This window comes from Hibiscus syriacus, unplaced genomic scaffold (assembly GCF_006381635.1).
Source record: "Hibiscus syriacus cultivar Baekdansim isolate YM2019G1 unplaced genomic scaffold, ASM638163v2 tig00112507_pilon, whole genome shotgun sequence".
Lineage (NCBI taxonomy): Eukaryota > Viridiplantae > Streptophyta > Magnoliopsida > Malvales > Malvaceae > Hibiscus > Hibiscus syriacus.
In genome coordinates, this window is record NW_024063351.1 from 1,951,471 (window position 1) to 2,023,559 (window position 72,089).

Sequence of the window (72,089 nt, forward strand, 5' to 3'; positions counted from 1 at the left end):
GGTAAAGGCATATATTGTAAAACACCATGAACATTCTCCCATGACCCTCCAAAACACAAATCTATCCAAACATGATCAACATTAGATGATTTCATGGTTGTAAATTAATTTACTAAACAAACGAGCTGCGAAACTAAGACCTGTTGCCGGATGGGGAAGGATGTAGGAACGGATATAGGAACGGATGTCGCCGGAGAGAGTGATAGATGGAGATGGAATGAGTTGCGATTTAGGGATTTAGGTTATGAGTTGTTCCTTCTGCGTAGATATATACACAAAAAAATTTGTGTTGTGAAACTAAAACCTATTGCGAACTTTGAAAATCGCATTGCGATTCTGTATTATCTCGTTGCGAAAGTAAGTATCGCGTTGCGATTTTCCTAATTCGCAATGCGAATAAGTAAATCGCAATGCGAATTTGGAAAATCGCAATGCCATACTGACTATCGCAACGAGATAATACAAAATCGCAACGAGATTCTGACTTTCGCAACGAGATTCTGAAAATCGCAATCATCTTCAAAATCCCAATCACAACCGGCTTCACCTTTTGGGACTGTTAACTTAGGTGATTTTTAAATGCAAACGTTGTATTATGTGTATTTTATGTGTGCACTTTTAACATTTTCAGTTAGGCATGTATTAGTAACTTGAGTTTGAACATTGCTATGATATGTTCAGTTATTATCACTTATTAGACATTCATTTGACTATCGCAACGCAAAAATGGCTATCGCAATGCGAAATGAAAATCGCATTGCGATTTTCTCGTTGCGATTTTCATTTCGCATTGCGATTTTCATTTCGCATTGCGATTTTCTCGTTGCGATAGTCAGTTTCGTGTTGCGATAGTCTGTTTTGCCTTCAACATAATGCAGATTGAAAATCAACAAATCAACTATTACATTTCAATCAATTAAACAAGCACAAATAAGAATTATGTACACACCAATTAAACAAATCAACATTTACAAATCATTTTTTACAAATCATTTTTTACAAATCAATTAAACAATCAAAAAAATAATAATAATTCTTATTTCCTTATCAATTATTGAATCAATGAATCAACTTTTGCACCCGTACATCCATTTCACGCAGCTCACTTAAGGATTAACCTACAAAAACCAAACATTTGCTCAAACAAGACTTCCTACACATCTAAAACCTATAAACAACAAATTATTGAATTATAGGTACTTAACCAAACATTTTCAAACGAAAAGGAGTATATATGTTAACAAAACTTGCATTTGACTTACAAATTAACAATGGATACTTTCATAACGCGGATGCAGGTAGGCAGCGTCTAGAATATATCGCTCTAGCCATATAATGCCGAAACCACAAGCCTACTGCAGCTCTATCTCTATCGGTGGGAGGTAGAAACTCTGTGCTTCCCGTCGTCAAACGCGCCAAGCACATGCATACGAGAGGACCACAATCCCATCTGCCTCCCGGCGATTGTTGTGGCACGGTCTCGTCTCTGACAATTGTGACATTAAACTTCTTTGGCTTCTTGTGTCCAGAATGAGTCCAATAATTAATCCCATCCAAGAATTTAGCCAAATGAGAGCTCCATCCCTTGATAATATCTCTCAAATCAGACAATGATATGTAATTTATCATGTTGTCATATACTATTATCTTTAGGGATGGGAGCTGAAGTTGGACGAGAAGCCAATGACGACGTTCCAAAACAGGGATAAACACCTGCAATCATAAGTAATAATTCATTTATTTACGCACTTATTTATGAACACCTTTAAAAAATTTAAAAAATAAACAATAACCTTATCGACCTCCCACCATGCAGGATAAAGTTTAGCTTGTCCGTTGCCCAACGAAAATGATTCATCTCGTTGATTCTTCAAGTGAACTGCGTGAAAAGCCGCCGACATTATTGTATATCGCGATTTTTTTTTATTTTTCCTAAGCTTCCTTATTATTAGAAGATGTGACACCCACACATCGATATGCTGTTTTACAAAAAAAAAAGACATATATTAGTGAATTACATTAATTTTTAAAAAAATTAATCAAAATCATATATAAGTCAAATATAAGACTTACCTCCCCATCGAAATAGCCACTGTCTTCAACCCCTAATAGCACACCCCACCAAGACCGATCAAGCAACAAAAACATTTCATCGTTGAGTTTGCTTATGTCAGTGTAACACCCTTGGCTCCGCTCATGTAGATAAAAATCAACTGCGGTCTTAGCCCAAAGGGTATTATCCACAATTGTTTCCGGTAGTTTTCTCCTCTCCACTTCAGATACCGGAATGGTACTAGCCGGTAACTCATACGAGAGCCAACTCTCATCCATCATGTCCGGAACCGGTGGGGGTTTCTCAATACTTCGATATATTACCCCATGTGAATCGGGCTCTGGAATGGTGGGAGGTACCTCTTCAACGATGACAGTGGCCTCTTGAACGGTGGGGGGGACTCTTAAGGGAGGATAGGGGCCTCTTGAACGATTGGAGGGGACTCTTGAGGGATGACAGGTGAGTCGGGCTTCTTCTTGCGGAGTCTTCGCACCATTGGGGTGAACGGAGACGTAATAGAACGTCCACGCCGTCTGATGCATGAACTCCGTCGTGCAAGGAAAACCCGACGTAAAGCATCCACCTTATCGGGCCGCTAAAAAAAATTAATACATAAATCAGTAAATAAACAGACATGATATTAAACAAAGACAAATATGTTTCAAACTAGCATTGTATTCACCCAAGTCATTATTCTATCATAGTTCACAAAATGCTCAGATAACATTCCAGAAGTAAGCACTTATATAAACATTTAAAAGGACAACATATATAAACATTCCAGAAGAAGAATAGTTTACTTTCGCAACACGAAACTTAAAATCGCAACGCGAAAATGACTATAGCAACGCGGAAATGGCTATCGCAATGCGAAATGCAAATCGCAACGACAAAATCGCAATACGAAATGAAAATCGCAACAACAAAATCGCAATGCGAAATAAAATCGCAACGACAAAATCGCAACGTGAAACACAAATCGCATTGCGACTTTCATTTCGCATTGCGATTTTGTCGTTGCAATTTTCATTTCGCATTGCAATTTTGTCGTTGGGATTTTCATTTCGCATTGCGATAGCCATTTCCGCGTTGCGATAGTCATTTTCATGTTGCGAAAGTAAACTATTCTTCTTCTGCAAATTGAAACTTGAATGGATTGCATTACTTCAACCAAAAGACAAAAACAAAACCAAAAACAAATACTAAAAAAAACTGTTTAGCAGTATTGGCAGCAACCGAATGAATTACGAGTATGAAAAATCTTAAACTTACCTCGTTGCGTAGAATATGAACCTCATTCTACAACGATGCTACCATCTCACGTAGAGCGGCTACCTCACCGCGTAATATAGACACCTCAACACGCCATGCACCATCGTCTTTGCGTAAAGTACCGACCTCCTCACGCAAGGCATTGACCTCATCACGTAACTCCCCTAACTCATCCCGTTGAGGTGGAGAACAGGGAGATAAACGTCGTGGCATCTTTTCCGGTCGCCTATCTTGCGGTGATGGTGGAGAAGAGGCTCGATGATGTGACAGAATAGGTGATGGTTGTCGTTGTGGAGGTGTATAGTCGGGTCGATCAGATGATGGCTCTAGGTGAGGTGATAGCTCTGGGCGAGGTGATGGCTCCCGAAGTGGAGGCTGCTCATCAAATGTTCCATCAAAAAAACGCTTACTAGCTTGCCACCAATTAGTGGCAAGCTCAGCTTCCGTGGGTGTCAGCCTCTGTAGAGGAGTGTTAGCCTCCTAACAATATAAAAGCTCAAACAAAGTTAAACGTGTACTAGTAATAACTTGTTTATAAACATATGGTAGTATTTATGTTAACTTACATTATTTATTGTCGTATACCGTAGTAAATCTTCCCATTGCAAGGTTCGTTTCCTCTTCCAGGAAATAGCCCTGGGAATATCATTTGAAGTTTTTATTGCATATGTCTTCATGGCGGGAAAGGCCTCAAATATCCAAATCTACAAACAATATAATAACAAACATTAGTAATTGTTAAATAATTACTTATAATTTTGGAAACATTATATAAAAATTCTTACCTTAAAAGGCCAAATAAAGTCTGTCAAAGTGTATTTGGAACCATCGCCATGCAAACTTTTTCGATCATCCAAGGCAGACGATAACTTATTCCATGTAGCTTTCCATAAATACGAGCCCCACGGAAACAAGTTCCACACATTTAGGTCTTCTACCAATTTGATTAGATCATTTGGAATAGGTTGTCTGGCCTCTCTGCCTAAAAAGCCGGCATGCAAAAGAATTAGAAGGCATACTCGGACAACGTCGACGTCATCCATCCGAGTAAAACCATCTTTCTTATTCAACAATCTTGTCAGGTCTTCTATGTGTAGATTCGGCCTCTCCAGCTCAAGAAAAACCCGGGATAGCCATGATGGGCGGGTAATGTGTCTAGTGTACCGAACTACATCATCGTGTCCGAAGCGTAGACCGGTGATTAAGCAAAACTCCTCCCGCCCAAAACACGTATACGCCGGTGGAAAATCAAACCATATCTCTTCATCACGACGTTGTATAGTCTCTGGTAGATCGCTAGCCATGGTTTGAAGAAACAGGTGTGTCAACATCGCATCTCCACCGGGATGTTGTACTTTCAGCCATGGCCCGAAGCATGTATCCTCAAACATTTTTCTTTGTGCAGGTGAAAGCTTCGACGCAATTGTTTTGGCCAGGCTGACTTTATTTCTTAAGGTCAATTGAGCCGAATAAAAGTTCTACAAAAACAATAAACATACTAAGTTAGATATTCCAAAAACTACACTGTGAATATATACCAAAAACAATAATAAACATAAAGAGTAGTAGTTTATTCTTCAAACTTAAATTTGCAACACTGTGAATTTCTTATTTGTCTTTGTTTTTTGGTTGAAGTAATGTAATTCATTCAAGTTTCAATTTGCAGAAGAAGAATAGTTTCTGAAAATGAAAATCGCAACACGAAAATGACAATCGCAACGCGAATTTTGACTATCGCAACGAGAGAATAAAATCGCGTTGCGATTTTGTCGTTGCGATTTTCATTTCGCGTTGCGATTCTCGGTTGATTTAATAAGCAATCTAAGTGAAATGGTTAATCTATTATTGAAATTACCAGTAAACTTATCATCAATTTCAATATGAAAAACCTAATAATAATGCAAAATTTTCAAAAAGAAAATAATTAAAAAAACTAACCCTCGTTGGTTGATTTGGTTGATTTTCCATTTCTGATTGTGAGGGTGGCTCTGAGAGATGGAGATAGACGGATTTCGCCGGAGATGGGGACGGATTTCGTCGGAGATGGGTGAGAGAGTGAGAGATGGAGATGGGACTGAGTTGTGATTTTAGGTTTTAGGTTATGAGTTGCGATTACAGGATATACTGTGGACGGTTCAGTGTTCCAATATATTAATATTCGTGTTTGGAATTTAAAAATAAAATACTTGGCCAGGATACTAATGGCGCTTTGAAAATCACATTGCGATTATGTATTATCGCGTTGCGAAAGTCAGTATCTCGTTGCGATTTTGTATTATCGCATTGCGATAGTAAGTATCTCATTGCGATAGTCAGTATCGCATTGCGATTTTTCCAATTTACGTTGCGATTTACTTATTCGTATTGCGAATTGGGAAAATCGCAACGACACTGTAGACCATCGCAACGCGATTTTCAACTATCGCAACGCGAAATGCAACGCGAATTTGCGATAATGGAGATCGCGTTGCGAATTAGCGATCGCATTGTAATTTTGTTGGTCATTTTGGCAAATCCGGAAAAAGTTGGTTAAAATCGTATATTATATGGGATTTTTGGTCACTGAGGTTATTTTCTCATAAAAAAAACCCTGCCTCTTTTAAGTAAATTGTCGCAACCGTGCCCCTTATTTTTCCTTTTCTTCTTTATTTCTTTTGCTTTTGTTCCTTCGTGCTCTGCTATATCTCTTTTCACATTGACCCATCACCGTTCGTCAAATCTAATCGATGGCGAACCCAAACAACGTACACCCACCATGAACCATCGATATCCTTTCTTCGTATTCGCTAATGTGGTCGGCCTGTCATCGTTTCAAGCTTCGGTAAAGAGAAATCGTAAGTTCCCATCGCCGTTCTCGGTTGTTTTTGGTTGTGGTTCGGTCAGTGGAAGCTGCTACCATCGTTTGGTAGCACTCTTTTTCGTGTGGACAGTCTCGAATGGTCGTAAAACGCCACTACCACTTCTCCCTCACTCCTGCCCTCATCAGGTAGTCATGTGGTAACCGTCGCTGGCCTTGGGGACTGCTATCGGTGTAGTTCCATCATTGGCAACCCCTATTTCAGTTACCGACAGTCTTTAGTTCCATGAGAACCTGCTGTCCGGCTCCCGTTTTGAATAAGATAATATTTATTTATTGTAGTTGTAACATCGTTTCATCGTAAATATTTACAAAATCGTTGGATGAGATTTTAATACGGTCATCGTAATTTTGCATGAGATATCGGAATCAGATTTACCACTTCCTTCGTCGTTACCCGTTAATTTGGAATCACTTATTTTACGTAATCGACCGTGAATTTAGTTATACTTTAGTTTTAGATTCAGATTTGCTGATAAATTAGATAGATAGTTACTATTATCATTATGTAGGAACTGATCCGATTAGACCCACTAATTGAGCCGATCGTGGGAGATGTTAATCGCCGTTAGAATATTTGTCGAGGTGTGTCTCTTTCCGGTGCTATATTTGTTCTGTGTTAAATGGTTTGATTGTTTGGAATTGATTGTAAGCTTGATTGTTATGTGTTATGTTGCTTTAAATGTAATTCAGTTAAGCATGTTATTTGGAAATTTGTTTTGAGCATGATTATTCTGTGATATTGTTGTATCAGTTGGAATTTAGAAAATTATGTTATGTGACATGTGATATTTATCGGATTCATATTATGCTTTGTGTTCGGACTCTGGAATCATGTAATTGTATACTCATTCAGATCATATTGGAATTCGAATATGTGGTATTCGAGTATGTGTTATTCGGATATGTATTATTCGGATAGGATCGGATATCAGATATGTGACATTTGTATGTCATATCGAGACGAATTTGATAGGGGAAGTTCAGTGCATTCACTCAACGGGGTGAATGTCACTTCATATTCGGTGGCCTACGCTTTGTAGCGGACCCCACTTCGGATGGTTTTAGTAGTAGAGTGGTTATGGGGAACCTACACTTCGGATGGTGTAAGGTGTTTGGGTGCACATTCATTGCATATTTAATTGGACTGTGAATATTTTGCTAAATCGGATTGTAGGATGTCTTGAGATGTATTCTTTGTGATTGATGATTGATTCGAAATATTATTATTACTTTTGTTTTAGGTTGTGTTGTGACCTATGTTTAATTGCACTTTAGAGACACGCTAAGCTTTATAGCTTACACCCCCTTATTTTCTCTATTTCAGGTTCTCGGGTTAAGATAACCGGTACTTGGAGTTCGATATTATTCAATTTTTCAGTATTTTCATAGTTTGTCATTTATTTGGTTTTCCGATATTACTTCAAATTATTTTTATGGATAAGGTTTAACATGTTAAATATTTTGGGACATTGGATTTAAACGTTGTTTGGACTTTGGGACTTAAAATTTGGACTTTATGAATGTTTGTTTTATGTTTTTAATTATTGTAAATTTATTTTGGTTATATTGAGTATTTGATTACAATAAATGTGAGGTAAAATTTCAATGTATTTAAAGTGATGTTTGGGATTCGATTTGGAAAGCAAGACGATGAGCCTCTAGGATCAACGTTTAGAAAACCGGACAGGACCGGCCGGTTCAACTGGGAACCGCTGCCAGGTTCGGTTCATTCTACCCAGGCTAAACCGCTACTAGTAAACCGTAAGGAACCGCTGAACCGACTGTGAACCGTTCGAAACCGGACCAGGAGTGAACCGCTAAGAACCGACCATCAATAAAAAATTAAAAAAAGTTAAAAAAACTGCTTTTGGGAACCGGTTGTAAGTTCCTTATTTCTAGGGTTTGGGCTGTTTGGCTATTTGGGAAGTGAACAAAGCAAGGAACGATTGAGAGTTGAGACCAAGAGATTAGAGAACGAGAGAAGTCAGGAAAAAAACCCTCAGCTGGTCGCGTTTGCCTCTGCTCCACGACGGCGGTCGGTCGGCCATTGATACTTTGGTGAACGATCAATCGCCTCTGCTCCTGTGCTCCAGTCCACGGCACGTAGATCGACCAATTTTGCTATTTGGAGTTTTAGACGTTTGATATTTGCATGGTTTTCAAAACGTTGAATATATGGCTATTAATTTCTTGAATGGTGTTATGATGTATAAGAGGATAATATTAAATATGTTCCGATGGTTCCACTTCCATGAGGATAATATTAAATATGTTCCAATGGTTCCACTTCCATCGATTGGAATAACAGTTAATGAACTTTGGAAAACATATTTAGTAAATATATTAAAGAACTATAAGTACATGATAAATTCCCTTTTCAAGTATATGATATGTTTGGATCGCTTTTGTAATCCATATGTTTGTAATCTATATGTTTGAAAATGAATTATGTATTTATGTGTGGTTAATTTGGTTGTGTAAAGTAATGAGTATGGAAGAAAACAACAATGCAAAACCATTAGGGGAACAAACAACTTTCGTTGCCCCATCATCAAATGTTCGACTGAAGACAGACATGGCTTGGAGATATGTTAATGAATTACAAGATGAACATGGAAGGAAATCATACTTTTGCACTTTTTGTCAAAAAACTTTTCATGGTGGAGGTATTAACAGAATGAAACAACACCTTGCGGGAGTAAAAGGTAATGTTTGTGCATGTCCGAAGGTACGGGGGGATGTCAAAGTTCTTATGCGAGGTAATTTGGAGGAAAATAATATAAAAGCAAAGGAGAAGCGTGGTTGTTCTTTGGGAATACATATTAATTTGGATGAAAATGAAGAAGTACAAACACAAACAACTAAAATGAACAAGAGGAAAGCTTCTTCAAACTTGCAATCATTCTTTAAACAAGGTATAAATGATCTCTCTCAACCTTTGATTAAATCTTCTATACAAAGTAAAGAGAGATCACATGATACGAATATGGCTCTTGCTTTGTGGTTTTACGATGTTTGTATTCCTATGAATGCCGTGAATTCTCCACTTTTTCCAATTGCTATGAGTAAGATAGCTAGCATGGGGCATGGGTACAATGGACCTTCTTATCATGATATATGTGTTAATTTGTTGAAAGATGCAAAACAATCGGTGCACCTTATTGTTGAGTCTTATCGAAAAAAAATTGGTCAGAAACGGGTTGCACAATTATGAGTGATGGGTAGAGGGATACTACACATAGGCCACTTATCAATTTTCTAGTTTATTGCTCAAAAGGAATATCTTTTATCAAATCTTTGGATGTATCTGATATTGAAAGTAATGTACTATGCAACTCGTTTTTTGAAATAGTTGGTCCTAAGAATGTTGTTCACATGGTTACTGATAATGTTGCTAACTACAAAGCTGCTGGAAAATTGTTATATGAGAAATATCCTTTTGTTTGTTGGTCTCTTTCTGCTGCTCATTGTATAAACTTGATTATGAATGATATAGGGGAGCTGTCACATGTTGATAGCTTAATTACTCTTGCTTCAAGGGTTACTATTTTTATTTATAACCACAAGTGGCCGTTGAATTGGTTGAGAAAAAGACCTGGGTGGACAGAAATCATTCGTCCTGGTGCCGCTCATTTTGGTACCACATTTATTGTATTAAAGAGCTTACATGACCATAAAAATGATTTACAAGCTATGGTCACCTCTAATGATTTTAAGAAAGTCATAAAATTGCCAAAAGCCATGGAAGTTAAGATTATAATTATAGATGAAACTTTTTGGAAGAATTGTTTGATCTTGGTGAATGTGATGGCTCCATTGTTGAGATTTCTGCTTGTTTGTGACTCAAATGAGAAACCTTCTTTGGGCTATGTGTATGAGGGAATGTATCAGGCGAAAAATGGCATCAAAAAACTAATTCGATTCAAAAAGGATTTATATAGGTCGTATACCAATATAATCAAGGCTCGATGGGATAGGATATTAAGAAAGAGTCTTCATGCTACAGCTTATTGATTAAATCCAATCTTTCAATATGATCAAGAAACCTTTTGCCAAAAAGCAGAGATTTTTTCAGAGGTCCTTGAGATGGTTGATAAAAAGGCCCGTGATGTTGGTTTGAAGGTCACGATGCAACTCAGTAACTATCGTGAGCAAACTAGAACATTTGGTCGACCACTTGCAATAGCTTCTCGAAATGTACTCATCCAGGTAAGTTTAAATAAATAATGTCTTTTATTATATTAATTATTTTACTATGCTAACTTTGTTACCATATTTTTAGATGAGTGGTAGAAACTTTCGGTGGAGATTGTCCAGAGTTGCAAAAGTTTGCAATTAGAATTCTAAGTCAAACATCATCTTCTTCAGGCTGTGAGCGGAATTGGAGTGTTTTTTTTAAAGAATCCATACCGAACAGAGAAATCGATTGGAGCATCAAAGGCTAAATGATCTTGTATATGTTCACTATAACTTAGGTCTATAAAATAGGTATGATAGAATGTTTTTTCTTGAAAGACGACAAGGTTTTTATTATTCTTTTTTTTATTCTAAATTACGTTTGCAAACATATTAACATTTAAATATTATAGGCTCAAGTATGATAAACGGTCTTACGATCTAGTTGATTATGAATGTATTGATCAAACTGAATTTTGGGTGGTTGAAGAAGAAAGTGAAGGAGAGATTGACTTGGACGAGTTGGATAACATGGTTGAGGAAGAACCATGAAATAAAGAGCCATCTACTTCTAAAATGCAAGGTTAGTATTTTCATAAACATAGTTATAATATTGATATTCTAGTATGTAGCATTTTTGTTACATCATATTTTGTTTATTTGGTATTCTAGGAAATGTAAACAATGATGATGATGATGACGACGACGACGACGACATTGCCATCCTTGAAGATCTTGATTTGTGTTCTTATCAAAATGCTTAAATGTTGTTGAAGTTTAACTTTATTTGGAAGGATATTGATATTTCGACTTTTATTTTTAAGGTTAATCAACTTTTGTTTTAGTTTTAATGTGTAATGTTTGGAGATTTTTATTTGAAGTAAATCAAGTAATGAATGATGGAATTTTGGTATTGTATTTAAGTATTATAGTTGTGGGGATGTTTTTAGTTTTTTATTAAATGTTTTTGGTATTTTTATTTAATTTTTTAAATACTTATGACGTCGTCCGGTTCTTCCGACCGGTCTGATCGGTTCGACCGGTTGAACCAGTGAACCGGTAGCACGGCCGGTTAACTGATCGGTACGGTTCTGTAAACCATGTCTAGAATCTAACCTTTTCCTTTTAGGTCAGGTAAAAGATGTTACATTTAGTTGTATCAGAGCCAGTTCAACCCTCAAACTGTGGAGCTCAACCATAAAATTTTTAACTAAAAATGATTTTTTTTGCATGAATACAAATATTTTCGGGTAAAAAGTAGGATATACGAAATAAATTGTTTTCCTTCTATTTTTTTTTTTACTTTTTAAGAGAATAAATATTTCATTTTGAAACTCAAAGTACCAACTTTGACTTTAGGGTATTTTTCCATTTATAGGTAGTTCATTATGTTACCCCGTTTGAATTCTCGATTAGCTATCGATCAAGGTTAAGATCAATTTAGACATAGATCAAAGGTATAAAACTGAATTGAGCTATTGTCATCGGGACTTAAACTATAAAATCTTATTAGATCTCGGGGGCAACCAAGACCACCTACTCAGACTATTGTCATCGGGACTTAAACTATAAAATCTTATTACATCTATTGATCCTAGTGTTAGTGCTGGGTGTTCGATTGATACTCGAATGGTACCACAATGTTTGTATCATCAGATCTGGGAGAGTGTTGGAGGAATACTTGAGCGTGTCCTTATTGTAGGTCTTCAGAGCATCGCTTCAAGTAGTGTCATCTTCAGTCTATTTGTTTTTATGGTCCTAGTCAGTCTCAGGCTTTAACTAGAGCACCGATCTGAGTTAGGGATCAGGCTAGATCGATAAATTTTGGTTCAGCTAGTAAAGGTAGACCAGTTCATAGTAGAGGTTCAGATAGATCCACAGTGAGACAACCTAAGTTGGTATATGTTATTCGAAGATGAGGATTAGCTGAGCTATATGAGCTATATGAAGTTGCAAAATTTCATTTTATTTATATTCTGATAAATTTCGAGGACGAAATTTCCTTAAGGAGTTGAGAATTGTAACACCTCAAATTTTCCCCAAATTAAAACTCCTAGAATTTGGGAATTTTCATTCGAACCCTAAATTAAACTTGGTTACCAGATTGCAAAAAAAAATGAAAAACTGATGGCCATTTTGTAAGAGAAGAAATTTTTAGTGGTTACTTTAGAAATCTTAAGAAATTCAATGACTTATGGTGTGATTTACCCAATTTTATTAGAAATACAAAATCCTTGCATTTTCAAGTAAACTGTCACAACGTGCCTTCCTATTTTTCTTTTCTTCTCTATTTCTTTTGCTTTTGTTCCTTCGTGCTCTGCTCTATCTCTTTTCACATTGAGCCACCACCGTTCGCCAAAGCTAATCGTTGGCGAACTCAAACAACGTACATCCATTCATGAACCACTGATCTCCTTTCTTCGCGTTCGCTAACGTGGTTGGCCTATCATTGTTTCAAGCTTCGGTAAAGGGAAATCGTGAGTTTCCATCGTCGTTCTTGGTTGTTTTTGGTTGTGGTTCGGTCGGTGGAAGCCGATGTAATCGTTTGGTAGCAATCATTTTCGTATGGACAGTCTCGAATGGTCATAGAACGCCATTTCCGCTTCTCCCTCGCTCCTGCCCTCTTCGGGTGGTCATGTGGTCACCGTCGCTGTCCTTGGGGATTGTTGTCGGTGTAGTTCTATAATTGGTAGCCCCTATTTTCGTTACCGACAGTCTTTAGTTGCATGACAACCTGCTGTCCTTCGTCGTTACCCGTTAATTTGGAATCACTTGTTTTACGAAAATTTAGTTACTATTATCATTATGTAGGAACTGATCCGATTAGACCCACTAATCGAGCCGATCGTGGGAGATGTTAATCGCCGTTAGAATATTTGTCGAGGTGTGTCAATTTCCAGTGCTATATTTGTTTTGTGTTAAATTGTTTGATTGTTTGGAATTGATTGTAAGCTTGACTGTTATGTGTTATGTTGCTTTAAATATAATTCAGTTAAGCATGTTATTTGGAAATTGGTTTTGAGCATGTTTATTCTATGATATTGTTATATCATTTGGAATTTAGAAAATTATTTTATGTGATATGTGATATTTATAGGATTTAGATTATGCTTTGTGTTCGGACTCTGGAATCATATAATTGCATTCTCATTTGGTTTTTCGATATTACTTCATATTATTTTATTTGAATAAGGTTTAATATGTTAAATATTTTGGGACATTGGATTTAAACGTTATTTGGACTTTGGGGCTTAAAATTTAGATTTTATAAATGTTCGTTTTATGTTTTTAATTTTTGTAAATTTATTGTTTATATTGAGTATTTGATTACAATAAACGCGAGGTAAAATTTCAATGCATTTAAAGTGATGTTTGGGATTTGATTTGGTAAAGCAAGACAATGATCCTCTCAGATATGACCTCTTCCCTTTAGGTCGATTAAAAGAGGTTACACTGTGTGATACTGGGATTCCTTCTCGATGGTCTACCTGATGCTATGTGATACTAGGTGATCATCCAACAGATTAGATGCGACTTTACTGATGTTATGTGATATTGATACTCTATTCTAGTAGGTTAGTATATAATGCTATGTGATACTATATATTACCATAGTAGAGTCAGTGGTGCATTTAGATAATGCACAATACAATCAGGTTTGCATTCATATAATTCACAGGAGTCTCAGTGTCGCATTTAGATAATGCGTCGCAGTTAAAGTTATTAGGGTTAGAGACCCTTCGAGGTGTACTCATGGTGAGACCCCTATTTTAGAGATAGAAAAACTAAGCCTTAATGAGGTAGCACTTGATCTAGATCATGCATGAACCTACTGCTTAGATCCACATCTTCAGTATGCTTGTGTTTATGAAATTCTTATGATGCTCTAGATTAACGATTATACTACTGGGCTTTGTAAGCTCAGCCTTTGGATGTTTTCCGTTGGCAGGTCTGTAGATTGGACAGTTCGAGGAACACCATCGTGACAGGACTTCTAGCATCCCCTTAAGAGTATTGTATTGTAGCTTTAGTGGACATGTGTATTCATAGGACTCTTATTATTGTATTCAAATTTATAAGAAAGAAATTATAATATTTTGATTTAAATCTTCTTTCACGAAGATTCGATTTTGTAAAATGTTATATATCATTTATTTATGTTTTATTTATGATATCATTTTGTGTGTTTTAAAGGAAAGTGAGCAGGTTTTGCAAATCAGGTGTTGCCTCGATAGCCTAATGTGGCACTTTATGCTCGATCGGGTTTAAGATATTACAAGCAAGTTTATATTTTTACCCTTATTGTTGCATGTGCTCCACTCAATTATGTATTGACATTTTATTTTAATAATTTAATACTAACATCCTTAAAAATAATTTATTTTAATTATTTAAAAACAAATAAAAATCATGATTTGCATAATAAATATTAATAGTAAGTTATATAAAATATATTTTTATTATAATTATATCTTTTCAATTTTACTTTTTAACAGCAATATAAAACAGTTAAATTTTAAACTGCACTTTCAAACAATACTTTTAAAAGTTTGCTCCTACATCACTTTTAGAAGTCAATTTTTAAAAGCGATGTCAAAATAGCACTAAAAACAAGTATATAAACCACCATGCAAAGCTGAAGAGAGAACTCTTTCTCTTGAACTCTCTTTGATTCATCTTATTCAGTTCATCTATTATTTTTTTGAAAGAAAAACAAGCCTTATTAAAAACTCCTACTAACACAAGGTTGGGGTCCTATAAGGGGAAAAGAGTACCCAAAATTCATTAATCAATTTGGTACAAATCATTGTTTACAACATTTACAATGAATTCAGGATACTCAGACTCGAACAAAAAAGAAATATTACAATTAAGGGATCGATTAGCTAATGTATGAGCAACCTTATTTGCTTCCCGACAAACATATGTTACTGAACAACTATTAAAACCATTACAATTATCTCATATAGGTTGTAAATGAACACCAATCCTAGAATCTACACCACTCACATTATTTTACAAATTGACTACCATGGTGGAATCCTTCTCAATAATGATGTCCCGCCACCCCTCAACCAAAGCCAAATTCACATTGCAGCAAGGATATGAAACTCAGCTAAACCTGGCTCATAAATACTACCAGACGTAGTGGCTAAGCCACCGAGAACGGAACCAGACGCATCACAAGCAATTCCTTCCATTATGTTGGGCACTGAGAAAATCAAAATGCGGGGCCTTTGCATTGGCTGCAATGACCCAAGCAGGCTGAAAACGTCCATTATGCACCAAGGAATTCCTTCCATTCCAAATGTTTCATAATAGAACTAGGAAGCCTGCAAAATCAATAACCATTATAATCTCATTTCCCACTCAACAATGATAATTTTGAGAGGTTGAATTAAGGAAAGACGAACCACCTAACCAAAATAGTGTAGACTAATACACACATCAACAACACAATGGAGTTAGAATATATTCTCGGGGTGTTGTCCTTCCGTTGTACGAGATTGTTATGGCATGTTCATTTTAGGCAAAAGGCGCAAGAAATTTCATATGCACAAAAAGTAGGAGCATGAATTTATTCAGTTCATGCTCTTCACTAGTGCAGAGAATAATAATAAAAGCTAACGAGTGTTGGCATAAGTTATTGGATTGGAATTCAGGAATTTGAGCTTGTAAGGTCAAGTTTGAATCGTACTACGTTATTATTAGTGGGTAATCTGTAAATTCTTATATAAATTCTAATTGAGTCTTAGGAATATCTTGAAAATGGACCGGGAGAGTCACCTTTAACCTAAACTTTTAATATTAAAAAAATAAATTAAAAGAATTAGTGAAAACAAATACAATTCTTTTAATTCACTTATGAAATAGCTAATAATTTTTGTATATGCTTATAAAATAACGGGAGCTTTTAGGGGAAAAAAAGGAGTGTGTAATACGTAATTCCATCACCTTTTAGGCTTTTTACATTAACAAAACTGTCATGTCAAAATTAGAGTAACTTTTCTTTAAAACAAAGGAAATTTCTTGTATGTTAACGCCTTTAAAAGTCTGGGCGGCAACTATTTAACAATTCCCTTTCTGTTTAAGAGGGTTTTGCTCCCTCTCCTGGATATTGCTTTCCTCCACATGGCCACGTAATGACCAAAAGATGCTTATTTGAAGCTTAAAAGCATAAAATGAGCGTCCCTTTTGAGTAGATAATGCCATATTTTACTTTTAAATATTTGCTTTTACGAGAGAGTGCTTTGCTTTGCTTTAAGCAAAAGAAGAAATGAAAATTATACAAGGAGCACCAATGCAATGTGTTCACTTGGGGAAAGAGCATAAAAGATAACCCTCTTAGCTTTCACTTTGAGCCCCATATCTCTTTTAGTATTCCAAACCATGAAATCCTTGGGTTTGCTTAAGCTTCTTTAAACAGAGTTTAACCGTTATAGCTGGGGTATAGCCTAAGGCAGGCATGGACCGAGGGGCGATCACAGCAGTCATCCCCAAAAAATTTGAACTGATTATATATTTTAGTTTTTGTTCATTTAAAATTTTATAAGTTTAGTCTTTAATATAAAATCACCTGTTTGTCTCTGACATAAGAATTGCATATATTCCCCTCACTTTCATTCAAACGCTTCTTTTCTAGCATTTCGGAATTGCTTTGGATTCAAATAATTTGGTGACCCCTTTGTATGTCTTTTAAGGCCAACAAAGATAGAGGAGAAGACTCTTTTTGACTGGAGGGGTGCTGTGAAAAAAATACTCGCTGCGGAAATAAACAGTTGAGAGTTTTGGATTATTTGTTCTCGTAAGGAACTCCTTGGGTCCTACTTCCCTATCAATTTGTCTACACCACCCGCATACAAATCATATGATTGTTTCATCACCCATGTAGGGCAGTATAATTCGTGTAACATAATGTTAACCATTTATTTACTAAATCTATTAACTTCAGTGGTGGTAAACTGAAGTATATTTTTCTAAAGATTCTAGTTCGAACAACTGCGTCTATAGGTAGTGACGGGTCTAAAAATATTTTTTAGGGTGGGCACATATATATTAACGATATAAAATTTTTGAACGAGGTAGGTACAACTAAAATTTTAGAGTGGACGTAATCTGTAAAATAGGTCATCATGGAAGAAAATTCAGATTTTAGGGTGAACACGATAAATTTTCAGGGTAGATACTATTACTAAAATAAATGATTAATAAAAAAAATCGAATTTTAAAATACCTGTAGGATATTTATACATACATTATAAATTGATTAAGAAAATTATTAAAGTACCTTATACACGTACCTTTTTGCTATGTAGAGACTGGAACTATTAACGGTAAGCATGGGTTTTGCATTAAAAAAGCAGTAGAAGTTGGAATGAGATGATTGAGGTATGAAAGGGAGATCTCTCGTTATTTGTGTAAGGAAAATATGCTTTGATTTTGGTTATATAGAATTCCAAGATGTGAATAGTGGTGCGGGTGTAGCTCTTTTATCTATGTAATGGCACGCTGTCACCGAGGAATATAAGAGCAGTAGTGAATTAAAATGGTTCAGAATAAGGCAGAAGCCATTTATATAATATTTTGCATGGTTCATATACTCATTCTTATATCCAATTCCATGCACAGTTTTTTTCTTCAGAGTTTATTTTGACAATTTTAATATGATGATGAGCAATATGCGCCACTGCTTTTCTTATGAACTTCATTTTTACGTCATGCATGCCAAAAAATAAATAAACCGAGTATAAATGTTTCCCATAAGAACATGCATTCTTTAAGGTTTTCTTATTTGGAGCATTTATATAACACCGCAATAGTCCATGTAATTGGTTATGGTAGAAAAAGAAAAGGAAAGCCATGCCCTACCTATGGGACTTGGGGACTCCCTTCTCATGTTTTTTTACTTGATGATTTGTTCCTTAATTTTTGAACTACAGAGGGCCCAAAAGCTCCACTAACTTTATGAAATAATGAAGAGAGAGGGGGAGAGGGTGGGACTTGGGGAAGTAGAATGTTTTATGCTTTGGGGGCTGTGTATTTCTTAATAATCCCAGTCCCAAACATATACATATACTATGCATTTGCATTTTAATTACATTTTAAGGGTGTTATATTTTTGGAGTAAAATGTTACACTTTTGAAATATTATTTCCTTTGATAATTATATTTTTTGATGAAATTATCCGATAAACTCCATAATTTGAAAAAAAAAATTAATCTACTATATTTGATGATTATGTTTATTTACTTTGTTAATTTACATCTAGATAATAATAATTCTAAGCCTGGCACCCATACACATAAAGGGTCGATATATAAACTTCTATTATAAACTGAGAGAAGGACCTCTCTTTCCTTCTACACTCTCGTGCTCTTGGATTGTTTATTTTCATCATTTCTAACTCACTAGTTGATAATCATAAATCTATTGATTGCGATTATTCGTCTAAACTAAAAAGATTGTTGACATAAATTACTTATTTTCATAACAAATTATATAAATCTTCGATCTTTTGGATTAATATAAATAGGATGATATCAAGCACTTATTTATATTGTTTTAAAAAATTTAAATCTATTTGCTAAGGAAAGCAAATTATGTAACTTTTTATCGTGAAAAAAGAGAAAAAAAAAAGGAGAGAGAGGATGAGAGTTCCCCATTCCTTTAGGCTCATCACAGATATACAGTTCCATTCTCTTTTGTGGTGCTCCTCGGTTTTGGCAAATTCAAATTCACTACAAAAGCTTCCTTTCTTCCTTCTCAGTCTCACTTTAGAGCCACCAATTTGCTTACCTAAAACACCAGATTTGCCCATGCTTAATTTGATATGCTTAATAATCTCATATTACAAGCCTCTTTCTTCCTTTTCGTTAAATATAGTACTGTCTACCTACGTTGTTATTGCTGACCCAACTTATCTGATTTTGTTTGTCTGCACTGTTGTTGATATTTTTAGGGTAAATATACCATAGTGTTAAGTTACTTAGCATGTATATATAAATATATAAGTTTTGCATAAAAGAGAGAGACCCACTTAGTATATATCTTATGAAAATTAAGATGGAAAAGAGAGAGAAAGAGAGAGCAAAGCTGAGCTGCCTTTGGTACTGTTGCATCCTTCCTGCTTGTCAGCGCATGCATTCCACTTTCCACTACAAAATCGACTTTGGACCCCAAAATTTAACCTCACCTACAAGAAAAGCATAGCCCACCTTCTCATATATTTCACTCTCTCTCCCCCATCACCACCAACAAATCTCTCAATCTACTATAAATTCTTAATACCAAATTCAATCTCAAGATTTCGATCCTCTTTTCCTCAAAGCTCCAACATCTCATGCAGCTTCTAGTTTGCAAGCTTTCCTTCATCTAATCCATTTTGTTTTTAAGGGTCCTTTAAGGTCGTACTTCGTAGAAAAATAGGTTTTGGGATAGACAAGATGAGAGCCGGGGGTTGCACGGTGAACCAAGCTCTAACGAATGAGGCTGCTAACGTCGTAAAGCAAGCTGTTACTCTTGCTAGACGGCGTGGCCATGCTCAAGTAACTCCTCTCCATGTGGCTAACACCATGCTTTCAGCTTCTACTGGTCTGCTCCGTACGGCTTGTATTCAGTCTCAATCCCACTCCCATCCCCTCCAGTGTCGAGCCTTAGAGCTTTGTTTCAACGTCGCTCTCAATCGCCTCCCGGCTTCGTCCTCGAGTCCGATGCTGGGAGCTCATCCCCAATACCCTTCCATCTCTAATGCCTTGGTTGCCGCCTTCAAGCGTGCTCAGGCTCACCAAAGGCGTGGATCCATTGAAAACCAGCAGCAGCCACTCTTAGCAGTTAAGATAGAGCTGGAGCAGCTCATATATCTATTCTAGACGATCCTAGCGTGAGTAGAGTCATGAGGGAAGCTGGTTTCTCTAGTACACATGTCAAAAGCAACGTCGAACAAGCCGTTTCCTTAGAAATCTGTTCTCAAAACTCTCCTTCAGTAAACAGTAAATCCAAGGAAAGTAGCAACACTAATATAGTCCCCTCTCAATCTCCTACTGCTTCTCAAGCCGTAAACAACAAAGCAGGGAAACCAATCTGGTCAGATCCGATAATCAGGGACGAAGATGTCGTGTTTGTGATGGAAAATTTGATGAACGATAAGAGAAGAAGCTTTGTGGTCATAGGGGAGTGTGTTTCTACCATAGAAGGTGTTGTTAGAGCTGTGATTGACAAAGCTGATAAAGGAGACTTTCCAAAGTCTTTGAGAGATGCTATGTTTTTAAACCTTTCTTTCTCATCTTTTGGGCATCTGAATAGAGTTGAGGTTGAACAAAAGCTTGAAGAGTTAAAAAGAAATATTAGGAATTGTTTAGACTCAGGGATTGTTTTGAATCTGGGAGATCTCAGATGGGCTATCGAGTATAGGGCAAGTTCAAGTGAGCAAAGTAGGGGATATTACTGTCCAGTGGAACATATGATCTTGGGGCTTGGGAAACTGTTGGTATCTGATATTGGAGAGAGTGGAAGGTTTAAGCTCATGGGGTTTGCCACTTTTCAAACTTACATGAGATGCAAATCTGGCCATCCATCACTGGAAACTGTCTGGGGTTTGCATCCTCTAACGATTCCTGCAAACAGCTTACGCTTCAGTCTCATCACTCACGGGTAAAAAAAAACTAATCTTTGCATGAAGGTTTTGAAATATGTACATACTAGTTGTTGTTTTAACCTCTTTTTTGTTTCTCTTCAGCGATGGGCAAAGTCGGGATGGTAATGGAGGGGATGAGAAGCACCAGCTGAGTTGCTGTGCTGATTGCTCCGCCCAGTTTGAAAATGAAGTTCGAAGCTTGCAAAGCACAACATGTAACAGTGAGTCCACTACCTCGAGTCTCCCTCCATGGTGTAAACCATACAAGGATGGTGTTGGTACCAATGATAAGGTTATAATCACATTCCCCAAATATCTTCAAACAAAATTATTGTGTCCGAACCATACACAAAGTTGAAAGCTAACTTTTTTCTTTTGTTTTCATTGTTCCTTTTCTCTACTAGGACTCTGCCCCGGTCATAGAACTTTGCAAAAAGTGGAATTCGTTTTGCAATTCGGTCCATAAATTACAGCCATTTTCACTATCAGAAAGAACCCACACAATCTCTTCTCTTTCATCTCCTCCTTCCTCTACTTCTTGCTTTTCGAATGACAAGCAAAACCCTCAACTTCAACATCAACACCATGATTGGCCTGTGGTTGAACCTAGACAGTCTTGGAGAGATCACACCGGTTCTTTGAGATTATATATCCCAGAACATAATTTTAAGGACCCTAAAGTACACTTATCTTCAAACCCTAATTCCACCCCTAACTCAGCTTCTTCCGGTGATTTAATGGAGACAGAATATGTTCACAAGTTCAAGGAGCTAAATGCTGAGAACTTGACCACACTTTGCACTGCATTGGAAAAGAAGGTGCCATGGCAGAAGGATATAGTTCCGGAGATAGTGAGCACAATCTTAAAATGCAGGTCAGGGATGATACGAAGAAAAGGGAAGTTGAGGGATGGTGAGCCTAAAGAAGAAACCTGGTTGTTTTTCCAAGGTGCTGACCTTCAAGCTAAAGAGAAGATAGCGAAAGAGTTGGCTAGGCTTGTTTTCGGATCACAAAACAGCTTCGTTTCCATTGAATTAAGCAGTTTCTCGTCTACAAGAGCCGACTCGACGGATGATAGTCGAAGCAAGAGATCAAGAGACGAACAAAGTTGCAGTTACACCGACAGATTTTCAGAAGCAGTTTCGAGTAACCCGCATCGAGTGTTCTTCATTGAAGATATTGAGCAATCGGATTACAGCTCTCAAATGGGGTTCAAAAGAGCTATCGAGAGAGGAAGAATAAGCAAAGCAAATGGAGAAGATGCTATCCTTAGCGATGCTATCATCGTTTTGAGCTGCGAAAGCTTTAGCTCAAGATCAAGAGCTTGCTCTCCTCCTGGAAAGATAAAATTGGATGGTTTTTCCGAGGAAGAAAAAGTTTCTGCATCGGACGAGACAACTGGTCCCTGCGTGTCATTGGATTTGAATATGTCAATTGACGACGATAGTCTCGAAGAACAATCGATCCATGATATTGCGCTTCTTGAATCTGTTGACAGGAGGATCGTTTTCAAAATCCAAGAATTGTAGAGGATCAAAAAGGCCATAAACCCTTCACGTGTTTAACTTCATTTCGTTTTTCTTTTCTTCTTTCGTTCTAATTGCGTTTAGATTCTCAGGCATTCCTTAGGACTGGATTAATAGAAAATAGATTTTTCCTGCTTCTGTAAAGTTATGTTCATTGATCATCTTCTACTCTATTATCCGAAATCTACTCTGAAACATAAATCAAATTTCAGTCTTTTTTTTTCTAGTAGCGGTTAATTCTAACAAAATATTTATATTGACTACATCGACAAAAGAATCACAAAAGGGGATCAAACCACTTAAACAACATCGACAAATCGTAAATCAGAGCCGAGCAAAAACTATATGCGAATGCAAACCGCGTAATGAAATCCAATCCAATGACCCAAAGCAAGGAAAATCAACGGGATAACAAATAAACGTCATTCTGATTAATCAAGATGACATCAAATTAAACACTAAAAAAGGATAAACAAAAAGAATGGCCAGGCAACCTATAAAGGAAATTGAAAACGTGTCACAAAATAAAAAAAATATATCATAAAAGGAGAGTCGTTAATAACTAAAAAAGTAAATAAGAAGTAAAAACGTGATATAAAAATAAAAGAAAAATAAAAAAAACGACAATCGACAACTAGTATTAAAATTAATTCCGTGACAAGCCAAATAAAGATGAAAAAAAAACACGAACTAAACGACTTTGATGGTAAAATAATTGTTATTATTTCTTGAGGTCTCGAGTTCGAACACCAAGAATGCTAAGAGAGTGAACGTTCAATGTTAAATTATTAAAAGTTATCTTTGAATAGATATTGTGTTGTACTTACTTCAGATTAATAATAAAAAGCTTTAGGTTGGTTAAACTTTTGACAAAATAAAGTTCCGTATTTAAATCAAATCTCAATGTAAAACAAGAGTATATTTACTATTCGTATAAATTTTCAAATATTACTAAATTATTTTGATACAATAAATATATATAATAAAAGCAAAAAAAAAAACTTCATAATTTTTTTAAAATTTAGCCTTTATAACCCTGAAACTCCAATATTACCGTGAACGACTGAAGCTTAATGGTTTCGTGCATGCTTCGTGAGAAAATTAATATACCACAGATACTATACCAATTAAATTATCTCGGTTAAAGAGACGATTATTATCTCTGGAGGTATTAGGATAGAACATCAATTATTGCAGGGTTTGAAATTTTATTGTCAAATAATTAAGTATATATATACCACAGACAATTTATCTTTCCCACAGCACACGCTCGTTAAACTAGTTTATGTACTGGTATCGGATTAAACTCAAATAATGCATGAATCAAATGGTAATAATTATAACATTAACTTAAAAATTTCATTGGACCTTCGTAAAGTTCATTATTAGTATCTTTTTCTTTATGCACTTGTAAGTATTGAAATGGGTAAACTAGTATTAAGTTTTGGGCCAATGAGACAGTGCAAGAGCAGGTAAAGATTAAGGTATCGAATCTTTTAGTTTTCATATTTTATTTGAGTTTAAATCTTACTTTGCGTGAGTCCTCTTTAAATATATTACAATTATTTGTTCAGTTATAATTTATAACGATTAATTATGTTTTTAGTATGTTCTGCTTTGCATTACGTATAAGTATAATTGTAATTTATATTTGTAACATCAAGAAAAAAATATTTAACATTTTTAACTTGATTCTTCTTATTTTTTTTGTTCACATTAGTCTCTAAAGTTGGATTCTTTTTATCAATTTGATGTCATGATTCTATAAGATGGTGTCAAGTGGCATAGCATCAAAGTGTCAAAATATCTACACAATAGCAAAATAGACTTTTAGCGGCTTTTTTTTTGTCTTATAGTGCCTCTAAAAGTCCTCCCAACGATAGTAAAAGCGCCGCAAAAAAGGCCAATGAGCAGCACCGCAAAACTTAACGGTGTTTGTGAACATAAAACGCCGCAAAAGGTCATGTTATATAACGGCATTTTTCTCCCAAACGTCGCAAAATATCATGTTATATAGTGACGCTTTTCTTACAAACGCCACAAAAAATCATGCCAAATAGTGGCTTTTTTTTTCAAGCACCACAAAAGGTCATGGTATATAGTGACATTTTTTATCCCAAAAGCCTCAAAAGATCATGTTATATAGTGCCATTTTCACTACAAATGCCACAATTGATTACATATATAGTGGCATTTATATTAACAAATGCCGACATTGATCACATATATATTGGCGCTTTTTATTAACAAACGCCACTATAGACAAATGCCCAACAAGATATTCAAAATCATTTATTTTTCTTGATTTTCATTTCTTTTACTTTATTTTCTTTTTCCTGTACGACTTTTATTCCAAACAAAATAAAAAATAATACATTAACTTTCATTCCAAACCTTATATTTTACTTCAAATTTTGAGTCAAGCATTCGTACACCATCAATCATAGTGGAAATCGGCAAGCATACATGAGAAAATTTAAGTATGCGGGGCACACAAGGAAACGAAGGTTCACAGTGATGTACGATCGAAAGTTTAAATCGTTAGAGAAGATATCAGCTAGCGCATTGCATTAAGTTGAAGAAGCCCCAAAGGATACGTTCAATCAGAACTAACCGTGAGATGTTTAGAATTTTTACCAAGTCCACTCTTCAATAAATGAAGGACCTGCATCATTATAATTATTGTATTAAAGACAAGCATCCAGGTAAACAACTTTGAATATAATTCTCTATCCAAAAATAAACTTCCATAACACAGACAATTGTCAGTTTTCTCCATGACTAAGTTACAAATCGAACTCTATTGTTCTAATTGATTAGCAAGATTACAGTGTCTTACAAGCCAATTACAACAATCTTGCAACTAAGTACGAAAGTTTAAAAAAAGAGAGAGGAAAGGCAGTGCTGCAGAAGCTTATATATTTATATATATTTATATGAAAATAAGAACCAAATGTTTCTCAAGAAAGGAATTAATTAAATTAATCATTCCCTCATGACTAAAAGTTTATTGCCATTAAACGTTACACTAGAGAAGGGAATAACTATATTTTCCTTATCTCGTGATTACACCATGGAGATGAATGATAGTAAAGTTAATGGGAAAATTTTAACATAAGCCGTGGAAACTATACTGTCTTCAATTTTAATAATCATAGAAAAAAGAGAAAGAAAATCACTGATTATGAATACATAGAAACAGAATCAACCCAGCTAAACACAACTTCAAGTCAAAATCCAATAACTGTAAGCACATCAACATTTACGAAAACAAATTCCACATATAAAACGCAACCCATGAAGGATTAAACAATTAAGCTGGAAACGCCAACTATGAACAGAGACAACAATAAGTGCAATTATAAAAAAATGCAATGAGGAAAGCATACCTCAGAAAGAACCTTGAGCATCTGATCAATGCACCAAATTCTCTTTGAGGCAAACCTGAGGCAATAAAAATGATTGTTCATCAACTGGGCAATAATCCAAAGTAATCCAGAATAAATATTTCAACATCCCTCCATCAACAAAAATATACCTGAAAATACAGAGCCAAGAACATAAAGAATATAGAAGAAGATTACAAATATTATAGCATACAAAGACTAACAAACAGCATAACCTACTTTTCAACAAGGGAGCAAATCTTGGCAGTAAGAACTCCCTTAAATTCTTGATCTCTTGCTTTCGAATATTCAATTAACTCTTTTGTTAAAGGCTTCACATTGCTTTCACTCGTCAGCAAGTATTACATCAACTCTTTTGTTAAAGGTTTCACATTGCTTTCACTAAAGTCTAGCAAATAGACTCAATACTCACAAAACGACATTCATTTTTGTCTCTAAAAAGGTTGAATGCCACTACTATCCTTTTATATGTGATTTAGCTTCAATTATTGAAAATATTAACCATTTCAATCTTTGGAGGCTGATGCAACCAAAAAAATTGCCTAGACAAAGGTAGGTTACAGAACCGAAAAAAAAATGAAACAACAGTGGAGCACCACAAGCATATCATGTTTGGACATTTCAACAAACACATGGTAGCCTCTAACAAACACACGAAGGAATTTTCAAATTAAAGGCACAAAAAGGGGGTGACCTAGCTTTACCCACAATAAATTGAACATGATTATGGAAATAAAAAAGTAAAAATTCCAACTATACCTGGCCTGAGAAAGAAACAGAGTTGAGAGAAGAAAAAAATGTGCTGGAAGAACGTTGAAGGAGAGCCCCCATTACCGTTCGCGAACGTCAAAACTAAGATTAGGGGTGGCCTAGCTTTACCCACAATGAATTGAACATGATTATGGAAATAAAAAAGTAAAAATTTCAACTATACCTGGCCTGAGAAAGAACCAGGGTTGATAGAAGAAAAAAAGGAGCTAGAAGAACGTTGAAGGAGAGCCCCCATTGACATTTAGGGGTGTTGTGGTTGGTTTGAATCGGTTTTTGGTTAAAAAAAATTCAATATAAAAGTATAAATATTTGTGATTTAGATCGGTTTGGATGATTCTAAAAATAAATTGATTCGATCCGATCCAGTTAAGTGTGATTTGATTTTATTTGGATTTATGCGATTTTTAGATTCTAATTTTTCAAAATAATTTTTACAAGATTCTTACAGAGCACTGCCTGAAGAATTCGGCAAATGGGAGCTAGTTACAAATCTCACTAACTTGTATTTCAAGAATGGGTAACAATAAATAATTCTACACTGGATATGAATAAAGTTTAAAATTTCGAAGTCTGATACCTAATTTTTTTTTATACATTTCAGATTGTCAAGCTTAGATCCATAGACTCGCTGCACTGGAACTCAGAGTTCAACAGAATAAATGACAAGGCGTGTTGGTAATGCCTAATTTCTACTCTGACAAAACAATCTTTTGCACTTGGAAGCTCATAGAATCTAAAAAAAGACCTATCTGTTTGGATCTCTTATTTCGGGGCTGATAATGAAGATCCTGAATGAGATAAATAACATCACTAGACAGAAAATTTAAGATATGGAAAACCATACTACCAGTCCAAGCTCAACTTCCAGGAACAACTTTAATTTTGCATTGTGGACCTTATTTGATACCTCCCACAGTGTTCCAACCTATTGTGGCTGAGGATTTGATAATGGAGCATCATAGTTCTTGGTAAATGAGTTCTTTCCTAATGGCTTAGCTTGCTTTCGACTAAACATACCCTTGTTAATCCTCATGAAGAGTTTGTATTATCAAGAAAGCAAAACGAAAAAAAATTAAAAACTAGGGCCCACCACATTCGAACCAATAACCTCTTGATATATAGTCAAATGCTCTACCACTGAACTATGGACTAGGTTTGTTTCAAGCTTGTAAATTTAGTATTCTATTTCATTGGTTCGGTTCGGTTTGGATCGGTTCTGAATTTTTCAACCAAAACCGAATCGAACTGATCGATTTTTTTAAAAAAAACTAAACACACTAAATCGGTTTCGATTTTTTTCAGTTATCAGTTTTTTGGATCGGTTTTCGGTTATTTTTCTGAATCGGATTGGATCTGAACACCCCTATTGACGTTCGTAGCTTTGTCGAGAAAAACATAAAAGAGGGAAAGTAAGTGTGTGGTAAACTTAATATACTGTTAGAGAAATACGCTACTGAAAATGTTATTATTTTCTTAATATTTTTGGTAAAAATTAGTTAAAGTATTATTATTTCTACATAAATGAATGCTTTACTGAAAATGTTTAATATATTCGGTAAAGTACTACCTAAAATATTATTTTTTCTAATGAAAATGTTAAAAAAACATTAATGTTTTAGGCAAAAAAATAATGTTTTAGTTAATTTTTTACCGAAAATATTAAAAATATTAACATATTCGGTAGAGCTTTTCGTTAGCCGTATATTAAGGTTGTCGTACGGTAGAACTATCCCATAAAAGAAAAGAGGCAAAGTTGAAAGATCCTAATTTATCCTACAGGGTCCAAAAGACTTACGACATTTGATTTAAAAAAGTGAGATCGGTCTGAAGGGTTAGGGAGATAAAACTTTTAAAATTTACGACATTTTAAAACCTAAACGTTGTTAAAGCATTGAACTATTGCCGCGTTTGTAAAAAACGCTGCTAAAATACTACTCTGTCATGACGTTCTTGAAAAACGTCACTATGAATGAATCCTATTATGGCATTTGTATAAAAACGCCGTTAAAGTACTACTCTGTTGTGGCGTTTGTTGAAAAACACTACTATGTATGAACCATATTACGGCATTTTGTATAAAAACGTTGTTAACGTACTATTTTGCTATGACGTTTTGTATAAGAATACCGCTAAAGTTATCATTTTATGGTGTTTGAAATGCAAATGCCGTTACATATTTTAAGTTAGTGGCGTTTACTTTCAAAACACCGTTACATAACAATTTTACTTGGCTAAATGGTTAAAAATAAAAAAAATTGATAAGTTCAAGTATTGATGTGGACAAAAAAAAAAGTTAAGGTCAAGTCTAAAAAAAATATCAGTTTAAATGATTAAGTGTTACTTTATCCTCATTAGGAATATTTACCCAAAGTTAATTTAAATTTTTTTAATACTAAAAATTTATCATATATATTTTTTGGATGACTTAATTGAAAAACTGTCGCTTAATCTATAAACTTTTTTCAACTTGGTAATTTTTTTTAATTTTATCAACCTCTAATGATACCTTACAAAAGGAGATATGACTTAACTAAACCATGCCTAATCCAGAGAAAACTAAATCATTTACATTAAACGATAATTCACAATTTACAAGTCGAAATAAATCTCCAAATGCTCAATCAAACTCCTCAAATACTCAAATCAGTAGAAACTTTGTTGAATAATCCAACTTGGTACTTAAACTTAGTGAAAGATGTTTCTCAAACAGCCTTCTTTTGTGTTCTTGTCGATTTTTATCGTTGGTTGTTGGATTTGTATCTCGTGAATTTGTTTCTTTTACCGAGTTATGTTGAACTATTTTTCTTCATATAGATTTAGGAAGGCTTTTAACGAGACACACAACTTTAGTTTTGAGGTTTTTTAACTCTTAATAAAAAATATATTTGCCGAAAAAAAGGCCTACTTTCACAGTTGCAGTTTTGTAAATCTTCTTTGGGCTTTCAGAAATGGGTCCCTGTGCCTTTTGTTTTTGTTTTTTGTTCTTGAATGATTCTACGCAAAGATACCTTGATAGTAATGTTTTAGAGACGCAAATGGGATGCTTCCACTCAGAGTCTGTATATAATCAAAATGGGGATAAGAATCATTTCTAAGGTATCAAATTAGATTAAGATATTTTGTTAGTAATCCAAAACGATTTGATGCTAATTATTATTTAAACGTAGTAATGATAACTTTTTCATCTTTGAGCTTTAGTCAATGTTAAGGTATCAATATCAATGCCTACCAAATGTCAGTTTTCCTATGGTTAGTTAATGGCATATTGCAATGCTAGTCAACTTCCATGGTAAAATTAAGGGCTAATTAAAATTTTGAAGGTCTGTTTATTTCTCTTCATTACCTTAATCTCTAAGATCTAAACTCAACATTAAGGTAGCTAATGTTTTGTTTTTCTTTGAGGACGTTAATAATAAATCTTGAATAGATGTATAGAAAAGAAAAGAGGAGAAGAAGTTATATAGATCATGTAAGGGACGGAGCCAAAATTTCTACTCAAGGGGATAAAGTATAATTAACCATATAAAATGAAGGGACAAAATCAAAATAAACTAAATTTTTGAACCCTAATTTAATATGTTTCTGTATACTTTTTAGTAGAAAAAAATATGTAGGCCGTTTTTAAAATTTTAGTGGTCCTGGGACAAATATAGATATTGGACCTCTAATAAAAATATTGTAAATAAAATTGAATTGAAAGAATTAGGACAAATAAAACAATTTACTTATAAATTATATTTTTATTACATTTAAAAAGATATATAATAAATATTTCAAATTTCTTACATAAAACATCGAAAAGTTTTATTGAACACCCAATTATCCAAACAAAACAAGCATAATCCTCTTTTAAGAGTGTTAGAATTCAATTTCAGTCATCTCCATCTTGTAAAATATAATAAAAAATAATTATGTAGAAATTAAATAAATAATTTAAAAATACTATATCATCATTGGCGTTAATTTTTAAAAAAAAGATATACTAAAAACAAAAACAAAACTTAACATTAGGTATATTTTTAAAATAATAATAATTATATGATCAAAACAAAATGAAGTAATTGATGAGTTGGTGCCCCTCCTGCCCAAGCTTAAATACAGTTCTGACAGTGATCCCGCGGGATGAAATATAACTTCGTCCTTGGATCATACGACATAAGCACCAACTTGTATAAATAAGTATGGACGAACATAAGATTTTATGTTAGAAATAAATTTATAAAATTTTAAAGGTGACAATAAATTATCAATAAAAATATAAAAAATATATGAAATATATGAAATCTTAAAATTTTTAAAGAGGCGATGTCCTGATTCCCTCCAGTCGATCACTGTACATAAGAAAGGACGTATTACCAAGAATTTGCTTAGCAATATATAAACATATACACACATTAAGAATCTTTAAAGTAGTAAGTTTAGAAAAGAAATTTAAAAGTAGTATATATATATATATATATATATATATATATATATATATGAATTACGGAATTGAATATTAGTATATTCGGCATACGTATTGTAGTAGAAGTGGGAGAGTTATGCCATATATATAAATAATATTGGGCAAAGTAAAGATTAAGGTTAAGGGTATGATCCAAAACGTAAGGGTTGTGCAAAGGAGAAGCAACTTTTATTTGCTTTAGGGTTTAAGAATTAGAATGAAAAAACTAAAGCAAAATCTTCACTGGGAAAAGAGATGAGCACTTCTTTTTATGCTTAATTTTTGATGCGTTTTGTTGTCAAAAAGATAACTTTTCCTTTTTATTTTATTTTTGCAAACCCGAAACATTCTCTCTTATTTAGGGAAAAGCATTAAAAAGTTGTGATAGTACCAAATTCAAAGCAAGCATAATTTACTACCAATAATAGCAGTAAATTTAAAATTAAGATAAACAGAGAAACAAAATTACCATATGAAAGAAAAATTAAAGATACTAAAGCTATTTTGAAATATAAATGAAAAATATATATCAGAATTACTATTTTTATTTTTAATTTGTATAATCGGGAATAAATTTCCATAATTTTTTTACTTTAATAACTCAAAATAATGATCCATAAATTTTGCAGAAAAGTATTAAATATAACGCCTCAAATATCGTGTTAGAAATTTCGAGCTAAACCGAGAGGGTTTTGGATAAACCCAATAGCCTTATGGGAAAGCTTAGTTCAACTTTGTTTTGGAATGGGCTTGGTTTGAGCCCTAATAGACTTAAAAAGGAAATCTTTAATCTTGGAGCAAAGGAGGAATGACTAGGGGAGTAATTATCTCACTTTCTGAACCAAAGGTTGATTCCTTTAATTGTTGGTGATGTAATCGGTTGAACACCTCTTTTTAGTTTCCACCCATTTTGTCATATTCTTCTTTCACCTCTCTCATTTCCTACCAACTTGAAATCAACAAAGGTGATAACTTTATAGCCTTGCATGTCCAACACGAAAACAAAGAGGTAAGAGTTGTAATCTCCTCATCTTAAGCTTCATTTTAAAGTCCCAAAAGCGAGGTTTGGCCATAGTAACCATAAGTGGGGGTTTAGAAACCTATATGTTTTCAGCTCATTTTTTTATAGGTTCAAGATTTAAGAAGTGCTCTTAGTTTCATTCTAAGCTCCTAAATGAGTTAGTAACTTATTTTCCTTATTTTTGATTAGTGGTAGAGGCAGGAGAAAGTTCCAAGACCAAAGGCAATGAGAAGTTGGTACAACAACCTAGGATCAAGGTAACGTATTTCTAACACTTATATACCACTTGTGAGTCATTAGATGTACTTGGTAGCATGTAAGAGTTCATAAATCATGCAAGTATATCCATGGTAGATTATGACATTTGATGTTATACAACATGTAAAATGACTTGTTATGACCTTTATCAGCTTACATAAGACTTAAATAACGTTTAAGGGCCTTTAAGGGACTTATGTGTTAAGATGAGATGCCATTTTTGTGCATAAACAAAATTTATAGGTTTAAGTGTTGATATTGGATGAATAATACTCATACTATTCTTTAGATAGCCTAAAACAAGGGTTTTGGCGGCGGTATCGGTACCCTATTTACTTGGTATCGATAATGTTCATTAAGTATCGATACCCAATGATGGGGTATCAGTACCGATTTAAGATTTTAATTTTCAATAACCTGTTTTAGTATCAATACTCCCATGAAGAAGGGGTATCGATACCCTAAGTAAGGGTATCGATATAGAGTTTAATTTCAATAGAACATTTAACCTAATTTTGGTATCGATACTCAGGATTGTATCGATACCCTAGATATGTCACTAATATTTGTTTTACTTTAGAGGTCACACTGAGTTTTGTAGCTTACTCAGTTTCTATATTTCTTTTTTAAGATTATCAAGTTATAGAACCAGTTTGGCTACCAGATGTATTGTCTCAGTTGTATATTATATGGAATTTAATATATATTTTCAACCTCTTTAAATGTGGCATGCGTTTGTTTCTAATATCATATTTGGTAAATGTTTTTTTAAAAGAAACACTAATTTTTCATTTCAAGCCTAGACATATTGGTACTACCACAACAATACCGATACTTTCCTTCAGGGGTATCGATACCTTCTGACGGTACTGATACCATTCCGAGGTTCTGGAATTGTATCTTGAAAATGGTATCGATACCATACCCATAGTATCGATACTACTAACTCAGTAACGATACCTTCTTCAACTGGTATCGATACTACCCTTAGAAAACCACATATTTAACCCTTGAAATATCGATAATATTCCAACGGTACCGATACTCTATGCCCATAATTGTTATTTTCAATTCGAAAATAAACCAAAATCTCTAATATTCATCACGCATTAAGCTTTTAAACTCACCTTATACTTCCAAACCAACTTGTCCTCATTTACTACTCTTAATTATTTAAAATCTTGTTTAAACACTTAAATCTCAAAATCATATCAATATTTCAAACATGTTCTTAATCATTTCTATTACTCCTACCTTCTTAAATGGATCATTGACAAGTCAAATATCCAAGTAAAACTCCAAAAACTACACTACATCAACAATTTATTTCAAAACCCATTTTACAAATCCCTTTTTAATTTACTCATCTTGTTGTTTTAATCCTATATAAGCTTTCCCTAAGGTTATATATCACCCAAGCTTTCATTACCAAACCAAGATTTAAAGGAAATCCAAAAATTTCAGAACCTTAACTTTGATGGAGAAGTACACGGCAAGAAGAAGAAAGAAAAAAAGGATTCCAGATAACTCCATCAACACATTTTTATCCCCTAAATAAAGGAGATAATTATCTTTTATCATGAAAAGACCATATTGCCCTCTACAAAATTCCTAAATTGCTATCATCCTTACACAAAATTCCACCATAAATCATTAAACTTATCAATTATTCTAATTTAACCACTGAGTTTAACAATCTTACATTCTGGTCACTGACCCAATAATTAGGATGTTACAAATCTCCCCCTAAAGAAAATTCGTCCTCGAATTTTCATTGCACAAAGAGGTGGGGATAATTATTACTCATATATTCTTCACGCTCCCACATAGCTTCTTCTACTTTATGATTCCTCCAAAGAACCTTAACTAGTGGAATCGTCTTATTCCTCAATTGCTTGATTTCAAACGCTAGGATCTGAATTGTTTCTTCCTCATATGTCAAGTCAGATTGAACTTCTATTTCATCTGGAGTTATGATGTGTGCAGGATATGATCAATACTGCCAAAGCATAAACACATGGAAGACATTGTGGATCTTTTCCATATTTGGTGGTAACACTAACTGATATGCCATTGATCCAACCCTCTTCAGAACTTCATAAGGTCCAATGAACCTAGGACTAAATTTTCCTTTACGCCCAAAGCGAAGTACTTTCTTCCAAGGTGACACTTTTAAGAATACTTTTCACCTACTTGAAATTCAATTTCTTTTCTTTTCAAATCGACGTATGATTTTTGTCTATCTGATTCCACTTTCAAATTGTATTGAATCACTTGAACCTTTTCTTTCATTTCTTTAATCAAGTCTAGACCATGAACTTCTCGATCCTTTAATTCATACCAATTAAGTGGCGTTCTGCATTTCCTTCCATATAATGCTTTATACGGTGCCATCTTGATGCTTGATTGATAACTGTTATTATAGGAAAATTCCACAAGTGGCAAATACTTTTCCCACGATCCAATAAAATCAATCACACACACTCTCAACATATCTTCCAGAACCTGAATTGTTTGTTCCGATTGGCGATCGATCTGAGGATGGAAAGTAGTGCTAAAATCCAATCGGTTACCCAAAGCTCCTTGTAAAGACTTCCAAAATCTCGAAGTGAATCTAGGATCTCTATAAAAAAATTATTGAAATTGGAATACCATGAAGTCGTACTATCTCCTTGATTTACAATTCAGCATGTTTTTCCATAGAAAAATCCGTTCGCACAGGAATAAAATACGTAGTCTTTGTAAGGCGATCCACAATTACCCAAATAGAATCTTTTTTGCTCAGCGATAAGGGAAAACCTATTACTAAATCGATGGTAATGTTTTCCTATTTCCACTGAGGAATTGAGATCGATTGCAATAATCCCAAAACACTTGATGTTCACCTTTACATGTTTACAATTTAAGCACTTTGATACAAATTCTGTAATGTCTCTCTTCATGCCTAGCCACCAAAAACGCTATTTCAAATCTTGATACATCTTGTTTCCTACTGGGTGCATCGTTAAAGGACTACAATGAGCTTCATACAATATATCTCTTTTCAACTCGTCATCATTGGGAACACAAACTCGATTTTTGAAGTATAAACACCCATTCAACTTAATATCAAATTCCTTGAGTTCGCCTTTCTCTACTTGTTCGAACTAAGCTAAACACTTATCATCATTCCTTTGTAATTCCTTAATCCACTCTAACAATAATGGTTTCAACATTAACTCAGCCATCAAAGCACTATTTTCCTTTAACACGATTCGAGCATCCAAACTAGCAAAGTATCAAAAGTCTTCCAAATAAGAGCGTCACCTACTACATTGACTTTATCGGGATAATAATCAATAATGGCATCGTAGTCCTTAAGTAACTCTATCCATCTTATTTTCCTCAAATTTAACTCCTTTTGCATCAACAAAAACTTCTAACTCGTGATCGGTAAAGATGTAGCAATGCTAGCCATATAAATAGTACCTCCAAAATTTTAATGCAAAAACCACAACTGCTAACTCAAGGTCATGTGTATGATAATTCTTTTCATGAGTCTTAAGCTGTCTTGAAGCATAAGCAACTACATTTTCATCTTGCATTAAAACGCATCCCAAACCATTATGGGAAGCGTCGCTAAAAATCGTGAAATCCTTATTCGATTTCGGTTTCACTAACACCAGAGCTTCTGTCAAAACTTTCTTCAATGCTTCAAAACTCTTTTGACAATCAGGAGTCCACTCAAACTACACATCTTTTCTTAACAGTTTGGTTAAAGGTATAGAGATCATCAAATTTTTTTTGACAAACCTTCGATAATAACCTGCAAGACCCAAGAAACTTCTAACTTCTGACACATTCTTTGGAATTTCCCACTCTAATACAATTTGCACTTTCAGAGGATCTACCCAAATTCCCTCTTCAGAAACCACGTGTCCAAGGAATTCCACTTCAAATAACCAAAACTCATATTTAGAGAACTTTGCATAAAGCTTTTTGTCTTGCAACATTTGAAGAACCACAAGAAGATGGACATGATGCTCCTCCTTTGACATTGAGTACACCAAGATGTCATCAATAAACACGACCATGAACTGATCAAGATACGGTTGGAAAACTCTATTCATCAGGTCCATAAACGCTGCATGTGTGTTAGTTAACCCGAATAACATTACTACAAATACGTAATGACCATACCGAGTACTAATTGGAACATATTTTTCTTGTATCTTCAACTGATGATATCTTGAACATAAATCGATCTTTGAAAACACTGCATCTCCTTTGAGTTGATCAAATAAATTGTCAATCCCTGGAAGAGGATATTTGTTCTTTATGGTCACCTTGTTAAGTTGTCGATAATCAATACAAAGGCGCATAAAACCATATTTCTTCTTTACAAATAAAACTGGAGCACCCCAAGGTGACACACTAGGTCTAATAAATCCTTTATCTAAAAGCTCCTACAACTGAATCTTTAACTCTTTCAACTACTTTGAGGCCATCCTATAAGGAGCCATTGAAATCGGTGCTGATTCTGACATCACTTCAATATGAAACTCAACCTCCCTATCTAGAGGTAAACCAGGTAATTATTCCGTAAATACTTTTGGAAACTCTCTGACTATAGGGATATCATCAAGCTTCTTTTCTTTGGTTCTCATATCGATTACATTAGCAATGTACGCTTGGCATCATTGCAACATTAACTTCCGAGCCGACATCCACGATATCACATTAACTAAGGAATTTATTCTTTCACTGACCACACTAACCTCCAATCCATCAAGACTTGTTAACTGAACTTGCTTAATTCTACAATCCACGTTGGCATGATAATAATAAAGCCAATCCATACCAAGTATAACCTCGAACTCGTCAAAGGGTAATTCCATTATATTAGCAGGGAATTAAATTCCCTAAATCCATATGAGACATCCTTGACAAATTTATCTCACCCGAGAACTATGTCCTAATGGATTAGTCACAATCACCTCACTACGATCAGGTTCTAATGGAATTCTCAAATCTTTAACTAATTTACTACTAACATAGGAATAATTTGATCCCGGATCAATCAGAACTAAAACAGATTTACCAGCTATCTGAAAAGTACATGCAATGATTTTAGGATCATCACAATCCTCACAGGTCTTCAGATTGTACACCCGAGAGGTAGAGTGTACTTCAGGGTGAGCGTTCGACTCATATTGATTCCTTTCTCTACCTCGACCTCTTCCTTTCATAGGTGTTATGTTTGGGCAAGCTCTTCTGTCATTAATGGGCAGTCTCGAATAAAGTGCCCTGCCTCTCTACACTTAAAACAAGCTCCGGAGACCCTTCGGCATACCTTACTATGGTTTTTCCCACAGTGCTGACATTGATTTGACTTGTCCACTTCGGATTCCACCGAATAAATTTTTCTTATTCTTCCCGGATTTGATCCTCTACCTGAGGATGTTGTGGATTCTGCTATAGTCTGAGGTCGAGAACTTGAACCTCTACTCTTCTTTGATTGGGAAAAACTGGACGAAGCACTAGCTCTCTTATTTCACTGCGTCCTTTGCTCCATAAACCACTCGTTTTGAGCTCGCTCCAGGGATTTAGCTCTATTCACGACCTCTTGAAATGAAGAGAGGTTAAGTGCTAATAACATCTTTTTCAGTCTAGGGCGTAAACTCTCCATAAATACCTCTTGAAATGAAGAGAGGTTAAGTGTTAATAACAACTCTTTCAGTCTAGGGTTTAAACTCTCCACAAACCATTCACAAGAGTCCTTATCTGTAGGGAGCAACTCTGTAGCAAATCAACTCAACTTGTTGAATTCGCACTCGAACTCATACACCGTGCGATTCCCTTATTTTAAACTCTTAAATTCTTGCTTCATCTGCCTAATAAACTGATCCCCTATATATTTACTCTTAAACTATTCCAAAAAGAAGGGTCAAGTCACCTGATCCCTTGAAGCTCGCATCATCACATTAGACCACCAAATTCTAGCTTTACCCCACAATAAAGAAACTACACCATCCAATTTCTCCATTTTAAAACAATGAAGATTTTCTAGCATAATCTTCAGGTAATTAAGCCACATATCGGCACCAAATGCACCTTCCTCAAGTTCTCCTCTAAATTCTAGCACTCCTAAGCTTCTCAGCTCCTTAGAAATATTCATCTTAGGGGCTGAGGGAGCAGACGGTTCGAAACACGTCAGAATCGCGTCCAACGTCTGGAAGAAGGCCCCCTGATCTTGTACAGGCACTCCCGGTTGTGTCTGCTCCTCACCCTACTTGCTCGGGGCAGGTGAGTTACTACTCTCTTCCATTCTATCTCCCGCTTCACTTCGGGAGCCCTCAAAATCCGATATCTATTAATATCAATTTACTAATGTATAAGCAATGATAACATACTAATCACCTTATCAGATCAGAAAGACTTAATTAAAAGTTTGCATGCACATTTTTTTAAAACAAAAATGACTTTATTTTGAACTTAAAACAAATTAAACCATAGCGCTGATACCATTAAATGTAACACCATAACCCGTACCTGACCCAAATACGAATCCGAGGTGTCACATTAACTGCTCAAAACAAATTTAATTTAACAAATAAGAACAAATTTAAATTTTTGATCAAGATAAAATATATAAACCTTAACTTAAATAAGATAATAATTTCATATTCATATTTACATAAAAGCTTTGATAATTTACATAAATACCAAATATATGAGTTTACAAAATCGATCAGAGCATTTCCAATTAAACGTATAATACATGCCAACAGTTTAAAAAATTAATAAAAACGTACATTTAATTTGTCCTGATATGATATTCACGGGGTATTCCATCCTCAACCAATCAATCTTCAGCTTTCTTCAAACCTACGCGTAAGAAAAATCAAACGCTAAGTCGATGACTTAGTGAGACAATACTAATAGTGATAACTTAATAAACGAAATCTTTATTGGTTTTTGTCAAAATATTTTATAAATAATTTTAACTTATTTTCCATATCAAAAAGGTATACTTATGTATATTATTCAATTTGTTTAGCTATGTTCCAAATGTCCAATGTATACTACTAAGAACTCTAGGTATTTGAGTACATTGAGGTTGTGCACTAATGCTGTCACCACAGCTTGTAAATTGCACCGAAGTGCCACATAATTGTCCCGAAGGACCAAATAGGTTTGTACTGAAGTGCCACATAAGTTTGCATGGAAGTGCCATATATTTGTCCCGAATAACCACATAATTTTCCCGAAGGACCAAATAAAACCCTCGACTCTTGGCATGCCAATTATACCTATAATCCTCATACAAATACCTTTGGCTATTAATCACATAATTATTTTCACTTATTATTCGAAGTGTCTCTTATTCACATAGTTACTTTCACAGAGAGTCTTTTCAAATACAATGGTTCAAATGTCACATTTCCATAATCATAGAATCATAAAACATAACTTATATAATGTAAATTGAATAAAACATTGCAATATAACATAAAATAAATTATAAGGTTTTCGATCGAAAACACTGAGGTTGACTTATCGCAAACCTTCCTCAATTCTGTTACAAAACCGATAATTTGCATTTTCCTTTGCCTCACTGAAGTCCTAAGCGAATTTCTTAACACCTTTGGATCGGTACTTATAAAGTCGAGCTGACCGGAAGTTAATTAAGTTCAACAACTACACAAAATAATCAAAAATCAATATCGTACTTAGTATCACTTATATCCAATCATAATAACTTATGTTGAAAGAAACACTAATTTTTCATTTCAGGCCTACAAGTATCAGTACTACCATAACAGTACTGATACTTCCCTTCAGGGGTATCGATACGTCCTGAAGGTACCGATACCATTCTGAGGTTCTGGAATTGTATCTTGAAAATGGTATCGATACCATACCCATGGTATCCATACTATTAACTCAGTATCGATACCTTCTTCAACTGGTATCGATACTACCCTTAGAAAACCACATATTTAACCCTGGAAGTATCGATATTGTTCTAACGGTATCAATACTCTATGCCCATAATGGTTATTTTCAATTTGAAAATCAACCAAAATCTTCCTAAATCTCTTATATTCATCACACATTAAGCTCTTAAGCTCACCCTTATACTTCCTAACCAACTTGTCCTTATTTACTACTCTTAATTATTCAAAATCTTGTCTAAACACTTAAATCTCAAAATCCTACCAATATTTCAAACATGTTCTTTATCATTTCTATTACTCTTACCTTATTAAATGGATCATTGACAAGTTAAATATCCAAGTTAAACTCCAAAAACTACATTATATCAACAATTTATTTCAAAACCCATTTTACAAATCCCTTTTTAATTTACTGATCTTATTGTTTTAATCCTATATAAGCTTTCCTTAAGGTTATATATCACCCAAGCTTTCATTACCAAACCAAGATTTAAAAGAAATCCAAAAATTTCAGAACCTTACCTTTGATGGAGAAGTACACAGTAAGAAGAAGAAAGAAAGAAAGAAATGATTCCGGATAACTCCATCAACACATGTTTATCCCCTAAATAAAGGAGATAATCATCATTTATCATGAAAATACCATGTTGCCCTCTCCAAAGTTCCAAAATTGCTATAAGCCCTACACGAAATTTCACTGTAAATCATTGAACTTATCAATTATTCTAATTTAACCACTGAGTTTAACAATCTTACATTCTGGTCAGTGACCCAATAATTAGGATGTTACATCAATACTCTTCTGTAACCTCAGTTTAATGTTTATTATGTAGTTATAATTTTGGTATGAGAACTTGGCTTTGTTTATACGTCTTAATTAATTACTTTGGTTATAAGATCTCAACTATAGAAATTATCATTTGTCAAATAGTGGTCATCAGTGTTACGAATTTTTTGCAGTCATTTTAATTGACTCAAATTGAAAATTGTTGTAATTTTGACTAATTTTATCCAATGATAGCATATGAAAACTATTATGTTTAGAAGATGATTTCTTATTCCAGAGGATTATCTTTCTAGAAAGTTCACTTGCTTCATAGCTACAATTTGTTTCATAAGAATATTTTTATGAAAAGTTGCAATTTGTCTCTAGCCTGTATATGTTAGTTGTTATGGAGGAAAAATGTCAGTATACGTCGGAACTGAAACTATTGAATCAATTTCTAAATTAGAAAAGAAAGATATATATGTTCTTGATTTTCTATTAGCACTCTTAAGTCCTCCTCGAACAAACTTTAATAGAAATTTTGAATTTATTCTTAATTTTATCTTATAAAGAAAATTTGTTAATGTCTGATTTTCAGGAATACATTCAATTTTATCTAGAAAATCCTGATTGAAATCTCTGGGTCTATTATGAAATCTTTCCTAAGAAGTAATCGTAAAGATCATTTATACCCTGTAATTAAATAGTCTTTCAAGTTCGCCATCAATTATGAGTTCTGATAAAATTCAGGAATACATTCAATTATGAGTTCGTCTCATCGACCTCGTTTGTCTAGTGTCCTTGGATTGTCATTCATCATCTTCATTTTCAATTAGTGAATTTTTGAATGTTCATGTTTCATTAAAACCCCATCTTTATCGATCTTTTCAGAAAACTAATCTTTGTAAGTGACTCCGTGTCTTAAAATAATTTTGTGAACTGTTTCATAATTTTTTTGACCATCGAAAACGGCCCCATGCATCTCCGTGTGAGAGTAAGCTTTCTCCTAGTAATTCAAATAGTGAATCAATTCAACTAAATTGACTCTGAATCGGTCTAACCCGTAAATCGGTCTGATTGAACTGGTGTGACTTAGACTTAGACCGTTGACCGTTGATTTTGGTCGTTGACTTAGATCCGTTGAATTTCGTCTAAATACCCATATCTTGATGTTTTTCCAACATCCTAAGTTCATTTTCATGTTCATTTTGCAAAATTATGACCTGAAAGCCCTTTTTTCTCGTGTCTTAGTACTTTATCATATAGTTATATTAAGTAAATTTTGAAATTTATGGTATTACTCTCTAATATTATATTTTGAAGGTGGTCAAATGTCTTAGCATCATTCCGTACTAAGTCTGAATCACCTTTATTCTACTCAGCTTGACTCTGAACATTCAATTCGAGATATACAACCTAATACTACTGTTCATGGAAAATATAAAGCTTAGTCGGTATAGGTTGGTTGGTACATGTGTGTCCCATAGACCCTTAAAATACATTTAATGATTTTATAACTTTTATACTATATGATGCTATATGTATTCATGTTCATATTCTGATTATGTTGGTTTGAGATTTGTCTGATTTCTGATTGGTATTGCATCACTTTTTATCTGTGTAGATATATTTTTGTAATATGTATGAAGTTAAATCTTTGTTCTGATTTTGTATGAGATTATATATGATGAGTGTTCTGAATCGATAATATTTGCTCATTAATTCTTCGATCTTATGAATTTGTTGCTGCTGATTTGGTTATGATATGCTTATTTTCGTACATGGTCTTACTTTCCAGATTTAATAGTAAAACAGGTGCATTCTACATTTTTTTATTATTTGGTCACGGCTGGAGACATGGGCCCGACTCTGGGCATGACACGGTCTGACGTGGCATTTTCTAGAAGGTCCAATCAGCAGCAGTTTTCTAGAAGATTTAGTCAGCGCCTTCTGGATAATGGGCGTGCAAAGATATATTATGAGACTTATTTTTAAATTTCAAAGTGTAAATTTAGAAAACATTTGAAATTATCTTTAGGATTATTTTTATTTTAATTTCTATGCTTATCTCTAGGTTTTTAGAGGCTATAAATACCCTCTTGGGGTAAGCCTAAACACACAACTCAGAATTTATTCTTCTTATCCTTTCTAGTTTTATAAAAGTTATCTCTTTTATTTTTTCAAGTTTTCATTTTTCTCTTTTTTTAAGTTTTGTTTTTGAAAATGCTAAGTATGACTTTTGTCATACTTAGCTAATTTTATCATAAGCCGAGAGCTGAAGCGATGACACAATTCCAACATGAGAATTAAAAAGCACCTTAATAACTTCGGAATATCTCTCTCAATCTTTGTGCTTATTTTTCAAAATCAAAACAGTTTTCAAAATCAAAGATTGACTTTGGTCAAGATGTTGTTGAGATTAAATGTGTGGGAGGAAGGATCAGCTTATTGAAAGAACATTCGACTTTCTGGGAACACACTTGGCAAGATAGCCTTGCCAAGAGGGAATTGAGGTCGGAATTAGTAGTTATTGAAACAACAATCCGAGTCGGTCTTCGCGAACTTAAACTGTTATTGATCTACGACAATTGATGTTGATCAGATTAATTTTTTGAAGCTGAAATCAAAGATTGTCTTGGGTATTCAGTATACAAAATAGAGTCACAAGGATTGCCCTTGTAGACAAAGTAACCGTCGTGAATCCCGAAGGGAAAATTAATTCGATGATCCGAAGGAAATTGAGTCAAAGCGAGGCTTGAGGTTATTTTACCATATTCATTTTCAACCTTCAATTTTTATTTTCTTTAAATCACTTTTTATTTTTAATGTTTTTTACCAAAACCCTATTTTTACTACTTATCATCTGGTTTAAATCATTCAAACAAAAATTTGGAATTTTCTAAGTCCCTGAGGATCGACCCTTACTTTTCTTTACTATGTATTTCCTTTATTTATTAATAGAGAAGAAGGAATTTATTTTGAAATCAAGACGAAAGTTGTCAATATCCCCATCCTGATTCTATATGGGATTAAATACTCATCTTGATTATGTATGGGATTGTATCCCCATCTTGTTTCGATTTGGGATCCTCTTCAGAGGGATATATCCCCATCCTGATTTTTATTTTTTATTATGATCCTCTTAGGAGGGAATGTCCCTCTCCTATTATATGCGGTGAAAGGTAAAGTTATATGAATTTTCTATTATAATGTTCCGATAATGGTCAATTGATTTACTACTGTCTGAATTCAAGTTACATCTTTATAATATGTTTATTTATTTATGGTATGCAACTGATACATGTTTTACTTTAGATGACACACTAAGCTTTGTAGCTTACTCTATTTCTGTCATTCTTTTTCATGTTATCCAATTATATGACCAGTTTGTCTATCGGAGGTGTAGTCTCAATTATATACTATATGGGATTTAATATTTATTTTCAAAATGTTCAAATGTGACATGTGTTTATTTCTAATATTGTATTTGGTATTTTTTTTTAAAAATGATTTATTAAACAAATTTTGTTCGTGGACCATTTTTGCGATCTACGTGGTTACCTTGATTCTGTTGTAACTCCTAGGTTAGGTCTAGGGGATTACAATATTTGGTTGATTTGAGGACATTTTTTAGCAATCTAGGATCAATGTAACATATTTTTTAATTCTTTTATACCATTTATGAGTCATTAGATGTAATTGGTAGCTTGTAAGAGTTCATAGAGCATATAAGTGCATCCATGATAGATTATGACATTTGGTGTTATATATATAGTGTAAAATGATCTATTATGACCTTATCAACTTACATAAACCTTAAATAACGTTTAAGGCCTAAGAGGGACTTGTGGGTGAAGATGAGATGTCATTTTGGTACTCAAACAAAGCATTTATGGGTTTGGCTATCATTACTGGATGAACAATATTAATATTTTTTTTCAGATAGCCTAAAACAAGGGTTTTTTGGCTGGTGGTATCGATAACTTGTTTATAAAGATATCGATACCCAAGGGTGGGGTATCAGTATCATCTTCAGATTTCAATTTTTAATAATCGGTTTGGTATTGATACTCATGGGAGTATCAATACCATATGAAGAAATGGTATCGATGCCCTAAGTAAAGGTATCAATACTGAGTTTAATTTCTCAAAATATCATCGATACTCAGGATGATATTGATACCCTAGTACAGAAGTGTCGATACTCTCAATAATGGTATCAATACTGTTAGACTTTCTTATAGTCGAGTAGCCAATTTTGGTATCGATACCAAGGGTGAGTACCAATACTAAAAGGATTACTATTGGTATCATCTTCTTGAATTGTGTAAAAAATAATTTGATTAAAGGGTTTAGGAAGGGGTCTATCAACAACTACAACTAAGATTGAAATTGAATTAAGATGACATAAAACTAGCCATTATATGACGCTCAGGAAACAACACAGACACTCAAGTTACTTTAGCAATTGTGACTCGTCTCATTTGTTAGAATATTCGGATATATCTCAGTTAGTGCCAAGGCACTTCACTCGTTGGTCGGGCGTAGATGCCCCTTGTACTCGCGAGAAGTAGGTGAACCAAGTGTACATTTCCGATGCAAAAATTTCGGATCTCACCTTATGTAGGCTAGAGGGGTGTGTGTGTCCCGAGATGACCCTTGTATGCATATGTCTTTTCTTGCTAGCATGGCCATGTAGTGGACGCATGTAGTATAATTTAGTTATTAGTGTGGCACTGAGCTTGTGAGCTCAGCGTTTGGAATTTGTTTTCGTATGCAAGCTTTTAGAATGAGCGTCGAGGAGCTTATTGCAGAAATGACATTCCAGATCGTTCAGTGCAGTAGAGTACGTCTTGAGTTTTTTTAGAGGGCATGTACTATTCATATATCTTCATGTATTCAAGTTGTGACTCCATTTTTAAATACTTGAAATGTATATTTTTGGGATGCATTTGGGAGCTCCCTGTTTTGTAAACTCGATTGCTTATGTTTTTTTATCTTATGGTATTTCAATGATGTTTTCCATGTACTTTTAAAGAAAAATTTTAGTTTAGCCATTTTGGTGGTCCTCTATAATATTCTAATAGGTTGATCTTCGAGTTGGATTGAATTAAGATGTTACAAAAAAATCTTGGTATTAAATAGTAAATACATTAATATCAATGTATTTTCTTAATTAAAATCTATAAAGTGACGTGTTAGTGTAGTTGTGTAGGTTAGTGCTTAAGTCAATTGTAATTGGGGTGAACCATTAAAAAAATAAAAAGAAAACGTAATAAAAAAATATAAGGAAAATTTGTTTACACATTTTCATATCGATCAATGATCTTACCTCTGCCGAATGTTGCTAGAGAAAAAATTACTATAATATTATCGGTGCAAAAGACATAGATCCTCAACTGAGCTACACATTCTAATTGTAATCACGCTCATCTATAATATTATCCTAGCAATAGCATTTCCCTTGAGTAATCTTAATAATTTCCATCGATTAATTAATACTTAATGCAAACACATCATTCAAAACTCTTAATAGCACACTTAGGATATAATTCAATATGAAATAGTCTTCTAAAAACTTACAGCTCCAGTTTAAATAAAATAAACCAATAAAATCTCCTAAAAAATACTATGATCAAAATTGCTCATATCAGTACTTGATCCAATGAACACTAATTCAACCACCGGTAAAGAGAGAAGAGATATTACTAGCTTTTGCACCAACATAGAGAAAGACTAACAATAATTTGAAACGGTATATATAGATAAGCATCACTTTCTTTAAACCTTAAAGTTGTTTCTACTTTAGAATCACAAAAAGATTATTATCTCTTCACAACTTTAATTTTTTTAAAGGAAAATCGTTAAGCATAAGAGGGGAATTTGTCGTTTTCAGCTTTTTGAAAAGATTAGGGTTTTAGGAATTAGTGCATATTTAGATTCCATAACTCTCTTTCTCCTTTTTAACTAATCCAGCTTCATGGTGATATTATAATCCATTTCTCCTCCTTTTTTCCCCCCAATTTATTTGCTCATAACAGTCATCCTTTTTAAAAGTAGAGGCCTCCATTTAAGACTGCCTTTCTCTTCTTAATTCTTCTTCTCCTTTCTCTTTCTTCTTTCAACTTTTTACCTTTTTCTTGCAAACAACTAGTTTTCCTTTGCTTAATGAGGTGGCAATATTCTGTGAGCTTGCTTCATATTAATGCCTTTTCTGTTGCTTCTTCTTTTTAGCTTTCTTCGTTCTTCTCCATTTTAATGTTGGACTCTATTCATTAACAGTAAAAAAATTATTAGGAAACGTTTTGTTGTTATGCTATGTTATTACATGTTTCCTTTTCAACGTTACTGAAAGAAGGCAGTCTGCTCTTTGAACTAAAACACAAATTATACAACTATTGAACCAAATGCTGAACCCGTTCATTGTTAGCTGGGAAAATCAATTAATTTCAGTATTTTAAAGAAATAACTTTTGTAAGTTCTGGAACAGGAGTAATACATTTTTAGATGGAATTTAGACACTTTTTGGATTGAGATGTATTATTATAAATTAATTAGTTTTATTTTAGTTTTTAAATACATCTTAAAACACATTAATATGATCTCAAAGGTCAAATTATGATCATTTTAATACGAAAATTATTATTTAATATGATTTTTTCTATTGCGTAGTCTTAAATCTTGATTAAGATGAACTCAAAATTTAATATAATAATAACTCATGTATCTATTTTTATAAGAAAATATTTGCTAGATTTATTTTTCATTTCTTACCATATATATATATATATATATATATATATATATATATATATATATATATATATATATATATATATATATATATATATATATTAATTTAAAGTATGAACTCATTAAGCGATTTTAGTGATAAACTGAATTGTTGTTCTCTTTTTAGATCTTAGATTCGAGTAACTTTCATCAATCGACAAAACAAATTTTGAATAGATCTTCTTTGTAATTACTTTAAACTAATAAAAAAGCCTGAAATCATTATAATAAAGAAAAAAGTAACAAAATACATGAGGAAGTCTTTGTTTATCGGAGATTTGGTATGTAAAAGAATGTGGGTAAATCATGCAGTACTGTACTTTAATTTTAATATTATCTGAATCATATCTTTTGTAGAAAAGAGTGTGTTATCTCAATAATTGAGATGTAAACATTATGGAATCTATTTCCCCCTTAAAAGCAGGAAGGAAAGAAGAAAAATAAAGGTATTTACCCAAAGAAACAATTAAGAAAAGATGAAAATAAAGCTGAAATCGATTTAATAACCAAAAAACAATGTAGAAAATGTTTATTAAAAGTGCAGAAAGTGGGCGTCCCTTTAAAAGCAAAAGCTATTTGCTTTTTCTTTATATATATATGTATATATATATATTTATTTATTTATATCTTTGAACACTCTCCTTGTGGTTGGAATTGAAAACTTCATTGCACAGGCAAACTTTTGACCTCTCTATTCATAAACATTCACCTTTTATTTTATCTTTTCCACCCTTCTGTGGGAGGCGTCGCTATTGGGAAAACAAAGAGATTACATAAGTGAACAGATTTGATTTTTTTTAAAATTTTATTATATATTTAAATTTTATTACATTTACGATATATATCGAAAATAATTTCATGTTTTATGTAAATTATAAATTAGTATAGGTAAAATGTTAAAAAAATCTTCATACAATCGGTTAGTTTTGTGTTTGATTATTAATAATTTTTTTTGGTTTTTATATAAAGAATGGAAAATTCTACAGTTTTTGTCGCGTACCGCAACGTACCAATAAAACGATGCACTGAAACGTATCACAAGCAAATTTTTCCTTATTATGCAAATATTAAAAGGTATAAGGATTTATTTAAATTAATTATTAATGAAAACATAATTCTACTTTTAAAAGAATTATAATTTTTTATTAAAAATAATAATTAATTTAAGAAATTTAATTTATTTAAAATTAGGATTTAAAAATTATTTAAGTTAAAAATGGTCATGAGCGATAGTTATCGTCGGAGATCTTAATTCGCTAAAATATTCGTCGGAAAATATTATATTATAAATCCAACGCTGCCATTTACCGTCGCTCGTTCATCGTCACCCAACAATCACCAAACAATTATCCGGCGATCGCCCAATCGATCGCCAAAAAATGGTATGCAGAAACGTAGACGGCATCCCCCTTCTCTATTTTCATTGATTTTCAGGAAGGCGAGTGAATTTTAATTTTGGATGGTAATGCAGTCCAACCACCTATTTAATTAGCAATGACACACATATTTTCATTGAACAGTATATATCAGAGCCAAAAATTGATGCAATTGAGCTGAGAATGCTTTTATTTGCTGCTGCTCCACCGGTAGCAATGATTCGTTTTGGAGAAGGCATTCCGAATCTTTCTGCATGAGCACGCGTTGAGAGAAATTGGCCCTCGATCAAGGCACGGACCTGTGATAAAACCCATTGCTTTTCAGGAACAGCGATAGAAGAAACTCATTGGTGTCACATTCCTAATTATTTCTTGAGTAATTTACCTCGGAAGGAGGATCAAAGTCTTGTACAGTCAAGCCATCCAGAGTTTTGCCGTTGAAATTTTGAAGAATGTAGCGGTGGAAGCCAGCTGAATTTTCGCACATACACACAAAAAGGAATACTTTTTAGCTGATTATTAGGCCTAGGAAGTACACACACTTGAGCCGATTGAAGATAACTCAGCAATATAAACAACAACAACAACAAAACTCTATTCCCATATGTAATGGGGTAAGGGGAGGTAGAGTAGTAGGCATGCCCCCAACGCCAGGTTGAGAGCAGCTTCCGTGGAAGACCTCCGGCAGTCAGAAAATTAAAAATAAGGATAAAATGCTATGCATGTATAAATAAATAAATGAATAAATAAATACACAGTTGAACAGTCTTCATATGCACGTCTGTAATTGGAAGTAATCCCTGCAAATAAATCCCTGCGTAAAAAATCTCTGCATATAGACAGAAACGTAAGACCCGACTAAATTTAAAAAGAGGAAATAAGAAGAGAAGGATACACAAAAGTCAACGATAGCCAGCTACGAGAAGGAATAAAGTCAAAATGGGTTAAAACCTAGACTAAGGCATATTACTCCGCTATCCTAGTTCTAAGCCTTCATAAATTCCAATGACATAAACGTATAAGAAGTAGAAGTCATGGAATTACTACAAAGGCATTAAAAGAAGACGGAGATGATACACCCTATGGATGTGACCCACACTACTCGGCTACCTTGGTCTTAAGTCTCCATACTTTCCTATCAGAGGTCATGTCCTCGGTAAGGGCTAAATCCTTCAAATCAGATCTCAAGCAGTCTTCCCACTTCCGCCTTGGTCGTCCTCTCTTTCTGGGATCGTCGACTGTAATCGACTCTACCATCCTAACCGCTTCCGAAGGTTGTCTCCTAAGGACATGCCCAAACCACCGTAGTCTTCCCTCCCTCAATTTTTCGGACACAGACACCACCCCCAAGGACATCCTAATAGCAGAGTTTGGTGTCATGTCCCACAGTCCTACCACATGCCCATCAGAGCATTCTCATTTCTGTTGCCTCCATCCTCCTTACGTGATCCTTCTTGATTGCCCAACATTCTATTCCATACAACAACACTGGTCTTATTGCCATTCTATAAAATTTTCCCTTAAGTTTTAGAGGCACCTTCTTGTCACACAAAACTCCAGTAGCAGCCCTCCACTTTAGTCATCCCACCTTTATACGGTGTGTAACTTCATCTTTTACACCCCCATCTTTATGTATCATAAACCCTAGGTACTTGAAAAATCCTTTGAGGGGAGAACGTGTCATTCTATACATACTTCTACATCTTCATCGTTTTGGTTCCCACTGAAGTTTGAACATAAATACTCTGCCTTTTCAATATTGACCTTTAGACCTTTTTCTTCCAAAGCAGTCCTCTAGGTAGCCAGTCTACTATTCAGCTCTGTTTTTGTTTCAGCAACTAGGACAATGTCGTCAGCGAAAAGCATACACCATGGAACACCGTCTGGTGTCGCACAATAGATGTCGTCCATAATCAAGGCGAAGATGTAAGGGCTAAGAGTCGACCCCTGGTGGAGTCTGATTTTCACCGGGAATGCCTCGGTGTCGCCAATTGTAGTCCTGACGTATGTAGTAGATCTACAGTACATATCACGAATCGCCCGGATATAAGCAGTTGGAATTCGTCTCGTTTCCAATGTCTTCCAGATCGTATCTCGGGGAACGCTATCATACGTCTTTTCAAGGTCAATGAACGCCATGTGAAGATCTCTATTTTTTCCTTATATTTCTCCATAAGCCGTCGCAGTAGATGAATCGTCTCCGTAGTAGACCTGACTGGCATAAAGCCAAATTGGTTTTCCGAAACCCTAGTAACCTGTCTCAACCTAGCCTCTATCACCCTTTCCCATAGCTTCATGGTATGGCTGAGTAGTTTAATACCTCTGTAGTTGCCACAACGTTGGGGATCTCCTTTATTCTTATAGATTGGTATCACCGTAGACTCTCTCCATTCCTCTGGCATATTGGCAGTCTCTAAAATAATATTAAAGATGTTGGTTAACCACTTAACTCCCTCTTCTCCTAGGGCCAACCACACAGTGATAGGAATTTGATCTGGACCGACAGCTTTGTCCCTCCCCATCTTTCTAAGAGCCATTTTGACTTCCTCAAACCCAATCCTACTTGTAGGGCAGTCATTGGCCGCAATAAGATGATCGGCTGGCCCATCAACGGTATTATCTATACAGGGAGAGGCACCGTCATTAAATAATCCAAAGAAGTAACTACCCAAACCCTCTTAATATCATGATCTTTCACTAAAAGATCAATACACCAACATATGATATCATATATCATAAAAGTTTCCCATCTTGTCCTTATGGATTCTATTATTTAATGACGTTTAAGTATATTAGCAAACAAATTAGCTGTGCAACTGAACAATCCATTTGAGAAGCAAGTGCAGAGCTCTTCGACGGTGCCTTCTGGCGATTGAATGAGCGATTGCCGGATAATTATTGGGTGATTGTTGGGCGATGGCAAACGGCAGCGTTGGATCTATAATATAATATTTTCCGACGAGTTTTCCGACGAATTTTACTTCGAGTTAAGATCTCTGACAGTGACTATTGCTCATGACTATTCTTAACTTAAATAATTTACAAATCTTAATTCTAAATAAATTAAATCGCTTAAATTAATTATTATTTTTAATAAAAAATTATAATTAAATTATAATTCTATTAAAACTAGAATTAAAAAAAATTAATTAATGATTAATTTTAAATAAATCCTTGTACTTTTTATTATTTGCACAATAAAGACAAAATTACTTATGGTATATTTCAGTACATCACTTTAGTGGTACGTTACGATACGCGATAAGCGCTGTAGACTCTTCCCATGAGGAATATGCTAAAAGTGTGATAAGACAAAAAATACAACAATATCAATTAGAACAATTTAGTTTTTAATTTTTATTTATAACTAAACTAATATCTTATTAATCGATAACATCACCTAAAATATTAAATAATAATATAAATGAATATATGATAACGTATGTGTTTAAGCTATACACGAATCAAACGATCTCAGTAGTTAAAGGATGATTGTTATCATTCGAGGTTTCGGGTTTTAGCATAACACATATGGAAGTTTTAAAGTTTATTGTTAAATGATTGAGTCGGTTAAATATATATTATTTTATAACCACATTAAATTTATAAAAAATATGTTTTAACCATGATTGGCCCTTAGGTTAACATATGTGTTGAAATATTGAAGATTATAAAAAACATTTTAATAGATTTAAGTTATACCCATACTCTTGTGGAAATAAGGATATGTTTATTTTGAGTGAAGAGGAAAATGAATGTGATTTGGGATTTTTTATATATATTGGACTCGCTTGCCCGATAACCCGACCAGATACCTATAGGGGATCCGCGCGTTTTTAAATAGAAAGGGATAATTCCCTTGTTGGTCCCTCGTTCGTTGCTTACAACGAAATGAATGCTTACATTTTGGCCCCTTAATTCAATTTATGCCCCGATTTCCTGTCAAATTTCACCAAACATTTTATTTTTATTTCAATTTAATCCTTTGCTATTTATTTACTTTTTCTCTCTCTATTTTCACGTTTTTATTTCTTTATTGCTATTTAATAATCTATTCTATTATATATATATATATTTATTATTATTATTATCATTATTATTATTTTTTCCTTTTTGTATTTTTTTGTTCAATACTATATTTTATGTACTGTTTTTGTTTTCTTTTTAATTTTTTTCTTCTTTTTTTCATTTTGATTTTTACCTAATATTTTTAGAGAAAATAACCTCAGTGACCAAAGATCCTAGATAATATACGATTTTGACCAACTTTTTTTGGATTTGCGAAAATGACCAACAAAATCGCAATGCGATCTCTAATTCGCATTGCGATCTCCACTATCGAAAATTCGCGTTGCATTTCGCATTGCGATAGTTGAAAATCGCGTTGCGATTTTCCATTTCGCGTTGCGATAGTCTACAGTTGTTATTGCGATAGTCTACAGTTGTCGTTGCGATTTTCCAAATTCGTTGTGATAGTTTAAAAAAAGATTTTGTTTCTTAAGAATTTTCTCTAAAAAGATAGTATCCGCGCAGACGTGTCAAAGACACGTACGACCACGACCACGACCACGACCCGACCCGACCCGACCCGAGACGGACGGCGGCAGTGGCGGCGCACGATAGTCCCCCTTGTTCTCTATCACTCAACAAGGAAGTGGGAAAGCCAAGCCTGAAATATCATTCCCAATAGTGTTTCCAATACTATGTGGGATTGAGCATTACCAACATCTTTTTGACCTTTTTAAGGGCACTTTGATAAATCAAAGGTAAGCAATTCGAATCAGGTTTTTCTAGATTTTAATTTTCGTAATTAAAGACAACCGACAAATTAATTGGTAACGAAAGGGCAGTACAAGGGTGCTAATCCTTCCTTGACTATAACCGACGCCCGAATCCGACATATTTCTGATAAAACGCAGGTCATGTAAATTGGTGTCCGATCTACCTAAATATTCTTCGATCGGTGGCGATTCTAACATTTTGTTTTCAACTCGAAACCCAATTCCGGGCCCACCGAAAGACGGCCGCGACAATAATATTTTAGAGTAAGATAGACTTATAAAATTTTAGAAGAGATAAAAGATATCAATAAAAAATATAAAAATCTAAAATATATGAGTATTTAACAATTTCAGGAGGACAACCACTCCAACTGAGATATGCCACGCAAAGATCAGTTATGAACAATTCTTTTGATACACAGTTTTAATTTGAGGGTAAATAAAGTAACACGAATTACTTTTACAGAAAATAATTGATTCAATATCATATTTTAAAATTAATCGGTTTTTTATTTTTTAAAAATATTTAAAAAGTATAAAAAACATTTGATATAATTTTATTTTATTTTGTATCATCAATATATTAAATAATAGTTAATTACACATTATCACACTTATTGCAAGTATCTTAACTTTTACAAAAAGAAATTCCACAAGCTGATAGTATTAATACCATATTACCATTTATTTTATTTAGAATATTTTTATAAAGGCATAATTGTTGTTTTTAGAGGTTTTAAGTTCGAACACTTAGCGTTTATGAACAAAAGTGTTTGAGCACGTTCATTGTTAAATAATTTTAAATCTTTAAAACAAATATTACCTTATAATCAATTAAGTTTACAAAAAAAAAATATTTTTATAAAATCTAAATTTTAGACCGTTTATATCTCAAATAATGTCATCTGTATACCCAATTGAGGAACTTTAAAATAGAGAATAATCATGTCTCTTTCTTTTGAAACACAAGTAAAATTACATCAGTTTTACGAGTCCAAATATTCCCTCACCCCAGATGAATAGAAATTCACAAATTTGGTACATAAAAACGAGTGGAGCCCCTTAATTCTCTCTTTCGAATAAAATCCAGTCTTTTTTTTTCTCCTTTTTCGCTGTTGTCTCAAACAAGTTTCAAGGAAATTTTTTTGTTTGTTCAAGACTGTAATGGCCTAATATATTAAAAAAAGGGGACGATTTTGAGAGTACATATTGGTAGTGGAGGTCTAAAACTTAAGGCAAAAGCCTTGGGAGGATAAGAGACATACTCATTAAGGCAACAACCCTTCTTTGCTTTTTTGGAAGCCAATTATGCTTTATTAAATAACTTTTGGGAAACTCTAATCATGAGATATCTTTCTTCATGTATGGGTTTTACCTGTTTATCTTTTGGCTTATATTCAAATAATGGTGGCTCTTTTATCAGATTTTTTATTGTAACGTTTAGATACATATTCTTTAAAGACCCTTAAGCATATATTGCTTTTACAACTGGCATCAAAGAAGAAGTTGCATGTTTATTTTATTTTGAAATAATAATTCTTATTTGTTACCAATCGTGAGAAGATTGCAATCCATGAATTGGGAAGGTTTCATTTGCTGATAATTTTTTTGAAAGATCAGATGATGATGATGAGTGTATATATATAATATTCCAATTTTATCCTACCTAGTTTATTAAGTCCTTAGCCCGTTTATTTAAATCCATTTTTCGAATAAATATTCAAAAAGTAAAAAATTAAAACAGATTGCACGTTGATGGCGCTGAGATACCATGAGTTGGCAGATCAGCGCAAAGGCGGGAATTGATTGTGACATGTTCCTTATTGGGGTCGTTTTGAGTATGTTTCAGTCTTTTGGCCATAACTTTGGCTACAGGTGTCAGAATCGCGCATAAGACCCCAATCCGGAAAGCTCTTTTCGACGCGCACGCTCTCCACATTGAGCTATGCTCCATGTGGCCTTTTTTTCAACCTCAAATTCTGCCGTTTTCCCCTCCGAATCACTAGATTTAGTTATTTTTTACTATTTATGGTAATATTTCGATTGTTAATTAGGAAGTCAATTTAAATCCGATTTAGACCGGATTTTTGGGAGATTGCTTATTTTATTTCGAATTTCAATTTAGAGTGATTTTCGGGATTTTGCTATTTTTGGCAAAATTCGAATAAATACGATTTTTGCTATTTTTGGCAAAATTCGAATAAAGACGATTTTTTTTTGCTATAACAGTCCGGCTTGTGGACTGCTTTTGAGATAGTTATTGATTTTATAATATTTTATTAAACCCTAGAGACTTTTTTTCTCTAGTTTTTGGGCGAATTTTCTCTTGTGAATCGTCTGTCGGAGCTAGCCTACATGATAATCACTATTCTGTCTGGCGTCAACTCGCCACGTTGAGGTGACGAGTTTCAATTGAATTAAAAAAAATTAACTATTGGGCAACGGACAACTTTTGAATTTTCAAAAATTTAACCATTGAAACTCGTCACGACGACGAGACGAGTATTGTCGAGTATAATTTTAAAAAATATTATTAAAAAGAGTTTAATATATACAATATAATTCCATTACAAAATAATAATAAAAGTTCATACAAATTAATACAACACATAATTATATTTTAGTAATTCTTAACGATGCTGAGGAGTGATTGAATAATAATGGCGCGGGGCTTGTCGAGTACGTCGTGGTCGTCCGCATTGATCATCTTCGTTTTTGTATTCGTTTGCTTCTTCAACAGGAGGTGTACCAAACATCACTCAACTTTATGATCCACCTTTGAATACGATGATGGAGTACTTAAGGTATTTGACGCCATCATGGTCGTAATTGATTTGACTTGGCTACCTTGTTGATCATATATAATATGATCCCATTCACCCTCACCCGCATATTATGTCAAAGATGCTTGAGTGATTTTATTTGCATCCCATGAACCTCTAAACCAATTCAACTGAGTTTTCGTTGAAGCATGATATGGAGGATAAAAACCATAACGGGTTTGAGATGCAAATTATTCGACAGAAGCAAAAACATAAGACGAAGATGTTGATGATGATTTCTTGGCCTTTGCGAATTTGTCCTTGAGTTGTTCTCATTCTTCCCCCTCTTCTGCTGTCATTAAATATGGTTTCTCATTGTAGATGATGCTGATGTAAATGATAGCATGCTTCCTCGACCATTTAGCGTTATGATTCTCACGCTTATCAATTCCATGGAGACCGTCCATATCAAATATTTGCATAGAATTTGGTTGATGAGACATAAACTATCGCAACTCTCTATCAGCGGCATGCATCTCAACAATCGCAAAGTGTCGCAAAGGCATAATGACACACCATAACTTCGACCCTTCAAAAAATCCTGTTGACAGTAACCGATAGATCTCATCGTCACAATACAAAATCCACGAAAATTGTAAACATTAATTATAAAAGTTAGTGTAAATAAAGTTAAAAAATTTAAAAAATATAACATAATAAATAAAACTAACAGTTGAATATTTACCGCATGTCAATCGTCGATATCGATTCTCATTCGTATATCTCTTTTAGTTGCACCCAACAAATTGGTGTCGGTAATTTTATGTCGCCTTCTAAAATATAAAAGATAAAAATTTAAAAAAGGATAAAAAATTTAAAATTTTACTTAAAATATAAAGTTAACAAATTACCTTATAGCAAGAGGAAACTCAAACAGGGTTGGTGTAATTGGCGTAAAAACGGGAACCGATACCAACCCCAAGATTGTAGCAAGATTTGACAACCCGTAATATTGGCTTTTTGACCCTTTCTAAGATTATAGCCTTGCAATGTTCCCAGTATAAAAATACCAAAATTGTCGAGCCCTAACTAGTGTTACAACAGTTAGTAAAATTATTTAATATCAGAAGATATTGAGTGCGCGCCAAATTACCATATTCATCCGGTAATAATATCCCTCCAATCAATTAGAGAATATACACTTGGGCTGCAAATATGACCTCCTCCTAGGTAGAGTCGTTAGTCACATTAAATTCAAACTTAAACCAAGTTATACGTATTTGGTACCTGTCTAAGACCTCTGGTGGTGGCATCCTTCCCGAAACTTCGTGAACAATAGCGAATCGGTTCTAATCGTTCTACCTCACTAGTATCACACCATTAATCGAAACACCGAGTTGGCAAGAGATATCTTTCAATGTTATCATCACTTCACCACTCAGAGAATGGAAAGTATGCATTTTGGGCCTTTAAAGTTAATCAACTTCAAAATTAGTGTCGGGTTCACCATAAAACCACACAAAAGTGTCACTAAATACAACCCTGATTGTTGTAGATATATAATAATTCGTAGATATGGATCTCTCAATGCCATTGCTCATTGTTGAATGCCCCGTTCTTCTTCCGGACTGAGTTCAAGTGAAGTAATATAGACATAATCAAAGCGCAATATTTCATCTCAAGTAGACTTTTTTGGTAATTTTAAAAAAAATACTAATTTCTCTTAATTTTTTTCTTAACAAAATATAATAAAAATCTTAAACTTCAAACCCTATTTATATCCCCAAACCCAAGGACTATAAACAATTAGCTTTTTTTAAATCCCATCGAATGACGAGTTTCGTTATGACAGTTGAAATATGACCATTGTAGCTGCCTGTTACCCAATAGTTATAAGTGGATAGTTTTTTTTTTAAATTCAATGGAACTCGTCACCTTGATGTAATGAGGTTGGTGGGATTTTTAATTTTTTTTATTTTAAAATTATTTACTAAATTAAAAAAAATCTATGGGGCTCATCACGTCGACATGACGAGTTCCTGTTAATATATTAAAATATTGGCCTACATGTGGCCCACTTACTTGGGACCATTAAAATATTTTTCGGGTAAACTCGTCAAGTCGACAGGACGAGTTTGCCCTACACTGTAGCATTTGCTATAGTTTGCAAAATAAAATCCGTTGTGGCCTATCGCCCAATTAATTTGGCCTCTTGCCCTATTGGGTCAAAAAACCATTAAAAACTACCAAATTAATATCCAGTCAAAAACAAAAGAACTCAGCACTACATAAACCTAAACTGTGACCCACTAGCAGTTAACCAATTTTCCAAACCCTAAGTAGCCCATTTACATAGCCCAAACCCAAATTGTATCGAATATGGCCCATCGACAACCCATTAATCCATGGCTCAACATACAATAGAAACCTTAGGTAGTAGGCGATGAGTCTTATCCGCAACCACTAGGATATCAGCAGACCATCAAACGTCTCAGCTTCTGATATATGTTTAATATTGTATATATTTGTTTTTATTTAATCCTTATTTTCAATGAGACGTTACCGATTTATCTTTATTTTGGGTTTATTTTTTATAGGAGCTTCATTGGATTAATTAGACTAAAAGCTAGTAGATTTCGACGATCTAGTCAGAATCTTCTAGAAGAAGTGAGAAACATTATCCTGAATATTTAATTTGGAATTTATCTGAGACAAGGTTATCCAGAAGATGAAGCAGAATTCAACAATGACTCCAAGCTGAAATATTTATTTTTATCTTTTGTGATAAACCTTTTAAATTTAAGAGTTTTAGTTTGATTATTTTATTATTATCTTTTATTAAGAAATTAATTATTTTATTTATTTAGAGATTCCAGTAGGATTTTTAGTTTGATTATATTTAGGTATTATTTATTTTATTTACTTATATCTCTTGGGTTACAAATACCCCTTAGGTTCAACAATTGCAAAAAAATATTATATTTCCTTGGTTATTTATTGAAGTTCTACTTTTTTTTTGATCTCTTTATTTTCACAATGCTAAGCATGATCCAATCCATGATTAGCTAAACTCCACTTAGCCTAAAGTTTTGCGAAGCTCAATTCTAAATCGTGAGAATTGAGTTTTGTTCTTCATAACTTTGGGCATCATTCTTCGGTTCTTTGGGAACTAAGAATGAAAAATAACTATTCCTTTAAAGTTACTACATCTTCAATCTAAAAAGACGTCATTGGCTTGAAGGTTATTTTATCTTATAGTTGGGAAGATGGATCGGTTGGTCATTATTCAACTTGTTGTGAACAAACTTAACAATGACCTGCTAAGGGGATTCAAGATCGGGTTTGATTCTCATAGAGATGCTATAACCCAAGTCGGGCTCTTCCAACATTTAAAGCTATCTTGGCGTTAACTGTGATAGACATGGTTAGTCCAATAAAGACCGAGTTTTGGAGATAGGCTTGGAAATTTTGGTTACCTGAGAAAAGAGTTAGCTGTGGAGTTTGGGTTTCATTAACTATAACCAGCGTGCATCAATGGGAGAATATCTATTTCGATGATTGAGCGAAATTGAGGCTAAGTAAAGCCTAGAGCTATATAATCTCTTTTGCATTCTTCTAATTTATTTACTTTATTTACTTTCACATCAATTTCGATTTATTATTTATTTTATTATTTTAAACTTTAACTATTTTTAAACCCTCAATTTGTTACCTTTTCAGTTAAAACCCAAAGATCGAAACAAACAAATTATTGAAACTTCCTTATTCCTTGTGGATCGAGCTCTATTTCTCTATAATGCTTTCATTATTTCTTTGACATTAGAGTATTTATTAATTTGAAAATTTTGATGCTTGTCAAATTGGTATCATTACCGGGGAATTCGATAAAAGTTACTAATCGTTTCTTGTTTTGATATATGACCATGTCGCATCCAAGAGAATTAATAAATCGAAGCACTTGACTGTAGATTACGTGGAGAAAGTCTTTGACAAAGAAGACAACAACAACTACTACAACATGAACTGAAATCCGAAAAAACTCAAGAGAAATCTCTTACACCAAATATTTATTCACATTTGACAGAGAAGAAACAATTCATATGACTGATCCGACTATTTGAGAGCTAGGCACAGTACCTAATGAACAACATCCACTTTGAATCACGTTCCTGAATGAAAAACATCATTTAAATTAAGGACGGGTATGATCCATCCTCTGTTGATCTTTCACAGTTTACAAAATGAGAACCCGTATAAACATCTAAAACAATTTCATATGGTTTGTCTGAGTTTGAAACCAAAAAGAGTATCCGAAGACCAAATAAAACTATGTTCTTTTCCTTTTTCTTTAGTCGATTCAATGAAAGATTAGTTATTTTATTTACCTCTTTGTTCTATTGATACATGGGTTGATATGTCTTTTTTATTTCTTGATAGTTTTTCCCTACAACTGAAGCAAGGGAACTAAGGAGAAATATGGTAGGGATTCGACTAAAAGATAATGAATCATTGAACGATTAGTTGGAACACTTTAGGAAGTTTTATGTAAGTTGTCTATAACACGACTTATCAGAACAAACTCTCCTACAATATTTCTACAAAATGTTACTTCCCATGCAGATGAAAATGATCGATGCAACAAACAAAAGAGCTCATGTAAACATGACCCCTCATACGACTGGGATTTGATTTCGACTAGGGCCTTTGGCACTCAAAATGTTTGTCCCTCTAATGAACCCACACGGTGGGTTTACGAGATAAGTACTCCTTCTATGAAAGATAAGATTGAGAAACATACTAACGTTGTTCAATCTTTACTTGCAGGAAAAACAGGTTCGCCTTGTTTATGTGGAGTTTATACAATGTCAAATCACCCAACATATTTTTGTTCGATGCTTTAGGAGGATAATACAATACATGTGGATGTTGTAGGAGCTTTTCGAGACCTTCTCACAGGCGTTATGACCCTCACTCAAATGCATACAATACCGATTGAAGGGACCTTCCAAACCTTAGCTACGATTCAAATCCTAGGTATAATCAACCTTATCAATCGTGACCACCCATTCCTCAATAATATCAATCAGATAAATCATCTTTGGAGTTAATAGAGGAGATACTTGAATTTTCCCAAGGGAAATTTCAAAATAAGACTAAAGTTGACGTATAATAACTCGACAAATAATTGATCCAACTGGATCATACTGTGTGTCATATGGAATACAAGGGAAAATTTTTGTATCGAACGAAACCAAAACCAAAACCAAATCCAAAACAAAATGTGTGTGGCACGAACCTACGAAGTATAGCTATCATTGAATCTGGATCCTCAAAAAAAGATGTCACAAGTCCTAAGAATGAAAAAAAGAATCGAAACTGTCAATGAAACCACCAATTCTATCTCCATATGCCATACCTCCCCATTCATAGGAAAACTCATCAAACTCGACATAGAAGCTCAAGAAAAAAGAGATTCTCGATGTTTTTTTTTGAAAAGTTGAAATAACATTCCACTTCTTGACATAATCAAAAAGGTTCCAAGGTATGTGAGATTTCAAAGAGAACTTTGTACTAACAAGATAAAACTCACTCAGAATGAAAAGACTGTCATTCAACGAAAAATCCCACTTAAATACAAGGATCAAAGTATGTTTGCAATTCCCTACAAAATCAGTAAGGTTGGCATTAAAAGGGCTATGTGTGACTTGGGAGCTTCAATCAATGTTAAGCCATTGCCTATTTATAACTTATTGAGTGTTGAACCTTTGAAAGAGACAGGTGCAACGATACAACTTGCTGATAGATCAGTGGTGTATCTAGAAGGTGTCTTGGGAAATGGCTTTGTAAAGGTAAATAAATTAGATTTTCCAACCAAATTCTACGTCATCGATATGGAGGATGATCTATCCAACAATTCTTCCAAAATTCTTCTCAGAAGACCCTTCCTGCATATGGCTCAGACGAAGATTGATGTTCGAAATAGAATACTCGCTATGGAGTTTGATGGTGAAATAATGACGTTCGATGGTTATAAAGCCATGAAATGCCCTGATTCTATGCAAATTTTAGATTTATTGATATTTTGAGCTCATTGTTTACGAATACATTGAATTTAACTTTTTGATGATATGGGCAGGGATTTAGATGACGAAGCTAATGAGTCAAGCGAGTTACAAAATATTTCCTATGTTGATTTGAATTTGTGCCTAACTCCTTTGAAAACTAAGGCTTTACCTTCAATTTTGTATGCATAAAATATTGAGTTGAAACAATTACTAGATCATTTAAAGTATGCCTTTTTGAGAGAAAGAGCGACTTTGGCAATTATCAACTCAAACAAGCTTTTCATGGAGGAAAAAAAGGATTTGATTTGAGTCCTAAAGGAGTATAAACAATCAATTGAATGGACAATTTATGACATCAAAGGACTTAGTGCTTCAACTTCCATGCATAAGCTCAAAGCCGAATGCTAAGCCTTATCGTGAAGGTCAAAGACGCCTAAACCCTCCCATGATGGAGGTGGTTAAAAACGAGATCTAAAAGCTTCTTGATTCTGATATGTATATATGATATCCATAGTAATTGGGTAAGTTTGATCATGTGATCATTAAAAAAATCGGAGTGACGATAAATGAGAATTCAAAAAGAGAATTAATCACCCCCACATGTTCAAAATGGGTGGAGAGTGTGTATAAATTTTAGGAAGTTGAAATCTTTAACTAGAAAAGAACATTTTTCGCTTTTGTTTATTGATCAAATGATTGAATGTTTAGCGACAAAGTCACAATATTATCGTATTAATAGGTTTTCAAGTTTCTTTTAAATCTCAATGGCAACTAAAGATCAAGAAAATAACATATTTAATTATTCGTTCAACACTTTTACTTATCTTTGGATGCCATTCAATCTTTGTAATGAACTTGCCATTTTTCAAAGGTGCATAATAAGTATTTTTAGACTACATTAAAAAAAGGGATTGAAGTGTTTATAGATGAGTTCACAGTTTATGGTAATTTTTTTGGTAAGTGTTTGTTAAATTCAATGAAGAAGTGATGCCTTGATTCAATATTGTTTTAAATTATGAAAATTCCATTTTATGGTTGATAACGGTTTAATTTTAGCCATGTCATTTCTTTTGATGGGATTGCGGTTGATAAAGCTAAAATCGACATTATTAACTCATTTTTATACCCCACGACTGTGAGGGAGATTTGTTCTTTTCTTGGTCATGTAGGTTTCTACCCGGGGTTCATCAAGAACTTTTCTAAAGGAGCACATCCGCTTTGTAATTTATTACAAAAGGATAAGATCTTTGACCTCGGTTCAGAATGAAAAAAGGCCTTTAATTTTATTAAGGAAACGTTAATTTTAAATCATATTGTTTAATCGCATAATTGGGATTAACCCTCCAAAATCATGTATGACACGAGAGATGGGAGCATAGGATTTGTGTTAGGACAAAAGATCAAAAAAGAACCGAATATAATTGCTTATGCATCCAAAACTTTAGAAGTTACTTAACGAAACTGTTCAACCATGTAAAAAGAACTTTTTGCTATTATTTTTGCTTTATAAAATTTTTCTTTTGTCTTCTAGGAACTAAAATTATTATTTTTTTTCTAATCATATAACTTGAAATATTTGTTGAGTAAAAAGGAGGCAAAACTACACTTAATTCGATGTATTTTACTCTTTTAGGAGTTTAATTTGGAAATTAAAGACAAAAAGGGCTGCGAGAATTTAGTTGTCGATCACCTTAACCAATTTCTCGTCATTGTAAGTGATGCACCGATAAGGGAGAAGTTCTTTGAGGAGTACTTGTATTTGGTACAAGATGTACTCCCTTGGTATGCAAATATGGTAAATTACTTAGCCACGATAGTACTACCTTCAGATTAGTCATATCATGAGGCAAGTCAAATTAAATGTGAATCTTAGTTCTACATTTCGAATGATCTATACCTATAGAAACACTATTTTGATTAGGTAATTCGACTATGTGTAGCAGAAACTGAGGTAAATTTTATACTTAACTTCTGCCATTTTTATTCTTGTGAATACCACTTCGATTCCAAGCAAACTATGCATAAGGTATTGGAATGTGGATTTTTGTGGACAAATATCTTTTGTGACACTGTTGTTTTTTGAATCCTATAAAAGCGTCAACGTGTCAATAATTTAAGTCAAACAAATGAAATGCACCTTAATCTAATTCTTGTTTGTGAAATTTTTGATGTATGAGGAATCAGTTATATGGGCCCTTTTTCTCATCTTTTGGGAATTGTTACATTATTATTGTTGTTGATTATGTGTCTAAATGGGTAGAAGCTAGAGTTACTAATAATAATGATACTACACCATTGTTAATTTTCTAAGAGATTTTTTTTTTCAGGTTTGGCACCCCAAGTGCGATAATCAGTTATAGAGGGAAACATTTTTTAACCGAATCGATGAAGCACTCATAAAGGAATATGAAGTTACACAAATAATCAAAACATCTTACCATCCTAAAATGAATGGTTAAGCATAGATTTTAATTTAAGAAATCAATTGATTCTCGATAAGATCGTGAAGCTGAACTGAAAATATTGGAGCTTGATGTTAACCAATGCTTTATGTGACTATCGGACCTCTTTCAAAGGTCCGATCGATATGCCCCTATAAAGTTTAGTCTTTGGTAAACCGTGTCTTTACAGGTTGAATTAGAATATAAAGTTTATTGGGTAATTAAAGAATGCAATATAGAGACGGATGTAGTCAATGAAACTGTAAACTTCATATTCAAGAGCTTGAAGAAATACGAAGGAACGCCTATGACAAAGCCAAAATCTATTAGGATAAGACAAAAGAATTTAATGACTGAAAAATTTCATTAAAATCTTTTTATGTTGGGAAAAATATGTTGTTTTTTAACCTAAGCTGAAAATTTTATAGGAAAATTAAGAAAGAAGTGGCTAGGACCTTTTGTCATGACTCAAGTTTTTCTATTGGCGTAGTTAAAATTCAAGATAATTCGGGAACTTGTTTCAAGGTTAATGGTAATTGGTTAATGGTGTACTTGAAATTCAAGTTTTTCTACATGTCTTGTGTAGGAGAGCTAAGGAATCGAGTGGCCTAGTCGGATAGAGTCAAAGGGGTGCAGAGTCAGCCAGACCCAACCATTCATCTACTAAGAGGGCTAGAGGTTCATAGTGCTCATGGAGAACACCAACAGTTTTGTCTAAAGGTTTAGTGTCGAGCTTAAATCGTGGAGACATATTCGATCCTCATAAGAGGCCTTTATCGAATGTTTTAGGGGTACGAGTCAGTAGGACTGAGTGGACTCCGTCTCACTCGTTGTGCTGATTTATAATAGAAGACATATTGAGAAGTGTTATCGAGCGTTAGGAGGTTGTTTCAACTATGGATCATTGGAGAATTTTGTAAAATATTATCTTAGGGCATAGAATACAACTCCCGCGTCGACGCAGAGGTCAGCGCCATCTTCCAGCGAGGCCGAGGGTCCTTAAGAGTTGGTAGATCTACTTCAAGATACTCAAACAGGAGTACCACTATATCATTGATAGATCTAGATCGTAGAGTGGCCTTGCGCTAGTTTGTTGTCTAAGCCCAGAAGGAGTGTGACACTATATATATGATCTTAGATATATTTATAATGTTTCTATTCCTGTAACTACACTAGAAGATCTGGGTTCCACCAATTCATATATATGTTATGACCTAGTCCGAGAAAAGAATATTCTAGATGAGGGTTTAGAGATATGGTTTCCAATGTCTAGTCCTCTAGGGTTAGACGTCCTTATCGATAAAATTCATTGTCGGTGTCCAGTAGAGTTCTAAGGTCAAACTTTCTTGGTCGACCTTATGGAGTTATCATTTCATGAGTTTGATATGATGCTAGTTTGAGGTACAAGGTGAGGCAACTTAAACTCAAGAAGAATGATGGAACTAAGGTAATGAGTAGTAGGAAGTCGAGTTACTTTACCAAGGTTTTTTTGTAGTGGTTGATCAAAGGTTAATTGATCAAGGATGCGAAACCTTCTTAGCTCACGTTGTGGGCACCAGAGTTATTGTTCCAACATTAGGGGATATTCGTATTATATGATAGTTTTCTGATATTTTTTAGAAGAATTATTGGGTTGCCATCCGGTTGGGAAGTTAAGTTTAACATTGATGTGTTGTCAGGTTCAGCTCTAGTGTCCATTGCTCTCTATCGTATGGTGCCGATGGAGCTAAAAGAGCTAAATAATCAAATCTAAGAGTTAGTGGAGAAGGGTTTCATCTGACCTAGTGTTTTCCCTTGTGGAGTGCCAATCCTCTTCGTAAAAAAACAGTTGAATAAGTTGATTATCAAGAATTATTACCCTATTCCTAGAATAGTTGATCTCTTCGACCAACTTAAAGGAGCGTGTGTGTTCTCCAAGTTAGACTTGAGACCAGGGGATTACCAGTTAAAGATCAAGATGTCGACATAGCCAAGACGATGTTTAGGATAAAGTATGGTCACTATGAGTTTTGTAATGTCATTTGGGTTCACCAACACCCTGACGACATTTATGGACATAATGAACCGAGTTTTCCACCCATATCTAGATCAATTTATGGTGGTCTTCATATAAGACATTTTTGTGTACTCACGATCAGAGAAAGAGCATGAGCAACAAGTCTGTATCATCCTACAAACACTTCGAGTGTGTCAACAATATGCCAGGTTTGGGAAGTGCAAGTTTTAGTTGATAGAGGTTTCATTCCTATGCCACATGGTAGTTGGAGACAGTATTTGAGTGGACCCTAGAAAATCTAAGCAATGTTGGAGTGGGAACCATCTAATAATGTTATCAAGGTATGTAGTTTCTTGGGTACTATTGCCATTTTGTCAAGGGTTTCTGTTGATAGCTACACCATTGTCTAAGTTACTGTAGAAATGAGTTCATTTTGTATGGGATGAGAAGTGTCAAGAGAGTTTTGATCGATTGAAAGTAATCCTCACTCAAGCTCCCATTTTGATTCAACCTGAGTTAGATAAAGAGTTCATTATGTTTAATGATGTGTTGCTAAATGGGCTAGCATATGTCTTGATGCAAGAAGGGAAACTAGTGGCTTATGCATCCTGTTAACTCAAATCACACAAGTGTAACTACCCTATCCATGACTTGGAACTTGCAGTAGTAGTATTTGCACTTAAAATTTGGAGGCACTACTTGTTTGGTGAGAAATACCACATCTTTATGGACCAGAAGAGACTTAAATATCTACTCACCCAAAAAGAATTGAACTTGAGACAACATAGATCGGAAAAACTACTAAAATAATACGACTGTGTGATCGAGTGCCATATGGGTAAAGTGAACATCGTTGTGGATGCTCTGAGCCAGACATCAGGGTTAGAATTGCAAGCCTTACTACTGCGATTGAGTTTGAGTAATGAGGGTGTCTTGTTAGTAGAGTTGTGAGTCGAATCCGAGTTAGTGGGAGAAGTCAAAAGATTAAAAAGCACCGACAACCAGTTGAGAGCTCGGGAGGAGCAAGTTCACTAAAGTGAGGCTCTATGTTTTGAATTACACGATGGAGACAATCTATTCTTTAGGGCTCATTTGTGTGTATCCGTAGACGAGCAGCTACATAATAAGATCTTTCATGAAATGCATTGTAGTTCACTCTCAGTTTATTCGGGTAAAAACAAAATGTACCAATAGCTCCAACCGTTGTATTAGTGGCCACACATGAAAAAAGTATATGAGTTTGCTGTTAAATGTTTAGTATGCCAGAAAGCTAAGGTGGAACAATAGGTTCCTTCAGCATTGCTCCAACCGATTAAGATTTCATAGTAGAAGTAGGAAAGGATGACTATGGACTTCGTAACAGATTTACTCATTACTAGACTGAAGCACGATGCAATATGGTTTGTAGTAGACTGTTTGACAAAGCCAGCTCATTTTTCATATTTTGAATAGATTATACCTAAGAGAGGTTAGCAAAACTATACATCTATGAGATAGTAAGGTTGCATAGGGTTCCAACTTCGATCATTTCAGATAGAGACCCTTGTTTTACTTTTTAATTTTTGAAAGCCCTTCATGTGTCCTTAGGCACCAAACTAGACTTTAACACCACTTTTCATCCTCAGATAGATGGTTAGAATGAGCACATTATTCATATCTTAAGAGATATACTTAGGTGCACTATCATATACCTTGATGGTAGTTGGGAGGACCACGTGCCGTTAGTGGAGTATGAGTACAATAATAGCTTTCAGTCGTGCATTGAGATGGCTTTGTACGAGGCTCTGAATGGACGTAAGTGTAGAACTCCACTTTTTTGGATAAAACTCAGTGAAGGAAAGATAATGTGTACGAACTTAATCAAAGATGCCGAAGAGAAGGTTTAGTTGATTCAGAGTCGGTTGAAAGAAGTGTCTGATAGGTAGAGGTCGTATGCAAACTTGAAACACAAAGATATCAAGTTTGTCGTGAGAGACAAGGTGTTCCTCAAGGTTTCCTTGTGGAATAAAGTACTTTAGTTTTGGTTCAAAGGAAAGTTAACCCATGTTTCATTGGATCTTACTAAGTACACGAGAGAGTTGTACCCGTAGCTTATCAGTTGGATCTACCTCAGAGTTAAAGCATATTCATACGTGTTTCATTTATATATGTTTAGGATGTGTAATTGTGATCCTCCCCTTGTTATACCTCTATAACATATTAAAGTAAGACATGATACGACCTATGAAGATGAACCGTTAAGGGTCTTGTATCAAGAGGTCAAAGAATTAAGAAATATACGAATTTTGTTGGTGAAAGTCTTGTAAAGGAATCACGAGACTGATGAGGCAACTTTGGAAATCGAGGAGGACATGCAGCGTCATTATCCACATATTTTCTATCCAAGTAAATTTCGAGGAAGAAATGTTTTTCTTAGGTGGGGAGAGTTGTAATGCTTCAAATCCCGAGTTAGGAGTCTTGGACCATCCTGAGAGGGCCTTAGAATAAAATTTCCATAGCTTGTGAGAAGGCTTGTTCAAGTTGGGTTTGGTCTTGGTTTGAGCCTAGTATGTAATAAATAAGACATTTTTTATTTGAGAATAAATGAGGAAAGACTAATATGAAAATATCCCATCTTTTGAAACAAAGGTTAAAACTCTTTTATTTTTGATGATATCACGTCTCAAGCTCTTCTCTTATTCCATACTCCTTTTTATCTTCGTACTTCTTCTTTATATCATTATTTCTGTCCAAGAGGTAAGAAAAGTTTGAAACTTTGTGGTATTGCAAGTCCAATTTGGGAACACCAAGGTAAGGGTTGTAATATACCCACAACTAGCTTCCATTCAGACCTTTAAAATAAAATTTTAGTTAAGTGACCCTAAATGAGGGTTTAGTAGGGGTTTAAGAAACCATAGATTCCTATCCTATTTCTAATATATTTAGGTTATAGTAAATGTCCTTATCATTATCCTATGTTTCTAAATGGGTTAGTAACTCATTTTTCTTTTTATAATTAGTGAAAGAGATTGTAGAAAGTTCTTAGACCAAGGGCAATAAAAAGTTCGTTCTTGGTTGAGTAAGGAAGTTTCCCAGCAGCCTAGCACCAAGGTAACACATTTCTAACTTATCTTGTAACACCCATCTCTCGTATACCTTTCTGTATATGAGATTTGGATGTCACCTTACTTTTAAAACAACTTTGTCTTTTAAAAACCCTTAAAAGTTTGTTTCGAATTTAAACTAAAACATTTTAGCATAATGAAAAAACAATCATCGAAATATACTACTAAAAAAGTCCACTTTATATACATTAAAGAACATTTTTCTTTTAAAATTTGATTACATGCCAACAATTGTTCAAAATAAACATGATTGTCCTACCGTTACTGATGAGAGTCAACCTTAACCGATGATTTCTACTGTTACAATTGCACTCCTTATTTAATATGTCTCCACTTTTACCTACGTGTGGAAACAACACACGTTAAATATTTACTTGGTGAGACATAATACTATAAATATAGCACAATTTATACATAAGAATTTTATGACTATTGAATGATAAATTAAATTTCATAATCTATAAGGACCCGATAAGTCTTTCTCAGTTAAACAATAATTATTTCATACAATTATCAGAATTATTCTTAGTAGACCCAACATACTTATCCTTCTATATATTTTCCACATTATTCTTTATTTGCCCTTTGTACATTAAATCAGAAATTACGATACATGCATTGCACCAAAGTGCCAATTGAACATGTATATTTTATAATCATCATGGGTGGCACCTTAAATACTGTTAACACACCATTTTGTATTTTCATTTTGGGACATCCTTTCACTCCCATATGTATTGTTTACGTTTTTTCCTTTATGACATCCATCTTACCAATTATGCATTGATGTATATATATATATATATATATATATATACATCATTTCATACCACTTATGCACCGTTTATATCAAAATGCATTATAATTCCTTTAGTCTTTTACCCAAATGCATTTAGCCTTTCATCTAACTTGAATGATTGACGCATTTCTGCCAAATGCACAGCTAAGTCATTAATCATTTAATTTTAAACAGATCATACTCTAATAATTAGACATATTATCAAATAACTATTTAATTTCATTATAAATTCTATAGTTTACACCTATAGTGCCAAAACATTCATTCCCCAAACATTTCTATAATTTACATGGGTTGCACACCCACTACCAATACGAAAATTCATAAACTTATTATGAATTTCTTAGTTTTTGAAATAATTCACATCATCTATAAGGATTAAATAAGTCCCTATTATTGAAACCAAACTCTTTTTATAATTCTTATCATAAACATCCTTAGTATGTCCAACATACCTTTCTTTCTTATACATTTTCTTTTCATTTTTCAGTAGTAATTATTCGTTAATTTGATTTTATTTATGTCATCCTTTCATGCCTTAATGCATCATTTCATACATTTTATTTATGACATCATTTTATGCCAATAATGAACCCATATGCATTATTCTTTATTGCCGATAATGCACCCATATACATTTCAACTATGGCATCCTTTCATGCCAATAATGCACCATATGCATTATTCAATTATGCCGATAATGCACCCATATGCAGTTCAGCTGTGGCATCCTTTCATGCCACTAATGCATCCACATGCATTATTATTTTATGTTGATTTAATTATGACTTTGATTTAGAGCAGTTGATACTCTAAAATTCATTCATAATATTCTTTCCATACAT

The 72,089-nt window shown here is 34.0% G+C and overlaps 2 protein-coding genes, 1 long non-coding RNA gene and 1 pseudogene across 3 annotated transcripts; 2 read left to right on the top strand and 2 right to left on the bottom strand.

Moving 5' to 3' along the window:
- The first annotated feature begins 8,670 nt into the window (after window positions 1–8,670).
- On the top strand, window positions 8,671–10,913 carry LOC120181063. Its single transcript, XM_039186287.1, has 3 exons — window positions 8,671–9,373; window positions 9,538–10,069; window positions 10,775–10,913. The coding sequence occupies exons 1-3, from the start codon at window positions 8,671–8,673 to the stop codon at window positions 10,911–10,913; spliced, it is 1,374 nt and encodes a 457-aa protein (XP_039042218.1).
- An 8,682-nt stretch (window positions 10,914–19,595) lies between these two features.
- On the top strand, window positions 19,596–22,608 carry LOC120181068 (annotated as a pseudogene).
- A 2,406-nt stretch (window positions 22,609–25,014) lies between these two features.
- LOC120181080 lies at window positions 25,015–26,913 on the bottom strand. The gene is made up of 3 exons (XR_005521730.1): window positions 26,688–26,913; window positions 25,911–25,965; window positions 25,015–25,186 (listed from the first exon to the last, which is right to left on the bottom strand). It is a non-coding gene; the product is annotated as an uncharacterized LOC120181080 (long non-coding RNA).
- A 22,487-nt stretch (window positions 26,914–49,400) lies between these two features.
- LOC120181064 (xylulose kinase 2-like) lies at window positions 49,401–49,848 on the bottom strand. The gene is made up of 2 exons (XM_039186288.1): window positions 49,682–49,848; window positions 49,401–49,595 (listed from the first exon to the last, which is right to left on the bottom strand). Exons 1-2 carry the CDS (start codon window positions 49,781–49,783, stop codon window positions 49,401–49,403), a joined length of 297 nt encoding a protein of 98 aa, XP_039042219.1. The 5' UTR covers window positions 49,784–49,848.
- Window positions 49,849–72,089: the final 22,241 nt, after the last annotated feature.

Bases quoted from the DNA above. Each gene is read 5' to 3' on its own strand.
- LOC120181063 (XM_039186287.1), top strand. From the start codon at position 8,671: ATGAGTATGGAAGAAAACAACAATGCAAAACCATTAGGGGAACAAACA. The intron at 9,374-9,537 runs GTCAGAAACGGG...TTTTTGAAATAG, and splicing joins GTCTTATCGAAAAAAAATTG to TTGGTCCTAAGAATGTTGTT. The intron at 10,070-10,774 runs GTATCAGGCGAA...TAAATATTATAG, and splicing joins GGCTATGTGTATGAGGGAAT to GCTCAAGTATGATAAACGGT.
- LOC120181064 (XM_039186288.1), bottom strand. From the start codon at position 49,783: ATGTGCGAAAATTCAGCTGGCTTCCACCGCTACATTCTTCAAAATTTC. The intron at 49,596-49,681 runs GTAAATTACTCA...GTTTTATCACAG, and splicing joins ACTTTGATCCTCCTTCCGAG to GTCCGTGCCTTGATCGAGGG.